This window comes from Syzygium oleosum, unplaced genomic scaffold, assembly GCF_021117445.2.
Source record: "Syzygium oleosum isolate NSW1041296 unplaced genomic scaffold, Sole_v2.1 Sole_v2.01, whole genome shotgun sequence".
Taxonomy (NCBI): domain Eukaryota; kingdom Viridiplantae; phylum Streptophyta; class Magnoliopsida; order Myrtales; family Myrtaceae; genus Syzygium; species Syzygium oleosum.
In genome coordinates, this window is record NW_026607485.1 from 17,509,100 (window position 1) to 17,581,188 (window position 72,089).

The following is a 72,089-nucleotide window of genomic DNA, read 5'->3' on the forward strand; positions in this document are numbered from 1 at the left end:
TAGTGTCATAAAAAAAATTCAAGATAAATTTGTCACAAGTGGCATAATTTAGAGTTTTTCGTGTCACAAAAAAAAGTTCAGGGTAAATATATCACAAGTGGCATACTTTAGAGTTTTTGGTGGCATTTTCCCAAGAAGAAAAACAGCATATAAGCAGGGAGAGACAAATTATGGACCTTTCTCGAGATTTTTAACATTCTTTGAGGTCAGAACAATTTGAATCCTACTAATCTGCCCTTGTATTCCTCCAAACTCGGCTTCGTCGGCCTTGTGGGTGTAAGCCATCCTCGCTACATTCTCCCAAAGAAAATCACATGAACATAACAGAGTACATTCTCACTTCTCCACAGTGAGAACTGAGATTTAACCTAAGATGACAATACATCTGTCTGTTATTGGGTGAATTCATTAAAAAACCATCAACTTTAGGTAAAGTCCCAAATCTACCTTAAACTTTCTTTTATCTTGAAAAAAAGCCCCAAACTTTAGATGCAGACCCAAATTTGCCCCAAACTTTTTTTTGTCTCAGAAAAAACTTCAAACTTTAAATTCAGTCCCAAATTTACCCCAAATTTTATTTTGTGTAAAAAAAATCAGCAAATTTCAATTTATTTTCAAAATATACCCCGTGATCTAGTCCCGACTTAACATGGCACTTTCACGTCGATAACAAATCTACGTTAGCAAAGTAATTTGGCAATAGATATAAACCGACGTCGCATTTTCACTTCGATAACAAATCCAACCCAATAAAAATGGTTGAAATTCTCCAAAATAAAACTATTCTAGGATATAAAAGTTAGGGACGATAACAAATCCACCCCAAAATTTTTTTTTAAAATTTAAAAAAAAATAATTTTTAGGTTCAGTCCAAATTTGCTCCAAACTTTTTTTTGTCTTAAACAAAGCCCCATTACTTTGTTGATGTGGATTTGCTATCGACGTAGAAGTACCACGTCAAGTTGGGACTGGATCACAGGGGTATATTTTTGAAAATAAATTGAATTTTTGTGATTTTTTTTGCACAAAACAAAATTCGGGGCAAATTTGGGACTGGATTTAAAGTTTGGGATTATTTCTTAGACAAAAAAAGTTCGAGGCAGATTTGGGACTGGACCTAAAATTTTGGATTTTTTCTGATATAAAAAAAAGTTCGGGGCAGATTTGGAACTTGACCTAAAGTTTGGGGTCTTTTAGGGAATCAGGCCGTCTGTTATTTTTTTTTTTTTTGCTAGAAATCAGGCCGTCTGTTATTAACGTGAAGAGGTGTTTATTACTTCATGTTGTGTCTAGGGTTTTGTCGTTTTCTATTCTTTGACTATTCAGAATGTACCGGATCTAATGAAATTCTCACATGATACTTTCATGGCCAATGCAGGACATGGGCTTTTTTTCTTTTTTTCTTGCTTTAGTAAGCTTACATTCTCCAATAGATTTCAATCAGGTGCTAGATAAACTTCTCTTCTCCAGCTCAACATTTTCACTGGGACAAATAAAGGCATCTATGAGAAATTATTTTCTTTTTGATTGACTCAGGGAAGTCATGCCGAGAACAAATTTAACCCAATTTAAAAAATAAAAATAAAAAAGATCCTACGCTTTTTGAGGCAGAAGGTCAGAGTTTGAGTATAGGTTTCTGCTCTACTATTTTGAGCTTCTCTCATAAATTTAGTTTGAGGTATGTTTCTTTAGGAGCTCTAATGAGAGATGATATCATTTAAGTTTAGTTCTAGCTATATGGACAATTGAATTTTTTTTCCATATCTCTATGTTATTAAGCGAATACAAAAGCAGCGTCAACCTCAAGTTACCATAAAATTTCCCTGAATGTCCATCTCTATCTTTGAAATGATTTATAAGCGTATGCTAAAAAGAATGGGCGTAACTGTAACGCTATAGGAGTCAGGATAACTAGAAGACAATTCCTTAGAACTCTCTTTCTTTCTACGTTAGTGGAACTTTCCAAAGTAGATAAGATCTGCAGAATGCATTCACAAGTATGTCCACTGTAGTCGGTAATCCCCAAATCATGTTCATAACCGCTAATACACTTTGATTTACGTATTATGGTTAATACCACGAAAAACCCTAAACTGGTACATCTGTGGCAAATTTACCCAAAACTAATTTTTTTATTACAAAAAACTCCAAATTGGTACACATATGAAAAATTTATCCCGAACTAATTTTTTCACCACCAAAAACCCCAAACTGGTACAATTGTGACACTCCATTAAATTGGATTAATACCACGAAAAATCACAAATTTGTAAATCTATGACAAATAGAGGAGTAAAACTCCAAACTGATACACCCATCAATAGTATGTGTCATCTAATTCAGCAACTTAATTGTAAAATTTAATGAAAGCTAATGGAAGGTAAATTTATCACAGGTGTACCAGTTTAGGGTATTTGATGGTCAAGAAATTAAATGAGGATAAAATTGTCAAAGATATACCAATTTGAAATTTTTCGTGATATTAACCCTACATATTATTATGTCGTAATTTTCTCCAGTAAATTCGAGAAAAATTATTATTTCTCAACGGAAACCACTGATTGGATCCATGGAGATTGAATTCTGGATGATTTCTCCCATCTTCATCTGTCACTTCATGGTTTTCTTTTTCTTCTCTGAAGCACCACAGTCAGAGAGTAACAGCAGAAGTTCTGGCAAAGCACGAGTTGAATAAAACATACTATTAACAGGATGAGCAGGAAGAAACACGCTAGCCTATTTTCTGAACATGCAAAAATAAAGAAAAAGGAAAGCTAGCACAGGTTCTATTCCACTAAAAACTACCTTTGCAGTGCTCTTCCCATACCTTGTACTGAAGCAGATTTCCCTTTTCAGCAAAAGAAAATATAATGTCAAATTTCACTACATACCCGTGTTAAAACGGACCGTGTTAATATACACCAACAGGTGAATTCTATCAGAGCTAGCTAAATGGAGTCACTGCATTGTATGCCTCAGCTACATGCCTCGTTAGATAATTTTAAATCTTCTTTTGCCAACAATGGTGTTGGCCTCAAATTCCAGGAAGTGACCTGACAAAAAAAAAATTTGTAGTCTGAAACGAAATTTACTCCTATACAGCTTGTATGCCATTTGAAGCGACTTCCATATTGCAATGTCCCAATTAGGTCATCTTACTTCAATAGAGACAGCTCCGGTGAGTGGAAACTGCTTCCCTGCTTAACATACTGTAAGTGGTTCTTTCTTGATGCATCGTCCTTCCCTAAAGCTGAGGCAATATTAGAATTGCCATGCTTATCTTGGATTTCATACACAACACTCATCTAACTCTAAGAGGAACCCCATGTGCACGGGGCAGAGAGGTTCTCGTCCAACTTGTTCTCTCGACACTTCTTCAGAATGTAAAGCTGTCTCCGCATGTGTAAAACCTGCAATATCAAGGCTGATTAGGACACTGCTCTAATATCTCACCAGAAAATGAACATCATCAAAAAGTGTTTGTCAAAATTGTATGTTCTAATAGAGATGGCCCTTTTGGCATGCATCAAATTCACACCACACTTTTCCCAGTATGACATTTCACCAAACAGTGATCTTTGCTAGAGCATATGAGATTATCAACTAGCAGAATTGAGAGCACATAATGATCTGAGACATCTAATCAGTTCAAGCCCTAGCCCACACCCTACCCAAGAAGAAAAAAAGCAAGCAAAATAGAGGAGAAAAAAGAGTGAAGATGAGTCTTCTTCATGAAGAAACGAAAAGGAGCTCTTCTTCAAAAGACACTCTCCGTCAGCAATAAAACAAAGCAAAAACAGGCAATGATGTTACAGATAACATTTCCAAAAAGAGATATGAATACCTCTTCTTGAAGCATGGCAGGAAGATTATCCATTGAAACAAGGCTCTGTACTTCCTCCAGAAGTTTCTCGTCTTTGATACCACACCAGGTTTCAGGTGGCAACGTCAACAGAAGTGCAGTTAAGATATTGCTTCCAACCGGTTGAGTGCTAGTACAGTTTTTGGGATCCATGGCACCACAAAAGAGTTCCATCAGAGATTGTGGGGCCAGCATGTTGACCTTTTCCTTGTTTTTACCATTCACAATTGTTGCACTTGGCACCAACACAGTTTTTTGACCATCGACATTCTCGCATTTAAGGCAAGCTTCACGACAGCAAGAGCAGCTTGAGGTGCCAGATTTTCTGCTTAAAATTTCTGCCCCCTGGCAATAGGCGTTGGCTGCAATTTCATGAAGATTTTCATTGCCACCAAAAACTGGTACTCTTCTGCAGCATGAAGTTGAAGACAAAAAATTAACTAGGTGCTTGAAAAAACCAGTATCTTGAACCTGCTTTAACAGCTCTTCCTGCAAAAGAAAAAGAACAGACTTTCAGTCGGTGTATGTTTAGACAAACAAGAGTCCATTTCAAGGTCACGAAACAACAAAAGGATATGAACATGCTGCACCATACCCTGATCGCAAGTCTTCGTTTTTCTTCTTCGCTTATCGCTATACCACCATCCCATTCCCTCCTAACTTCAGCAACCCACTGGATAAATTTCTCGAAATCAGACGGGAGTGATGCCAAAAGAATACTGAGAATGCCATTGACATCTTTCACATCCGCGGACTTTAACAGATGCGGAACGTCATCCATCAAGTACTTTGCAACACCAACCCAACTTTCATGTTTGCAGTTCTGCATACAATTTAACATTAAATGTTAAACTTACAAAAGCAGTAAAATCCATCAAAGACAAGGAAAAAAAAAGGGAATTAGTGGATGAGAGCAGAAGGGCACAGTATATCTTGCGTCAGTCATTTAAATTACAGATGAGGGTCTGCATAGCACAAGGGGAACAAAAGAAATGCCGATTATATTTTCCCTTTGTTTAAACTAGCACTTCCTAGTTGGTTCCCTTGACCTTTTGTCCTCCTTGAATCTACAGTGATAAATATTCCCCGTGCCCAGCCAGGACCTTCACTAAAAAGGAAACTTTTACATTGAAGTAGTATCTACAATCTATAATTCAACAACATGCCACAAGAGCCTAATAACTGTCATCTGACAATGTGTGTGATGGGTCATAAAAGAACCTGAGTCGTTCACAACGTGAATAAAAGAGAAGTTATCATTCGAAACCCAAACCTAACATGATATGAAGACAATCGATCTTAATTGACACAACTTGACACATTTTAACTCTTTTCTATAAAACCCAATGTTTCATCACATTGACGAAAAATTGTACTATTTTAACAATAACAGTGATATGGACGAGAATTAACATTAATGATAATGCAAAATAATTGTCAGTTTAAATCAAAATAACTTGAGAACATGTCAATGATACGATTGGCAGTTACAGGCACATTTGATCACTACTAGAAAGAAAATACATAATCATGGATATCCAATACTAATGTTGACATTCAAGACAATGAAGTCTTGGAGAACTTTAGAAAAAAAATCGTTGTCTTGTTTAAAAGGTGGATGTATATACGTACACTTTCTAGAAGTTGAAGAAAACAGCCTCCAATCGGAGATGAGATATGTATAAGCCATCTCTCCAAGTCTGAACACAAGGTACACAAATACACAAAGACTGAAAGAGAGACTACTACTGTCTACTGCTTTCTGAAAATCAAGTCCTCAAGCACAAAGGAAAATATTGAAAATTCAGATTGTATCATTTTATAGATAATTTAAATACCATAAACTAAATTGACTAAAATCTGAATCAGCACTTTATTATCACAAGATTAATATAAAGTAATACTCCAAAGCTTATGAACAAAGTTTAACAAAAAATGAAGTAAATTATCTACTGCTAAAAGAGATTATTTGCAGCAAGATTTAGTTTGTAGCAGCAGGGAGGAAAGATATGGTATCTGGGACAACAGGATAAATACCGTTATCGACACCAGCACTCTGATGACATATCAGTGACACAAGTCAGTGCTTACAGTATATCAAAGCCACCAGATTTACCATGTTTGGCTCCTTTACGCATATACCTTAAATTAACATATTGAGCTGTTTGGTATTGTAATGAAGGCATATATCGCAGTAACTGCTGAAGTGCTAAAAATTTTCAAAAAATGGGACTGAATAAATCAATTTGGAAAAAGGAGAAACAAAGATAAACACAAGTTATGCGATTATAGCACATCTTGCACTACTGCACTACTTTATTGATTAACGACGCTTATAAATTTATATGACATTGCCCTACCAGGGTATAAAGCAGCCCAGGGTCTCTCTTTGGCCTGGATATAAGCATGAACCTGGGCAAAATTCAATAATTGGATTTCAGTTGACAAACTTACTAGGTTACAGGTGTATATTATATATATCCTTGGTCTTTGACATTCTGGAATTTAGTGTCTATATGATTCGCACATTAAGGAATATTAATCCAGTTTTATACACTCTTGTCTAGATAACTCATGCTAGAGCAATTCAAACTAAATTCCATTTCTAACTTGTAAAAGCAAAACTAGTTTGGTTCTTTCAAGTTATTGACGAACATATAAACGACAGTAAACCTATATTGCAAGGATCTCACAAAAGTTCCCTCAACTTCTAATAGGCTATGAGATAGCATCAGGTATGCTACTTATCTATTAACTTTTTCAATGTATCTTTGCAGCATGACATCTTGGAAACTAAGAGTGTTTAGGTTAACAAGCACAAATGCATAGACATGCTCAGATACCCGCAAAACCCATGTTATATTGGTAATAACCCTCCTTCTGCTCCACTGAACAAACTAGATAACATAATGTCAAATTGTTCACATACCCTCTTCTTTGTCCAGTTGTCTTGTCAACAGTATCCATGGCTTCCCAGAGGAGAGGAAGTGGAACCCAATGAGGAGGATACTTGAAACGCGCAACATCCAATATCAGTACCATGTCACTTCCCTCGTGATAACCACCGATAGGAGAAAAATGGCCAGTTCCTGTCTGCAAACAAAGTCTTTTCAATGTTATGCTGTCATCAACTTAAGCATCATCCTCCCTTTAAAAATTGAGCATCAGCCAATGTGACAAAAAACAATCAAGATAACATCACTTCAAGGTACATTTCCTGTGTAACAAATACAATGCTCAGAAATGGACTTGGAAACTGAGTCTTTTTTGAACATCTAACCTATTTTCTAACTCCCATTCTGTAATTGGGAGGCATTGATGCTCTTTAGTACACTTATTATTTAAAAAAAAAAAAAAAGAACCTACTCAGGATATCCGCTGTGAAATATTAACAGAAAGTAGAAACTAATCAAAGAAGAGACTTGCACTTAAGATGTGGCCTACAAGATATTTCTGATGACCAATTCTTGTAAATGGTGACATAAGTTACATGTCACCCTTCTATACCAGAGCTCAAGTTTTCTGTTCTATGTTTGACACTAGCTATAATGCCTCCAACGTTGAAATCAACTCCAGAAACTTCCAAAGTCTCTATCAGCAAAGCCCCCCTCTGAAATGTTGCCAAGGACAAGTTTTTTCCACCTGGGAGAAAACTATGTAACTCACAAAAGATGAAACGATTTTGATGGTAGACAAAATAATTACTTTAAAAAGTTTAGCTGCAGATGGACAGCTCCATCAAGACATGGCTAATCTGAATATCCTAACAGGAATAAGATTCTTCTCCTCATTATTTATTTATTTATTTTTGTTTTTGTATAAGTGATAAACTAGGAACAAGTCCTAAAGAATCAGTGAGACTAGCTCACAGTCTTGATAGACAAAGTCCATATAGACTCCAAGCAATCATTATTTTTATGATTAGAGATGCCAAGGATTTTAATAAGTTCATTAATTCTACATGAAGTGGGTTTCTCAAGTTTCACATTTCTTTTTGGAGTAGGATGTTAGTGGAGTTTATAAAGATGGTGTTCTTCAGATTAAGAAGTTAGAAATAGAATGACTGAATATAATTTAACTTTAAAACATTTGTTGGTTTTAGAATTGTGTGATGCTATTCTAGTTTTGGGTTTGATGCTTAAGAATACCCCTTTATAATTCTTAGGAGCTTCAGCCACGCCAAAGATCTTCAACCTTCACAAGTTACTATCTGCAAGTTTCCTCTCAATGCCCAATCCAAATTTAGCTTACTATTCCAGACTATCTTCCTACATCAACCTAGCTAAGCAAGAGCTTGCTAAGAACCTAGCAGACATTCCCTTAAGAAATATCAGTAGTCTCCAATGCCATCCCACTTCAAGAGGAAACACCCTCATTAAGCCCAGGAACTCAAATTAACCATCCAGCTCTTCTCCAACATTAGTATTGTGGTCCTAATAAAGCACAAGAAACAATCATCAAAGCATTAAACTATACATACATGAGCTAGTAAAATTTTGAATTGTTTGCACAAGACTTGGAATTATTGAAAGTCAAAAATAGCCCCTCGTTTCAGCAATTATTGAAAGCACGTTCAAAGCCTTACACTCCGGTATAGCAGCATGCTATTTAGGGATGTAAATGCTTCATCACCAATTTGATTCTTTGTCATATAAATGAGTTTTGTTAAGGGTTCCAACATATTGTACATGGGTTGGCATTCCCTTGGTGCCCTAGCCTCAGTCTCCAGTTAAATCCCATTCACCTAACCTTCGATTTACACATGCTCAAAATGAAAAAGCATCCATAGCAATGTTCTGCTCTGTACAAAGATGCACTCCCACTGATCTTCATTGTCTGAATTTAATCATTCAAAGGGATCAACGACCAACAATGCGGGCAAAACTAGTTGTATCTGCCCCATCTTCACCAAACCCCCATATTCCTTGCCATAAAAAGTACTTAGGTTAAGACTTTTCTCATCTTCATCAACCTCTTAACTCTTAAGCCTTAGCTCACTCCTTATGCCTTAAAAGGCAAAGAATTAATAATCAATCAATTCTCTTAAAGAGATGCAATGTCCCCATCCCAACACACAAATCAGCACGATGTTTTCGTTCCGAAATTCCTACCTGTTTTAAAGCGGCTCTGTGATATGATGAGACTAGGTGACAATTATCTGACGAAGAACATCTTTTAACAAACTGACGGAAGTGATCTACAGTGGTTTGACTAGTCCGTAATGCTTCAACTTCAGCTCCAGCACATTGAGCCAGACATACTACCTTCCCAAACGATATGCCTTCAGCTTTAACTTTTTCCAGAGGCTCACAACAGTCTAACATAGACTCATCAAACCATCTCCAAGGACCTGTAATTTGAAGAACACTTTTACATCATACAAATGCATGCGCATACACAAAACACTCGCCCTATATTTGCTGTAAGAATCCCAAAAAGCTCGATCTTCTTAAAAAATGGGAAGAGAAAGGTTGGATCCTACAAGGCGTTTATCCCTTGAAATAAGAAACATTCGATTGGTTTCTTCCTCACATTTTGAACACATAAAAATCCTAAACATTCTCTAGTCCATGCACCAGCAAACCAAGCACTGCATAACCAAAAGCATGCGTCTTTAGGCTGTCAAAGAAACGAAGGCATGCAAATGAACAGCTTTACATCTCTAATAAAAGGCAATTGTTTTTTTTTTTGGTAAGGAAATAAAAGGCAATTGTTCGCACAGGAAGAATTATCTAATTCTCAAATTTTACAAACCTAAGGAGAAAAAGATATTATGGACACATATTCACAACAACTAACGCTCCAAGGAAGCAAACTCCATTCATGAAGCTACTAACAACTAACTTCATACGCAAGCTTGAATGTTAACTCTCAACGTTCCATGCTACAAGACAGTACAGCCTCCATAAAGTATATTTTAGTAATTAGGAAATACATCTTAGAATTGAAAAGAGAATCATGGGGTATGTTGTTCACAGATCCTTCTCAAGACTAGGCCAAGAACTTTGAAAAAGATGTATATGTCGAACATGAACACTATTTGAGTCCATACACTCAATTCTGCTCGTTAACCCAATACTCCATTCACATTTTACACCTTTTGTCAACTTGCATTATATGCTTAACCAACTTAGCGTTCGTTTCTTCTTAAAGAGAGCCACTCTCTTGCAAACGCGAACAGAGTTCAAAAAGATGTCGAACTGTAAAAAGGTCCACCTTTCCATTTCCTTCCGGGGTCGATGGCAAGGGCATTCAAGACCATTGAGAGGCTAGCCAATCCACAATATGCAGGCTCTGATTGTGTTTGAAAGTAAGAGATCAACTTATAAAATCCTTCCATCGTCCCAGCTTGGATGGCTTCAATGAAGAGCTTCTGTCGATGGCAAAACGCACGAATTGAAACCATTTCGTCATAGACTATTCACGAGAACAGCAAAATGAAAGCATAGCATCAATCTAAGCATGTTCCAAGAATGATTCAAAGTCACGGGTCATCTTTCTATTCCTTTTAAAAGCCCATATTATTTCAATAAGTCCTCCAATTTCTTCACTCGCCAGTCGAAGTGAGCGACATTTTCAAATAACCGGTGATGCTTTCTCTACAAGACTCAATCATCCCACACAAAGCGCGTGACCCACAAAACCAAAACAGCCGTACGGCACACAATCTCGATCGGAGCAACTCCCGTCTCCAAACTTCAGGGCTAGAATCCTAGCCGAGACCAAAACAACACAATGCAGCGACACATGGAACTCGGGCACTGTCGAAGCACCGATCACCGGCATCGTTAGGAGCTGAACCAGTCAAAAAAAAAAACCGCGGAACGAAGAGGGACTTACCTTCCCTTCATCGGAGGCGAAATCGATCGCCGGAGGAGTAGGGAGGACTCGCCGGTAAAGGCCCGCCGTCGCCATTCCCCCCGCTTCGCTTCTTCCCTTCTCCGCCCGCCCCGCCCCGCCCCCCCGGCAATTTCAGTCCGACTCTGCTGGATCGAAGACGAGGTGGGTGGAATTCAATTCGACAACGAAGAGACGAGTTTCAGACAAGAGCAGGAGGGAAGACGATTGCATTTGTGGGAGGATCGAAGTGGCCTGGAGAGAATCCTTGCTTTGCTCAAAGAGTTTCGGCAGTGGAGAAGGCTGGGGAACCAGCACTTACCGTAGCTTTATTTTTTTTGAAAAGTTGCCCAAAACTCCCCCTGCATATTGCACATTTACCCCTAAGTTTCCAATTATTACACATCATCCCCCTCAAACTAGGAGCGTACAAAGAAACCGGAAATCGCCCGAAACCAAACCGGATTGGCCTGAAACCACCCGCTCGGATTGGACAGGTAATATATATAATTTTTAAGAAAAAATTTCAATCAAGAAAAAAAGAAAAGATCTATTAGAAAAATGAAAACCCTAAAATCCATAATCTTAAGCTCAACGTTCATCAATCAAGTGCTATCTCGTCTCATTCTCATATTGTCTGAATCGTCTCTCTATCTCTCGTTCATAGTCTCGACTCTCAAACTCAACGCCATCGACTCACAACCACGCCTCCGACCGTTCATCGCCTCCTTTTCTTCCTCTCGATCATTTTCATTTGCGTAAAGTTTGGTGAGATCGATTCCATGGACCCATCCGAAAACCGAACCGCCGATCCGGTCCTTAGTGGGCAGTTCTCGTTTCGTGGTGAGAATCGCCCATGCGGACCATGTTGACCCCTATCTCGAACTTTCATTTTGTTATGATCATTAATCGCCCATCACACTTTCTTGTTGTCAACGTGGATAATGCATATGACTTTCGAGAAGGAGCCACATATTTTCATCTCTCTTTCTCAGGGAAATTTCTCTTGAATTATATATGAGTACCGACTTGTGCTTGCCTTACTTATCAACTGGTTCTATAACCGACTTTTTTCCGATTAAGTTATCGATTAGCTTTGTGTTACCAACTTTTATATGAGTGAGTTACTATCATTTATTTGTCTTTTTTTAATTCACCAACTTCTCTTGTCTCTGAAAAAAAAAAACCTTTTCTTATCTTTCTATTATCTTTTACATCCATTTTATTACCAAATGATATTACCAACTTTTATTTGAATGACTTATCAAAATTTTCTTTTCTATTAACTCGTGAACTAATTTTCTTTTAAAGTTAATATAAATGATAAAGACTTGTAAATCTTTTCACGATAACACGTTTGAAACTAGCGTTTGACATTTAAAGGATTAGCTAGCAATTAATTTCACGGTTGTATCTCGACAATTTGAAACTATTTTTCACATTTTGAAACTAACCGTCGGGTTGCCCATCCTAAGAAAAAGAGAATTTGTGGTCCTACTGGCACCGTTACTATATGTTTGTAACGGTGCCGTTATGCAAGCCTATCTAACCAAAAAAACAATCAATTAGCGAGAGAAAAAGTATAACGGAAAGACTAACATTGACATTTTCTACAAAATTGAGGGGACGTTTCTTAATAAAATAATAAAAGAGAAAAACATAGAGGAATGATTTTGATTTCGGACAAAAATAGAAGGACCATGTTGATACTATTCCTTAGATAAAACTGAAATTAAAAAAAAAACATAAAATCTTCATCCCACATTACTTTCTCAAATCCGGTTGTCTACCCTTCACAAAACGTCCATGCAATTGTCCAAAATAACGACCCACCAAGTAAGGTCATATGTACATCTTTTGGTTTCAACGTCACTTCCCAAAAGCAAAGATAATACACCAACAAGGCAATTGCCTCATTTTGTAAAATAATTGGGGCTCAACAAGGCAATTGCCTCACTTTATGACGCGCTAGTTCGACACAATGGTGACAACCCACGATTATTGACTCTATAGAGTATTCGAAGTACGCTTTATTCCCCCCATAAGGTGACAGCCAGAAACAAATGTGCATGTATTTCCACGCAAAAGTTTGCCAAAATTTAACACTCTTATAAGACTCAGCCGCGTTCATCCAATACTCTTAAACGCACCCCCCCCTCTCATGTAATTGCCCTAAGCTACATGATGATGCCACATTATTTCAGTTATCCAAAATCAAGAGACAAAATGTGCTTCACACTAATGCTGTTCTTGATCACACTTCAACTCTCAAGCTCAGTTGTTTCAGCATATCCCCTAACAAAGAGACCTTCACCATCACATTTCTCCATATTCCCTAGAGCTTCGACTTCTGCCACCAATCCGGCCTCCAAGGCCGAGCTTTTCGAGGGCTCGGTCAAGTTCGCCTTGGTTCGGGTCGAGTCGGCATGAGCCATGGCCCAAAACCTTACCCTTTCTCAGCACAAGGTGCCGGCGAAGTCGCTACCAAGCAGCATCACCGATTGTTTGGAGCTCTTTGACGACACCATAGACCTACTTGTCAACATGGTGTCATGTGGTGGCAGAACCTCCGAAGGCTGCGGCTCCAACGACATCGAAACATGGCTCAGTGCGTCCCTCACGAATCAAGAAACCTGCCTTGACAGCCTCCAAGACACTAACAAAGTTCGAGAAAACCACGCCGACATGATGAGATCAATCTCACAAAACATAAGTCACTCGCTCAACGATACCCTCGCGCTTTACACCTCGACTAGGCCAACAAAGGAGGCGAACGGGCAACCACGTCACACTTTGTTGTCCAACACATTCCCTCACTGGGTCTCCGGCATGGAGAGAAAGCTTCTCGAAGCTCCGGTCGAGGAAATTAAAGCGAGTGCCGTTGTGTCGAAGGACTGGCACACACAAGACCATTGGAAAAGAGCTTAGGTTTGTGCATGCCTCAAAAGCGAAAAAGGGTGGCGGCGACAAAGGCAGGACCGTAATTTATTTGAAGGCCGGGACCTATAAGGAGAATCTAAAGATTCCCTCCAAGCAAAAGAACGTTATGTTAGTCGGCGACAAGAAGGGAAAGACAGTCATTGTCAGCAATCGGAACACCAAGGATGGATGGACCACTTTCCAGTCTGCCACCGTCGGTAATTAAGGGCCCGTTTGGCAAGTTGTCAAATAGTAAAAATTTCTGTTCTTTTGTTCCTAGAATTTATTTGGGAACATAAATCCGTTTGTTAAATTTTTTGTACCCGGGCACAATTTTGCAAAAAATTGCTCTCAGAATCAGTTTTGGAATAGAATCAAGAAACAAAAAAAAGTAACTTCTTGATTCTAGAACAATTTTTCTATTTCTAATTCTTCTAGGTTTTCTTCTTTTTTTTGGGTTTGTTCTTGTTCTTCTTCTTCTTCCCGGCCTGCCGCCAGCCACCCACCAGCGATAGGCCACAGGCCAGGGCCGGTGAGGGCGTCGCGGCTCTTGCCGCTTGGGTGAGGGCGACTCGCGGCCGGGACAGTGAGGGCGGCGGTGAGGGCTGCGACGCCCTCGCTGGCCCTGGCCTGTGACCGATCGCCGGCGACCGGCCATGGCCAAGGAAGGGAAGGAAAAATAAGAAAAAAAAAGGAAAAAAACATAAAGAAATATTAAAAAATTCAAAATATTATTAATAAAAAGAAATTTTGTGCAGTTACCAAACGCATTTATGTTCTTTTTCTATTCTATGAATAGAAATTTTGGACAGTTACCAAACGCCTTCAAATGCTTAGAAATTGTTCCCGGGCACAAAATAAAAAAGAATAATTTCTAAATAGAATTAGTTTCCAGGCACAGAATCGTTGCCATGCGCACCCTAAGAGCTTATTATTCTTCTGATGTTGACCTAATAATCACAAAAAAAATGTTGAGGGATGAAACAAGTGGACTTTTGGCATTTCCCTTTTGCAAGTATTTTATCGGTCAAATTACATTTTAAAAAAGAGCAAAGTATATTGGATATATGTATATTAGATCTAGAGTTTGGATATAATTAAGTACACGGGCATCAAACAAAGGATAGACTGAGCTACAATGAATATAATGTGTCCAATGTGTATGTGTATCTGCATATATATAGCGCCTAAAATTTATGGATTATAAACACACATTATATGAACATACAACACAAACACAGAGTTGAGTCATATGCTTATTAGTCGATCTCTTTTGTAATTTTTAATGTGTATATTCTCTACATAAGCTGCCATGGGCAACGGATTCATATCTCGGGACATCACGTTCGTGAACAATGCCGGGCCTGACAAGCACCAAGCTGTCGCCCTTCGAGTTGGATCAGACAAATCGGTCGTGTACCGGTGTTCCATCCTCGGCTACCAAGACACCCTCTACCCGCATTCGAAGCGCCAATTCTACCGAGAAACCGACATCTACAGGACTGTGGACTTCATCTTCGGCAACTTGGTGGTCGTCTTGCAGAAGTGCAACATCTATGCGCGGAAGCCGCTGTTGGGTCAGCACAACTTCGTGACTGCACAGGGCCGGACAAGCCCGTACCAGAACACGGGTATCTCCATACATGACAGCAAGATCGGGGCTGCTTCAGATTCGGTCCCCCTGGAGTCCAAGCCTATGACAGTCCTCGGGAGGCCGTGGAAACAGTATTCTCGGACGGTTGTGATGAAGTCTCTCTTGGATGGTTCGATCCATCCTCTAGGATGGTCTCCGTGGTCCGGCGATTTCACCCTGAAAACGCTTTTCTACGGCGAGTATCGAAACTCAGGACTTGGCGTATCAATTGCCGGAAGAGTCAAGTGGGCTTCATGCCATAGCTCTCTAACATCAGCACAGGCTCAACCATTCACAGTTGCACAGTTCATTTCAGGGAATTTGTGGTTGCCATCGACTGGCGTATCTTTTGATTCTGGGTTGATTGGATAAATGTTGCTCTTTTTTGGGTTTGTTTTGTTGGGATACACAATAAAAGGTTTGGTGTTTATGTTTGGCAAACATTGATTTGGATATTTTCATGTTGTTGCATTGTCTGTGCAATTATTGATGTGATGTCTTTTTGAGAAGGTGGGGTTTCCACATTATTTTCCTCATGTCCTGTTTTGGCATTGTCTTTTTCCAAAATGAAGCATATCGAATCCACAAGGAATTCAAACCCAGAAGACCTGGATCAATGTGGAGCCGAAAACGAAGCGATCCAAAGTCAAACCAAATGCTAAATGATGGGCGATTGCGCTATTTTCGTTCCAAAAAAATGAACTTTTCTTTCAGGTGCTAATAGATTTTTGAAAGAATCGATAAATGTAAAAAGCTATAGATCAAAAAAGATATTGGTCACCTTATTTTTCGGTAGCTTGGTAGTAATCTATCAATATTTTTATGAAATTACTAACTTTTAGTTTGTAAATTATCAACTTTTCGCATCTTCTATCAACTTTTATTTGTCTTTTGTATCAATGCCTTAGTTTTAGAATTGCATGTTGAATTAGACTGGTCGTGTCACCTGTCATTAGGATAGTAAACCATGCATGTTCACCTAGGTTAGAAAAGCATATAACTTAGTTTACATTAAAAGAAAAACCCAAAAAAGGATTAATTAGAGTTGTTAATTAGTCTGTAAAAATCATGTTAGGTTAGGTATGCATTTCTTTTTATAAATACTTCGCAGACATTTGGGAAATTGATTAATGTGCTTTGGCTTTATTGGTGTATTGGAATTCTTTCCTTTAGCAATTTATTTATCGCTTTGGTTATTGAGTTTTAATTTTATTGATTACTCACCTGTATGATCACCCCTACATGTTAGCGGTTTAGGTTTAAGATCAATCCAAGTTGCTTGCAAAACATTTTTTTAGAATAAAAGAGAAATGTATCGAAAGGCATTAGAAATCTCTAGCGTAATTAAGCCCCCTGCTCATGAATCTCTAGTTTGTAGAAGTAAAGTATTCTCTCACACTTTACTTAGGTGTCTAATCGATCTATTAATAATTGATTAGTGGCAACTCCTCAATAGATAGATTTTGAATGTTAAAATGATTAACCCCCAAAATTGCAATGAGTAGGCCTTAGGAGAGTCAAAGCTAAGTTTTTGTACTTAATAATCCACCAGCTTTAATTTGTTGAAATTGGAGACTGAGAAACTTGATTTGAATGAGTATACAAAGCAAAGCATTTGATTGCACAAATTACAAGTTTGAGAGCCTCGTTAGTGAAACAGTGTTAGTTCAGCATTCCAAGCTAACACTTTCTCCTTGAAAAGTCCTTTTTCAACTGATCCAAACCGCATCAGATAGATCCGGTTCAATGCAAAAAGAGCTTGGTAGACTCGTCAATTGAATGGATGAGACAGTTTGGGAAATGACGCTCATATATATGTCATAAATTGGGTCATCTACTCACTAAACGGATAATCTTCATACCTAATCCTACAAACTCGAAGCTGGATTTGAGCCCGGACCCTCAAACGGCACACCTTTTGTATCATTTGCTTAGCAGAAACGAGGCACGAATTGCAATAGTCATGCGAAAGCGCTCCGTTGCAAGCTCCGTGGCAGTAGCAGAGCTTGGGGTACTGATGTGTAGCCGGGGTTTGAGTGCAATAGCTATACCCTTGGATTGATGTTAACACAGTGACTTGCTCAAGCACAGAATTTTGATAAGGGTCAACGGACGTATACGTAGCCACGCTGCAGTATGAATTTACCGGAGGAGTATCTGGGTTACAACTTGGCAAATTTACCGCACTAAAGCACAGAACTTGTTGGAATAACATAAAATTGATTATGGTGAGATTGAGCACGTCGGTTGCTAGAAGCTGCAAGCATTAAAGAAGAGTTATAAAGACTTCAATATGGCTTCGTTTTTCTTCGATTAAGCTGTTTTATCATCTTTCTTAATGATTGTGGGTTGTTATGTTTTCTTTATTAAATGTAATCATTGGCGTTTGCGAACTTCAATTCCTTTATAAAGGGATGAAGTCGTGAGTTGTAAATCAAGCAAAGCACGAAGCCACAAAGAGAAAGCATTCTCAATAAGAAATTCTCCCTCCAATTATTATTTGTGCTCTTATTCCAAATTCCAAAGTTTATATTATTCGTTTGGTTCCAACATTTGGTATTAGAGCTAGTTATGGCATCAACTAGTTCCGTTCAGTTGCAACATCCAAAGTTGAACGGGAGGAATTTCAATAACTAGTCTGTCCAAATGAAGGTTCTTTTCCAATCGCAAGATTTGTGGAATCTGGTGGAGAACGGCTACACTGAAGTGGTCAATGCTGAAACATTTGATGCTTTAAGAAGGGACGAGAAAGATTCTTTGTTGGAATCTCTGAAGAAAGATCAAAAAGCATTGTTTGCGATCTTTCAATCCGTAGAGGAAATGATATTTGAAAAAATATCGAGCGCGGAAAACGTGAAAGCACCGCGGGTTATTTTTCAACAATCCTACAAAGGCGATGATCTTGTCAAACGGGTGCAACTTCAAACACTTCGAGGAGATTTCGAGTCTTTACACATGAATGACTCTGAATCAATCTCGGCGCACTTTGATCGTATGCAGACCATTGTTAACCAATTGAGGGTTAATGGTGAAGAACTCCAAGATGTGCGAGTTGTAGAAAAGATCTTGAGGTCTTTGACTGAAAGATTTGACTACGTCGTCGCGGCGATCGAAGAAGGGTAAGATGTGTCAACCATGACGTTGGAGCGGTTGATGGGTTCATTATGCTCGCATGAGCAAAGAATAAATCAAAAGTCTGTCGGTTCGAATCCCGAACAAGCATTGCAAAGTCGGGTCGCTCAATCAAGCCAAGAAGGCTATCAAGGTGGCCGAGGTCATGGAGGTGGTCGAGGACGTGGACGTGGAAATTTTAATTTCACCGGAAAATATAAAATACCTGACAAATCAAAGGTCAAGTGTTTTAAGTGTAACAAATTCGGACATTACAAATCTGAATGTAAAGCAAAGGTGGCATACAAGGAGGAACAACAAGCGCATGCCGTTGCTACCGAGGAAAATGTGGTGCTAGCGTGCAAGAAGGATGACTCAAATACTGTGGACACCAACATATGGTACTTGATACTGGGTGCAGTAATCATATGTCTGGCAAAAAGAAGTTATTCTCGCAGTTGGACAAGACAGTTCGTAGTGAAGTTAATTTCGGGAATAAATCCAAAGTTCTCGTAATGGGCAAAGGTAACATTAATATCAAGTCAAAAGATGATACTAATGTTTTTTTTTTTGGGGTAAGGAAAGATGATACTAATGTTACTATTGCAAATGTTTACTTTGTACCAGGACTTTTTTGGAATTTGTTAAGTGTTGGCAAACTTTCTGAGAGAGGCCATAAAGTCCACATTGAAAATGGAGTTTGCACCATCAAAGGTGTAAACGATAAGTTGATTATGACGATGCCGATGACGAAGAACTGGATGTTCCCTTTGACTCTTCAGACGAAAAATCTTTTGAGTTTTCAGGCGATGATGAAAGATACAAACTAGTTGTGGCATCTTTGATTTGGTCATCTAAATTTTCATGGACTAAAATTACTAGTCCGAAAAAGATGGTGACCAGCATGCCTCTGATTGACAGTCTAGATCGCCCATGCAAAGGATGTCTTGTCGAAAAACAACATCAAGAATCCTTTCCAATTGGAAAAGCCAAAAGAGCAAACCAACCTTTCAAGTTGGTACATATAGACATATGTGGCCCTGTTGAGGTGGAATCAAAGGACAAGAAAGGTACACGTTAATTTTTGTGGATGATTTTACTCGAAAAACATGGGTATTTTTTTTGAGAAAAAAATCTGAAGCTTTTGGCAAATGTAAAGAATTTAAAGTCTATGTTGAAAAGCATAGTGGCTTTATTCTAAAGACGTTGAGATCAAATAAATGGGGAGAATTCACTTCGAATGAATTTGACAAATACTGTAAATTTCATGGAGTGAAATGTCACTTGACTGATGACTATACTCCTCAACAAAATGATATAGCAGAAAGAAAGAATAGGACAATTTTTGAAATGGCGAGAATTATGCTAAAGGATAAAATTTTACCTAAGAAATTTTGGACAGAAACCGTTGCGTGTGCTGTGTTTGTGCTAAACAGGTGTCCAACAAGGAGTGTTCTTGGAAGAACCCCATAAGAGGCTTGGAGCGACAGTTTCCTACGAGTATTTGGGTGTGTGGCATATCCCCATTTACCAAACGAACAGAGGAAAAAGTTGGATGACAAAAACCAGAAGTGCATCTTCATCGGCTACAGTGACATGACTAAGGGTTATAAGCTGTATAATCCAGTCACTGAGAAGGTAATCATCAGCAGGGATGTCCAGTTTTTTGAACATGAAGCCTGGGACTGGAACCAAAAGATTGACCAGAAAAGCATTACCATCGAAGACGAACCATTGGTGGGAGAGACAGAAAAATCTTCAACCGAAGATCCATCATCTTTGCCTGGTAGTTCATTTTCTTCACCAAGAGCAGTTTCAAAACCACCGATACGTCGTTCACAGTGATTGCAGGAGATGCCATCAAGATTCAAGGATTATGTTGTCACAAGAGATGATGATAGTGATAGTGATGGAATCACTGATGAAACTATGGTAAATTTTTGTTTATTTGCATAATGTGATCCTGTGTCCTATGATGATACAGCAGCAGATGAGAAGTGGATCCTAGAAATGGATGAAGAAATCCACTCCATTGAAATGAATGACATATGGGAGTTAACTTCTTTACAACCTGGTAAGAAGCCCATTGGTGTCAAGTGGCTGTGTAAGACGAAGTACAAACCTGACGGTCAGGTGGATCGATATAAAGCCAGGGCTGGTTGTAAAGGGCTACAAGCAAAAGCCAGGTATTGATTATTTTGAATGGATACCATTCAAATGATCATAGCACTTGCAGCTCAGAATCGTTGGAAGATCTATCAAATGGATGTGAAATAAATATTTTTCGATGGTGTTCTCGAAGAAGAAGTCTATGTGAAGCAACTGTAGGGTTATGAGAAGAAAGGGTATGAAAATCAAGTTTAAACTGAAAAAAGCATTATATGGGCTAAAACAGGCACCTCGAGTGTGGTACACGAGGATTGACACGTACCTATTATAGCAACCTAGTAAAGCATGGTTTTCAAAAGTGCCCATATGAGTATACACTGTACATCAAGTCAAATACTAACTGTGACATAATAATTGCGTGTCTTTATGTTGATGATTTGATATTTACACGAAGCTATCAAAAGATGTTTGCTGAATTCAAGGAGGCTATGACTAGCCATTTTGAGATGACAGATTTAGAATTGACGTCCTATTTTTTAGGCCTTGATGTAAAGCAGACAAATGATGATGTATTTATTTCACAGCAAAAATATGCTAATGATATTTTGAAGTGATTGAAGATGGAATTGCTCAAACCAATATGGACTCCTATAACAGAATGGTTGGAGCTGAAGAAAGAAGGAATCGGTGAATTAAATCCCACTTATTTTAAAAGCATTGTTGGCAGTTTAAGATATTTGACTTTTACTAGACCAAATATTACTTATGGCACGGGAATTGTTAGTCGGTTTATGGAGAAACCATACCAATCACATTTGCAGGCAGCAAAAAGAATTTTACGGTATGTCAGTGGAACTCGTGATCGTGAAATTTTATATTCTTATATCGATAATTTCAGTTTGGTAGGTACACAGACAGTGACTGGGCAGGTGATATCGAGACTCGAAAGAGTATTTCTGGAAGCGCTTTCTTTCTTGGATCTGGAGTAATACATAGTGTTGTCTTCAGCTGCATGTCAAGCAATATGGCTTCGTAGGATGTTGTGTGAATTAATGCATGAACAGACAGGTCCTACCAAAATAATGTGTGATAATAAATTGCTTTAGCCAAGAATCTAATTTTTCATGGCGGGAGCAAACACATTGATATCAAGTATCACTATATTCATGAGCGTGTCAAAGATGGCGAGATCGAGCTTAATTTCTGTAGGTCAGAAGATTAGATTGCAGAATTTTGACGAAACCATTGAAGGTGGAGATTTTCAAAAAATTAAAGTCGATGCTCAGTGTTGTTGAATTCCAAAATCAATTTTAAGGGAGGCTGTTGGAATAACATAAAATTGATTATGGTGAGATTGGGCACGTCGGTTGCTAGAAGCTACAAGCATTAAAGAAAAGTCATAAAGACTTTCAACATGGCTTTGTTTTTCTTTGATTAAGCTTTTTTTTATCATCTTTCTTAATGATTGAGGGTTGTTATGTTTTCTTTATTAAATGTAATCATTGGCGTTTGTGAACTTCAATTCTTATATAAAGGGATGAAGTAGTAAGTTCTAAATCAAGCAAAGCACGAAGCCACAAAGAAAAAGCATTCTCAATAAGAAGTTCTCCCTCCAATTATTATTTGTGCTCTTATTCCGAATTTTCAAAGTTTATATTATTCTTTTGGTTCCAACAGAACTAAGGGGAGGACAGCTCCCCAAGAAAAAGCAGTGTTACTATGTTTTTGTTTGGCTTTTGTTTCAGATTGTAAGAGCTCTTAATAGGTTTGCTATCTAAAGAAGTGATCATCGCAGTTTTCTCCGCTATCTTCTATGCGCATTGCGCAATTGCATATTGAATTAATCTTCCTATCGATTGTTTATTCTTCCTAAGAAGAGATTAGTCACCATCGATATGTCATGAAAAGGGTTCACGGATTTTATGGTCGTTTAGCACATCACCTTGTTTATTCGTGCGGCTGTGTCGTAGACTGCATTTCGTGTTGCTTTCGGACATGTCATGTTCATTACTGGAGGAGAAAGTCCTGCTCTCTTTTTTATTTTCTCTTAATTTTATCGGTAGCAATTAATTTTGTCTTCCGGCCCCTCTTGTGAAATTTTTTACCACATTGTCTCTGGACCTTATAAATTGTATGCTATCATATCTCTCTCTCTCCATTTAGAGGATAAAACAGATGGTTCACCTTTCGTATATTGGAAGAAAAGAAAAGATGAAATAGAAATATTTATTGTTAAAAAGATAGTTGTGTAATCAATCTTTTATCCATAAAATTCTGGAAATGTTTCCTTACAAACATTGCCCGACGTTGCAACAAAGAGTCGACGTGCTCCTCGGAGGGAAACGACCATAGAGCGAATAAAGTTGAGGTTGTGAACACTGAAGAGAGAGAGAGAGATGGTGCAGCAAAGTTGGTGGAGTCACTGAGCTTGAGTGGCGCCGGCGACAATGGCGATGGCATGAGAACAACAGCCTAGGGCACGATGGTAGTTATATAAGGCAGAAAAAGTGGGGAGAGAGAAGCAGGGGTGTGCGAAAAAATTGGGAACTGTCCGGAATCAGATCGGACCATCCCAGAACTGGCGGTTCCCATGGAGACATATCTGGTTCCCAGTACCAATTTACTGGAACTGGTGAGTACCGGTCCAATTCTAGGTACTAAACTACCCACCGGACCAGATTGGTACGCACACATGAATATAATTTTTTTTTAAATTTTTATGTTTTCAAATCAAAACCCTAGTTTCCTCTTCGTCTCTCTCTATCTCTCCCCTCACTCATTTTGTGGCCTTGCCTCCCTCTCTCACTCTCGCTCTTAATGGCCTCCAGCCTCGTCAATCCCTCTCTCACTCTCGCTCTTGATCACCTCTGGCCTCATCGCTCCCACTATCACTCTTGCTCTCGATTGCTAGAAAAATAGGGTAGCAACTCTGAACCCACAGCCACACTAGTCAGTTTGGCAGCAAGAGTGATGACAACTAGACAGTGAAGACCACCGAATTTTACCAACAAATACCTAGATGAGTAATTCCGGGAACTGTGAAGGAAAAACCGACAGCGGACAAGGACCAAAGGAGCGTCTAACAACAGATTATAGATTCGCAACTGAATAGGCGTCGTATGGAGGCGGTGTGCGGGTGACGAGAGATAGCAAGTGCAACGAAAAACTAAAGCTTCATCGATGGAGATCTCGGCAAAGTTTGGCATGGGGCCATTGCTTCATGGCCCGGTAAAGCTCACGGCTAGCTTGAAATCGTCACGACAAAAGGCTAGCGTCGTCGATGGGCGATGACAGTGTGGTGCTCGACTGCGTGAGGTCTCGGCAAAGCTGGAGCTCGTCGAGGGCAGGAGGGCGCGGTGTGCAGGGATCATAGAGAACATTGGATGAATTTATTTAGGACATGTTGACATGACAGTTCAGTTTCTGAGTGGGTCCATTGAACCAACGAGCGATTCCCAATTCCAATTTTTTGAAATCAGTCCTTAGTAGGCAGTTCTCGGTTTCAGGGTGGGAATCGCCCACCTTGAAACCGATCACTTCTAGAGAGAAGGCTTCAAGAGAGAGAGAGAGATTAGATAGGGGGATGGAGGTTGATGTGTAAGTTGGATTAGGGTTTGAGTTTAATATTTATGTGTGACAATTTTTGTGAATTAAGATTGGATATGGGTAATGTAAACAAACCCACCAATCTAAATGTCCATTTCAATCAAGAATAGAGGAGAATAAGACCCACTAAAATTTTATGCGTGAAATAACGTGACAAACATATATCGGGCTAATAACATTCAATCTAGGCATACATTGTACCATTAGTAAGGGGAAAAGGAAATCACAAGTGTCATAACTTTTGTATGGCCCTTATTTGAGGGACATAACGTTTTTTCTAATCACTTAAGTGCCATAACTTTTGTACGTTGCTCACTTAAGTGCCATAACTTTTATTTCTGGTCACTTGAGTATCATATAACTTTTCAATCCACCACTTGAGTACCAAAACATTTTAGAAACATTCACTACAAGTGATATGCCACATCGGATTTTCGGCACTTGGGTGAACATATTTAAAAAAATAAAATTGGCACTTAAGTAATCGATTAAAAATATGACACTCAAGTGAACATTGTTTTAAAGTTATGACATTTAACTTGTCGAAAAAAAAGTTGTGGCGCTCAAATAAGCGCTATACAAAAGTTTTGGCACATGTGATGTCCTTATCCCATTTGTAAGCATCCATTTATGTAGGAGAAGTATTGGCAAGTTGTTGAGCAATTTAGACATCTGACCAAATGAAATCTTTAAGCGATTTCAATGTATTTGGACTCTTGGATGAGGTGGGCCTCGTTGGTGCATGTATTGGATAAGGCTCCACCCACAGAGTAGATGAGCTTCGCGTCCAAGATTAGTCAGAGTTAGTGACACTATGTTTTGAACATGCGATATGCTGAACTCAAATTAAACACTTAATCACTCAATCAATCCCTTGGATGTTGTGTTAAGGAAGTTTGACACCTTTATTAATGTATTCTTTGTTAGACCCCTATTTGGCGCGAGGATTTTAGTGACGCGACATGAATTGGCAAGATCAACGGTGGCAAATAGTAAAAGATAGATGCACTTAGGAATGGTCGAGAATTAAAATATTTCAACCCCGAATCACTCCACGAGTGCAAAAGGCTCTTCGAGTTCTTCAACATTGAAAGAATAGAATCTGCATAAGGATCGCCTACGACAATTTGAAGATATCACACTGGTGTTCGGATCACCTGTCCAGACTGAGTGCACTAAGGAACGCTGTTAAGATTAGGACAAGTCTTTAAGAAAGAGCCATGTTGGCTACATAAGAAGCTGTCATCATAGGTGTTTTTCGCTACTTACGTGGTTGTTTAATCTAGATTAATACTTGACTCAATTAATTGAGAAAATGACCCAAATGATACTTAAAATTTGATCCGATGTGCAATGTGATCTTTAAACTTTTAATTTGTTTAATGTAGTCTATGAACTTTAGCCCAATATGCAATATCGTCCCTGAACTTTTAATTTGTTTAATGTGGTTATTGAATTCTGATATATGTTCAAACAAATCTCAGAACTATACATGCCGTCGCTGGGAGAGGTTGGCCTCGCCATGGCTAGTCGAGGCTCGAACTCGCCGGATTGGTTCTAGTGGGGGCCTTGCTTGGGAGGCGAGGAAAGGCTCGTCTTCCATGTGCGCGAAGACACAAGCATGCAAAGAAATGGCATGGCAACCTTTTGTTGGTTCGTTCTCAAAGAAACCATTGTGAGAGATTCTGGATCGAAGTTTGGAGAGGGGCCGACTCGAGTTTGGTGATGATGATGAAGAGTACAAAGAAGACGATGTGCAAAGCTACAATGGTGAGGATTTAGGAGCTTCGCTCCTGAAATCAAGAGATCAAAGAAGATGACGGCCTAGGTGAGTGCGACCCTCGCCTGTGGCAAGTGACCTTTGCCAGCCATCGCCCAGCCCTAGCCACCGATGGACGAAAGAAGATGAAGAAGGAAAGAATAGGAAAAAGAAGAAAGAAGGAAAAGAATGAAAGAAAAGGAAAAAAAGGAAAAGATTTAGAAAATTTTAAAAAATTTGCAAAGCGACGTTGATCATTCATGTTAGCTACCGACCATGTCATGTAGGACGATTGGTGCTGATTGGATTACCATGTCAGCGTTTTCTGGCCTAAATTGACCGGATGGACTACATTGAAAAATTGTAAAAAGACTTAGGATTAAACTAGTCAAATTGAAAAAATTTTGACTATATTGGCGGTCGTACAATAGGTTTATGACCTTTTAGACAATTCCCCAAAACCCTAGTCGGATTTAGACTTTATCTTAGGAAAATTAATCAATTAGATTAGATGGAGTTTGTTAGCATGAATTAATTCGGCTGTTGGGGTGACAATATGAGACATGGATTCAAGAACCTCAGAATTTGAATGAGAATCCTACTAGAAATTGGATACATTATCATGCACGATCCCCTAACTTGGCACATATTAAAATAATCTAAGAATCTCTAAATGCACAAATGACGTGCTAAATGAAAGATAATACTTCTAATCCCAATTTAGAAACTCAACTAAATGCCTAAGTGATGCAAAAAATTAATGCTTAATTAGAAATTTTGTTGAAGTAAAACGAATTTCAATTTTTTGAAAATGCGCGAAAAATGATCTTGGGCAAATGTAGGTGTCCGCACTAGTTTTAAATATAATTTTTTGGATTATTTTGGGTTGGTCATGTTGTGGCATTCCAAATGCCACATCAAATGGACAAGGCCTTCTGATGTTACTCAAAAGCAAAAACTCCGGCAAATGGTTACTATCTTGAGTGGTCACGCCGAGTACACCTTTTGGAGACTTTTTGTTGGTGGAAAGAAAGATTCCATTTATTTTTTAGAATAATACTCGAGAGGTACATAGAAGACTTTTAAGTCTAGCAAATCCCAAATAACTGCAGAACAAAGCAAATGCCGGTGCAAACACCAAAACACAATCCGCAGTTAGAAGCACACTCTCATCCCTTTTGGAGACTTGACTCATGTGAAATAAATAGAGCGTTAACAAATGGTATTAGAGCAAGACTCGCTTTAATGGATGTATGGTTCATGGACAGACTATGCTCATAAACACTTCGACGAGGTCAAGGGTTGTTCTTGGGATAAGAGGGATTAGACAAGGTGTGACTTTTGGCAGGCTTTTGAAACGAAGGAGGGATAGGAATTAGGGGACTCACACAGAGAATCACTTGGCCAAATGGTCACTACTGCTTTTTTTAGTTACACTGAGCGCTTCTCTTGAATGCTTGATCTAAGTAAAACACATGATTGTCACTTAGTGTTAATCATAATCTCTCACATTTTAGATATGCAGTTATAACAAGACTCACATCATGTAGTTTTCCCCCACCTAATGGCTACAACTTTTAGGATGAACTATCTTACACGGTATCAAAGCACAAATCAAAGTACGAATCGGAACTCCACTCTCAAAGACATTACCCATGGTGGCTTCACAACATATGGCTCGTACAAAATCGGAATCATGCCAATTTCATTTTACCCAAGTCGAGCTGTACGAGTATAAGGGATCAACTTACATGCGATCGAGGGTGTCGACTGTAATCTCACATCGCTTAAGTACGCAATTACGATGTTTCTTCTATGCACGTAATCTCTTTCTATCTAACGACTTAAATTTTGAGATTGACATTCTCGTATGTAAGGCGACGTCAGGTCGTACAGGGCGCACTCAATATGTCCATTCATCATTTTCCCGAGTTCGTTGGACCAATTGATTATCCTGGCTTTGCGTCCAAAACGAGACTACCCGAAAGATTAAACCTAACACGAGACACAAAGCATAATTTGGAAAGGAAGTAATCAAAGTGATTAGGAAAGGGAGGAAAAAAGAAAAGGTTCCCATGGACAAGTGGGTGACCAAGCCATGTGCGACCATGTGGTGGTTGGCCCTCCCCGGGTCCACAAGCCCACTTCATCTCTCTTCCTTGATAAGGAAAGCAATTTTGTTCTTGCCCTTTTGTTCTTTCATTTTTATATAAAAACTGTTCTTTTCATCTCTCCATCATTCTCCTTTTTCTTTTTCTTTTTTCTTATATTCAAAACTATTCGGAATTTACCCATTATTGTATTCATCGTCCGGCGACACAAGCGCAGAAGCCTGATCATTTGGAGACATAAAAAGTAATGTGCAAGCTCTGTAAATCAATTAAGTCCGGGTTTAGTCTCATCGGCAGCCCTATCTTAGAGCACTTCGAACGCGATTGCTGGGTGTGAGCGGGTAATCTGAAGTGCATGAACCGAAAATCCCTTAAATCACAACCCCTCTAGTTTTTTAGTGTAATATGGTGGAAACTATATGAGGCTCTATGTTGTACAAGGCCTTCATATTAAGCGAATTATATTGGAATATGAAATCGTATTTCTTTATAATTACCTTTACCTAAGTGAAAGAAAGCCCAATAGATAACGATATTAGCTTTCCATTTCTTTTTATCACTACATCACATAATCGTTCACTTTCATCGAGTGACCACCTACTTCCCATTTCAATTTAACCGCCGCTTTATTCTTTACCTAAATGTGATGGCTCAATTTCATCCCCTCGCATAGCAAACTAGCTAGTCATAACTAAAGGAAAACAAATGTCGAGTTGAATAATTCATCCACATATGTATTACATCCCCCTAAGGTAAAGTGACATGCAAGTATGAACTAAATACACTCTTATTTAGTACCTAGGAAAAGTGTCCCTTTGCAAAATTCACCATCCGAATATTTTTTGCATGCATACGTCACAAATACCACAATGCTAAACATATACTTAATGTTCAGTGCGCAAAATAATAAAGCTATTAAGGACTTAAAAATTAGATTATGAAATTGATTTATTATCAAATAAGATGCCAAGTTCTATACTTGCGAACCCTATACAAGGTGCAGATATTCTGGACATCTATATTTCGTATCTTTGTGATTATACGAATAATTTTCGTATTTAAAATGCTATCCTCCCCCCGACGGCGTGCTTTTCACGCACCTTTGGATACGGGCAATCACACACGTCATCGTCTTTATGCTAATGATGATATGCAATGAAGTCTTAAAATCTGAAAATCTTGCTCTCAAAGTCTAAACTTCTCTTTGGACCGTCCAATTTCAATCCTCTCTCTCTCTCTAACTTTTGGAATACATCTGTTCGTGTCAGAATGTGACTGAGGTTTTCGCCTTTTGTCCTTGCAAGCAAGAATGACCCCTCTTGTGTCAGAAACAAAATCCCAACGCCCAATCTCAGTTGATCCTCAAAGTTAGTTGTTTGTACTAGGAATGGTTTTCATGGCCACCCTCTTCTCCTTCTTCACCATACCCTAGAAAGTCTTGGTCTCTCTCCCTCAAAACCCACTGTGGTCTTGTTGAGTTTCTCAGGGATTTGCATGGCCTCTATGACTCCTGAGGATCCAGTGACCATGAGCCCTCCTCACACACCTTCTCTCAAAACCAAGATCTCTCGCCGGTTTCTCGAGACCCTTGTGAAGATCAGGACGTCATCGTGTGAACTGGCAACCGGAGGTAATATCGGGAAACGTGCCCAGAGGATAAAGATCGCCGCCTACTCAAGCATGGCTCGTGCGGCAGGATCGAGGAGGGGTTGGAGCCGAGCCCTTCTTGCGAAGCTACGGAGCGGAGCCAGGCGCCGTCGCCATTTGCAGATCCGAAGATGCTTGCGCTTGAAGAGAAAGAGAGCAGGCTCCAGAAATATGGTGCTGGATGAGGTGAGCCGAGCCGATGAGCTCCGGCGGCTAGTCCCCGGTGGGAAAGCCATGGATCTTTGCAACTTGCTGGAGGAAACAAGTCATTTCATCCAGTGCCTCGCGACTCAGGTTAAGGTCATGCAGAGTATAGCGGATCGGTACTCAGTTTAAGGTTTTATTCGGGTCAAAATCTACTAATGGAAAGAAAATGAATGGTATACATGATATGGTTTACAGTTAAATGCTAAGAGAGAATCATGGTGGGTTGATGTTGAGACATGTAAAGGGTTCACAGTTAGCAGGTTTTACTTCTCATGCACATATAAATACTTAAAAGGATACGAGGGAAAAAGAAGGATATCACTCCTTTTGTAGATTGATTGAAGAAGATACAGAGAGATAAGAGGAAGCTAAAGCTTCACTTGTAGAAAGCAGATAATTATCCATATATCTCTTAAATTTACTCTCTCTCTCTCTCTCTCTCTCTCTCTATGATTGAACTCTGTTAATGGATTAATGCATGGAGGAGTCTTGCAGGTGTGGAAACAATCTGTGATTCTGTTTGAAGTCTGTTTCAGATGGTATGTGGAGGTAAGTCAATCATGCTGGTTCTCTCCATGCTCTTATAATAGATAATATGTGGGGTATTATCTGTAAACTAAAAAGAATAAATAAAACCTGTATTATTGTGGTTCTGATTCATTAATCGTTTGTGAAAAAAAAAACAATTAGCAAGTGATCAGAACAATTTATTGCTTTGGCTGTTCTGGTTTTTGCCATTTATTTCATTTTGCTTTAATAACACTGATTTATCTAAGCTTTAATTAAAGAGCTCTGTTTATTCCCTTTTGGCATCTCAATATGCTAACCACACATTTCTCTTAACTTGCAATTTTTGTTCACAAACATTTTTTTCACAACGAAAAAGAAAAAATGGTCGTGAAGAAGGGCTATGTACATAATGCGTTGAATCGTCATTCAGACATCATTTCATCCAAGATGCTTACTAAACATATATTTGAATCGGATTTAGTAAATATCATTGGTCATTGTCGATTTATTGCTTAGACGACATTTCAAAACATGGCATTAGTCCTATAACATCATCTATCTGATTGTGTCGTCGATTAATACAAATAATAAAGGCCAATTGAATTCTCTTTTAAACTTATAATAATTTCTTTGAACTTTTTATTGTTGTTGTCCCGTAGTTTTTTGTTTGAGTTCATTTACATATGTGTAGATTATTGATCTTGATGCAAACTCTATCTCCACATTAGCGGATTATGCATAGTAAACATATCCATTTGTAGTTTAGCCTTTTTAAGATGTAGACCATAAATTTATTTTTAATTTTTTTGTATATTGCACGAAAAAATAACGATAAATTTTATAATTAAAATCAATCCACTTTTACACGTTTTTTGGTCACGAAAAACAACCAACATCATCCTTACAATTTAGTTATCGATTGAAGGATATGATAATCCACACAACTTCTTTTGGAAAAGTAATTTCTAAAACAATTAAATGTTAGAGGTAAAGTAGATTAGAAAAGCATGAGTCTTTCCGTCCAAGCTTGACTCTCGAGCAATGGAAGAAGTTTCGATTATGATTTTTTTTTTCTGGTAATTACGATGTAACAAGGTTTCAGAATCATTATCTCTCTCCAGAAAGAAGGTCAATGAGCCAGTCCAAATTTTTTTTGTCCAGAATTCTATTTTTCAGCCCCAAAAGTAGTTATTTTTCTCCGTGCTGGTAAATTTCAATAAGTGTCGATAAGTATCAGAAAAACCGCTAGTTTAAAAAAAAAGGGACGTTTTAACTTTTTTCCTAGTAAAATATTGCTAACTTACCACACTTTTACAACGTTATCAACTTGTTTTGATAATTTGTGAAGTTGTTAATTTAGCAAAACTTTTGGTTTGGTAACATGAAATTATCAACCTATGTTAGACTGATTTATCAACTTTTATCAATTTAAATTATTAACTAGTATGAAGTTGTCAGCTCTCATTTGAGTTGCTTACCAACATTTAATGATTTTTATTGATTTAACCAACTTTTCTATTGAGTTGTTAATTTTTAATTCCTTGGGTTATCAGCTCTCATGTGAGGTACTTACCAATATGTATTTGATGTTTTTATTTCTTAACATTTTCATCTTTTAAAAATTTTTGTTTGCATTTCTTAGTAACTCTTATATTTACCAACTCTGTTTTATTTATCAATCTTAATTAGAATGACTCACAAACTTTTCTCTAATCAAGTCACCAACTCTCATTTGAATTAGACCAATGTCGTAAGTGGTCCCCGTTTTTTTTTTAATTGAGAACAAAATTGCAAAGTTTAGCTACCAAGAAACAAACTAGTGGAAGCACAATAACATAGATGCCCACGTAAGCTTGTGAGCTTTGACGCCCGAAGGTGAGTGCTAAACTAGGGGCTTAAGGCTCCCACTTCACGAGTCATGACCACCTGTGAAATGAGCTGAGTCAAGTCCGCTTACTACTTGCGACTTGCAAGTAGCATCGGCTTGTTCATCCCATATCTGTCCTCAGCTCCCTAGATGCAACCTGGGGTTTTGAGTCGCAGGATGTGTGCATAAATGTGTCGTGCTAAAGTAAGAACACGTGCATACACCGCGTCTAATTGCAAATATAAACGTTCATCCCTCTACCACCTACAAAACAAAGGTTAGCAACTACATGACCATTTAACATGATCCTTAGTAATGTATCTTAAGGTGCATACAATAATAAAAAGATTACACAAAACGGCATAAGTCCTCTATTTGGTTTTAAACCAGTCCCCAAATGGAATAGCCAACTTGTCGCGAACCTCCTGAAGTGGGACTCAAGGAGGTTGATGGCTGACAAGATAGCGCTTGTCCCTTAAGTATAAAGAAGGCGCAGGCCGCGTTTAAATCCTCCCAGATTCGGCCAGCGTCACAACATGGATTTCGTAATGTATGTCTATCTAAAAGTCGCCACTAACCTATTCTAAGGTCTGTTATGAATCTATCAAGATCTAGTGGTGATGTGGGAGAAACATCTCAAACCTAGACTCGAGCCACTGGTCTGCATAAACTAGAGATTCTAAGTAAGGGGATTTGATTACATTAGAACACCCTTGTGTCCGAGATTAGTACTGCTTTCTCTACGAGAGGCCTTTTGCTGTGACCCTCAAGTCTATATGGAGGCACTGCCACCTATTCGTTTTACGCTAACTCTCGAGTTTCAATTAGCAAACAAGAAGCACGAGCCTATCGAACAATAGGAGGGTGTGGGTCCAAACGTCAACGAGACATGTAGAACTTGAATCTAAAAATGCGTCCGTTCATCATGCAAAAACTAGTGAACAAGTCCATGCATTCGTTGCTCTAAGCATGCAGGCACGCAATTCTACGCTATTGGAAAACCAACCGCTCTGGCCGATGGCCTTTTACAACCCCATGAAAATAAAACAAGAAGCGAACAGTATGTTACATGGCTTTGTCTTAATCCTCTGGACATCTCAACCCCGAGAATGTCATGTAGCTGCGTAATCAGAGATTGGACAAGAAATCACATGAATATGAACCACGATCAGCAACTCACTTGCCTTGACTTTGGCGAAATCGGAGAAACTATACCGAACCGGTCGCGAACCTGAAGTGATGTGTGCTTCAGGTCTGTTTTGGCAGAGAGGAAATGTTCTCTTCTCTCTCTCTCTGTTTCCTCTCGTGGCTCTCTCCTCTTCTTCCATATTGTCTTGCCACCTTCTCATTTTCGGCCAGTCTTTTATGCTCTCTCTCTCTCCCTTGCCAAGATTCGGCCAAGACAGGAATGGCATGACTTTCACATTGATTGGCAAGAACCCGAGATGAGCAAGAGAGAGGGAGGCTCACGTGAAGCTGCACTTGCTCGGCCATGGCCCCAGGTCAGGCCTCGGGCCATCCGTGGGCTTGGCTCCGTTTGGTTGTGGGTATTCGGGCCCTCCTCCAAACCTTATTAATCCTTCAGCCCGGGTCCTCCATATCCACCACAGACATATAAATAAAAGTTCTGAAATTAATCAAGTGAAAACACAAGCGATGGTTTAAGCGTGAAGGGACAAAACCACAAAAAACCCCAAATTATACTTACCGTGGCATATTTACCATAAATTATTTTTGTGACACTAAAAACTCCAAATTTTTACTCATATGACACATTTACCACCATTAGAATTCCATGAAAGAACACCGTTAAAAGTTCTATGTGGCTGTTGACGCCGACGACGGAATACAAACGGCACTGATGTGGCATCTAAGAAGCAAAACGGGTTGTTTTACATCTGACGCGGCTAAAGAAATATAAAGGATATCGTGTGTGTCTCTCTCTCAGTAGCTTCTCGTTCAAAACTCCATCCTCCATGTTCAAGAGCTCTCTGAGGCTGTACCGTCTACACCTGCACGAATGAGTCCTTTCTTTGTGCTCTGTCTCTCTCTCACTTGCTCCACTTGAAAGATCCATTGCTTCTCTCTCTCTCTCTCTCTCTGAATTGAAAAAAACACATTTGCACCAAATGTTCATGCTTGAGATTAGATGTCATATGGAGAAGCTCAAGCTTCCTGAGGCCCGAGATGGGCAATGAGATTCCTTGCAACTCTTTCATCATAACTCTCCTTTGTGTGACTCTAGGAAGGTGAAAAAAGGAAGAAAAAACCGTGAGTCCCCAATGCAATTGACACCCTCATCAATCCATTTCCTCTTTTCTGCGATGATGATGGTGCGAGAATAAGATGGCCGGGCAGCTTCCTGAGCAGTTTTGATTTTTTGAAATCAGATCATCACTCAGGTCTGAAACATGAACTCCGCTCCCCATTTATTAAATGGGTTTGATCTTGAAGGTTTCAATAAGTTTAGGGCATCACCTCTCTTGTAAGTCCAAATTCAGTTAGCATATCGGGTCAATTCAAATGTAATTCACAATTGGACCAAGCTAGATGAAATTTATTTAATGCCTATATGTTAAACAAATAAAATGTTCGTAATGCCTAAATGCCTAAGTGCAATGTAGAATGTGAATGCAAAGTTATGTAATATCTTTGTTTTTGTTTAAAGGTTGGGGTCGATTCTTTATTTTCTCATGCAATAAATGACTAAGTGGTATAGCAAAAATTTAGATGCCAATGTTGAGGCATTTGATTAATGAGTCACAAAAATATACATCATCTGCGTGCAAACATAACTGGACGCAAATGTAGATGATGGCGATATCTATAATTCACCAAATCAAAAGACTGATAAGCAGCCCTCCAAGCAATGATAGAGAAAAATATGAGTCTTTCGAAACTAGCTAGAGGGAGGTCTTTATTAATAGTTTGAGCAAAACATAAGGGTGTCCTTGCAATTGCCGCAACTAGAATCTAGAAAATGAATTACTTAATTTAATGGATATACTTGAATTCTAAAACTAAACCTAAGTTCTTCTAAGTCTAATCACGATGATTACCATGTCTTAATCTCTCGTGATAAGGACGAGGACTACGTAAGGAATATACTCCATCACAAGTCGGTTCGATCAATGATCAAGAATTTAAGAAAAACCAAACATAGCCGTTCTCCTTATACCAAGTCTTCATGCCATCAAAATATAGACCAACAACGTGTGGACAAAGCAAGACAATCCCTTTCGGCAAAATCCATCTTGTGAGCCAAAAAATCATCGAAAATATTTACTTCTCTTGCAAAGCATAATCCCTGCTAATTCTCTGTATAAAGCACACGAACCATCGTTCTCTCTCATGGCTAAGAACTAAGCATAACCCTCATATTAGAGAGACTCTCTAGTATCACTCGAGTGTGTCCGTCATCACTTAGACAAAAGAAAATGGAGGCAACCGATAAGAAGGCGGTCCTTCTGTTGGGATTGATGGTCGTGATTGCTTGTTCCGCCGATGCGCAAACCATATGCAATGCGCCCTATTCGGGCTTGATCGCTTGCGAGCCGGCTGTGATGCCACCGGACCCACCGCCCCCCACAGGCGTGTGCTGCGATGCGCTCTCGCATGCCGACATGAAGTGTCTCTGCCAGTTCGATAACTCGACACTCTTGCACTCGCTTGGGATTGACCCGAAGCTAGCGCTGCAGCTCCCCATGAAGTGCAAGCTCCCTCATCCGGCCCCCTGCTGATCACGTTGTATTATGGGGCATGTGTGTGGTTGGAGAGAGTATTAGCCTAATATTTGACAATAATGCATATTTATACAGTATGCTTTTTTATTATGTGTTTAATTTCTGTGTGCTTCGTATGATTAAGACAAGAGTTCTTGCTCACTATACCTATGCCAGATTATGAATTATCAAATGATATCATAGAAGTCCAATGTGTGTGACGCGCTCTCTCTGTTAGCTGGCGAAAACTAAAGCCAATTATAAGACACCACATGTCATATACACTTGGCATCATGTCCATTCAAACTTTGAAGTTCGAACATTGTGCCACCAGTTACCAAATTCACTGGTCAAATAAATATTGCCCAATGAAATCAATCTAATGCAAACTAACAATTATTAATTGAAATTCAAACTAAATTGGATGAGTGTCACAAGTTCAAATTCAAGAGAGATTGGACGATTTGCTACACGTCCAATTCTAAGAGAGATTAGATATTACAAATTCAAATTAGATAAGAAGATCTATTATAAACTCAAGATATTAGATAGTCTCTTAAAATGGTCTCGTCCCAAATAAGATTTTTTAGATTTGATAAGTGCAAATCTTATCTGTTTTTTTTTTTCAAGACTTAGATGTAGATAACACAGATATCTATTTAGTTGAATATGACGGTTTCCTCTGCACATAGCTCTTATGTATACATAAATATATGTGTAAATAAATTATAGCAATTTTCAAATAGATTGGAATCGGGTGGATGTATGAAATGTAAAGTCAATGTATCTATATGTGGATATCTATAGGAGATCATATAAAAGAGATATTCTCATTTTAAACCTAACCAATTTGATCTAACCAATTAGATGAATTACTCCTAAAGGGTTACATCCGAATTATCAGTGAATAGAGGGCATGCATTCTATTAGAGAAATATTTAGAAGATTCCATATATTTCCTTTAATTGATTGTAATTGATATTTTCTCTTTTAGATAGTCATCCTATAAAACTGATAAATAGGTTCGTATACTCTTCATTTGACAATGATATATATATTTCTCTTAATTTTTTTTATCACCTTCTTGACTTGGTATTGGAGCCCTATTGTTATTTGAGAAAGCGTCCATCGAGTCTTTTTGTAACAACGACATCCACATCGGTTGTGTTTCTCCATAGTGTTCGTAACACCAGTCAGATCGGCCCATTTCGCAACAACCTCCCGTAGTTGTTTGACATTCCTACGCTGCTCTAATGAAAAAAAAAAAAAAAAAGAACATGACCAGACTTGCCGCCCTTAGACGAATTAGATCATGACATTCACTAATTCATCAAATATGAGTAATATGTCATTGTATATAAAAGTGTAGAATCATATCTACTCAAGGTTCCGAATCGGAACATACGTGTGATGAGAAGCCTCCACAAATTCTCCAGCTTCCACCAAGGCCAACGCCTCGCTTTTATGGGTCACAGCCACTGATCAAAGGCATGCACTCTTATTCTTGCAGTCTCCGTGGTCCTCGATTTCTTTTTCTCTTTGTGTTTCTCTTCCTTATTCTTTGCTATAGACATAGTTTCACAAGGCGCGGTCACTATTTGGGTCTACAAGCTCTCTTTGCATGGCCTGTGGTGGAAGTACGTCAAGCATATTTGCAAATTGTCTGTCGTTTGTTCTCTATTGCTTTTTGTAGTGAATAGTGGAAATATTTGGAGTATTTTTTAGATGGGAATGGACGCATTTTCAAAAAGTTTGGGATGCGAGAATTTTGTTGATGTAAAAATCGAGTCAGTCCAACATTAAATTGACAACTTATACCCGGTCAAATTGAGTCAAATTAAGGTAAAAGTAAACAAAAGTTCAAAATATCATCTTTCGAAAAAAATTAGCTACCGACCAATCCACAGTTTTCAAATAAATGAAACCGTAAATTGACCATATTATGAGGGGTGAATTCTCTACATTTTCAGATGAATTAAAAATTATAGGTGCATGAGAGACTAGTAGGCAATAAAGAATATAATGCCTACTTTGGATGAGGCCTCACTGGACAATAATGGTTTTTCTTCAACACTCTTTTAAATATTGCAGTCGCAACGTCATCAACAACATAAGGTAATTTTCTCACAATAAATTAGTTTTTCGTACTTAAATTTTTTGCCAAATGTCCAATAATGTTAAAACTTGAGATTTCTAATCGTGAGAGGACCCATTTCTCAGCCAAAAAAAAGTCATTTAAACATAATTAGAGTTCCATTTGTACATAGAGACTAAGAATTTTTTGATTGTATTTGAATATTATTCTCTTAATAAATCAAAGCTTGACTTTTTTTATCAAATCTAAAAAGTCAACTCTTGGTCAATACTTCATAAAATTTGTGAAAATCATAAAAAGGTATCAATTTCGTCCTTACATGCATAGTTAGGCATTTTATTTTCAGTCTTTTATAAAAACAATCGAAGGTTGATTTTTCGGTCAAATTAAAGACTTTGACCATTCATTAAAATGTTTTTTTTAAACTTCATTAATTTGATTCCATTTTTAGACATTTGATCAAGGGATCGCAACAATAAGAATTTAAGCTAAAGTTCGATGAGCCTAGGATGGGATGGCCAACGTTCGAACACTTAGGACTACAGTAACTTTTCACAATAAAGTCAAATAGCACAATTTAAATCCCACTATGCAATTCTACCTTTTTTCTCACTTCCTAATTTCTCTCTTCCTCTTAAGAGCTCTCTCTCTATCCATGGTGATAGTTTGCCCTAGAACCCCCTTTTCCAAAAAACCTTAATCTCATACAACCCTCACCATGCCCAGATCAACCATCCTCCGCAACAATGGAGTTCCTGCTAACATTATCCATTCGCCCCCAATTCCACAGCCCCAAACCCTAATATGAAAAACACCTCCACCGTTGTCCCTTCCAACATCTAAGATAGAGCTCCCTTCATTCCCTCTACGGAACCTTCCAGATCTCCATATAAACAACTTATTTTCCATTTCAGTCATCTATCCAGTCGGCATTCTCCACTCAGTCTACGATTCAAGAGAGAACCAGGTGCTAGATGTCGACCAAACTTGTGGTAAGTTCACTGTCGCCCAGCTTCGAGGTACTGCCTTCACCTGCTATTTCTTTCTCCATCCCAGCAGTGAGCATCCTCCAGTCTCACGGGATGCCCTGCTCGCTTTAGTCACAATAGCCTTCAGTTGATTGGGGAGATTCCCAAGAGGTCTCGTAGTAAGGTACTGGTAGTAGGTGGTTTTGCTATACTTCTCTGCTGATTTGCTGTTAAAATGGAAAGAATTTCTGAGAATGAGCTAAGAGTGGCAGCTCTCATTAAGAGGCTGGGTGACCTCTGGTCAGAGGATGATGTAGTGGAGGTAGATGAAGAAATTCCAGAGGATAAGCTGAAAGAATGTCGACTCACCTTATTTGGGAAGCTCTACTCAAAGCCCAACGTCAACTTCCAAGCCTTTCAAAGCACTATGAAGAGGGCATGGAGATCTGACACAGTAACCTGTGGCCAAATTGAGCCAGGCTTCTTCTCCTTTATCTTCAATTCAGAAGCAGAGAAGAAAAGGGTCTTGGAGGCGGGACCTTGGTCTTTTTCCAGCAACTTATTGATCCTTAAGCAATGGGAACCAAATACCCCAGTGCATTGTTACGACTTCTCCCGTTGTGCCTTTTGGGTCCACTTCCTTGGGATCCCTATTGAAAGAGTAACAGAAGATATCATTAAATCTATGGCATCAAAAGTGGGAACAGTGCATGAAGTTAGACTAGATGCAAAAGCAAATGGGTCACTCATCCTGGGAAAAGCAAGGGTGGAAAAGGAGTTGGCTGCACCCTTGAAGTCAGGAACATTTATCAATGTGGGGGGAAAAAAGATTTGGGTGGACTTCAAATACGAACGTCTACCTCACTTTTGCTATTCCTGCGGAAGGATAGGCCATTATGCTACCTATTGCAAAATCGTGCCATACGAAGAATCTGGATTGGAGAAAAACATTAAAGGCAAATTTGGACAATGGCTAAAGGCAGAAGTCAGGGAATACAGCCCGTATTGGGAGTTATTCTATGGGGACCAGCTACCTATCATGGAGGAGGAGGAAATGACCCCCGAAACTCCACTTCATGACCACCTACCAATAGATATCTCAACAAAAAGAAAGAGCAGTGTAGACATACCCTATGAGAGTGCACCCGATTTAACCCCTACTCTGGAAATCACTCAACATTCAGGAAAGCAGACTCAGCTATTTTTACTGGACTCCCCAAGAGAGGAGGTAGGCATGGATGTACAAGAAGGGTGGCGGAAGAAAGGTAAAGCGGGGAAAAAAACCCCTCCTACCAAGAAACTAAGGAGGTACAACCCATATGGATTGGGTAGCACAAGCTCCAAGTCTCTAGACGAATCTTTCTTGCTGGAAACCCCTATTCATATGGCTGAAGACAGGCGTGAGTGGGCTGTGGTGGCTAGCCCTAATAAGCCACCGGAGATTAAATGAAGCTATTGAGCTGGAATTGTCAGGGGTTGGGCACACCCCTGACATTCCAGTCACTGCGAGCCATTGTGGCTCAAGAAAGGCCCGTTATGGTGTTTTTGATGGAAACTAAAAATAAAGAGATGATGGTGGATAGTATTCGTAGGTGACTCGATTTTCAGCATTCGAAGGTGGTGGAACCGAGAGGTATCGCCGGGGGCTTAGCACTCTTTTGGAATGATGAGGTTTCCCCAAACGTAGTTGCCAGCTCGGCTGAGTTTATTGACGTAATTTGCAAAGAACCGAGAAGCGGGACAGCCATGAGACTCACTTTTCTGCATGCTTCTACTAATTTCCAGGAGAGATTGCACCTATGGCAACATATGAGAACCATACATTACTCCAACCACCTTCCTTGGGTTTGCCTGGGTGATTTCAACGAAGTTCTATACAATTGGGAGAAAGAGGGAAAGAGAGAAGCGGATTACTACAGACAAGTTGCTTTTCGAGATTTTCTATATGACTGCTCACTTTTGGATATTGAAAGTAAGGGATGTGCGTTTACATGGTCCAACAATAGAGAGGGGGTTAACTTGGTTAAAAAAAGGCTCGACCGAGTGCTCAGTAACTTAGATTGGAGGGTTTCGTTCCCAACTGCGGAAGCTTTTGCACTACCGGCCATTGGCTCCGATCATTGTCCAATCCTTCTTTCGCTCTACCCAAATTATGAAGCACGGAAAAAAGAGTTCAAATTTGAAGCTTATTGGGTGGATGATACAGAATATGATAAAATTGTTACCAAAGCCTGGCTAGACACACACTCCCAGCAGGGGGAAGTTGCAGCTAAACTAGAAAAAGTTACCAAGGCCCTATCTACATGGAGTCGTCAAAAGTTTTCCAATGCGTATCGCCAAATTGAAGATCTAAAAAAACAGCTAGTGGCACTCACAAATAGGAGATCGGGGGAATCTACCAAAGATAAAATTCGGGCTGTCAAGGGGAAAATCGAAAAGCTATGGAGGCAGGAGGAACTGTATTGGGGATTAAGATCTCACATCAACTGGCTGAATTGGGGAGATAGAAATACCAAGTTTTTTCATGCCACAACGGTGCAAAGGAGACAAAGAAATAAAATATCTATGCTGAAAATTGACGAATCCACGTGGAGTCGAGATGAGACAGTACTGAAAAAGCATATAACCGAGTACTATCGCTCTCTTTATTCCACCACGGGATCAAGGAATTTCCAACCAGTGTTGGATCAATGCCCATGCATAGTTGAGGAGAGTATGAATGAGGCTTTACTGGCACCAATGACGATGGAGGAGGTGAGGAACGCTGTTTTTCAAATAGCCCCAACAAAAGCCCCAGGACCTGACGGACTAAATGGCCAGTTCTACCAACATCACGGGAGCTCATTCAGTATGACATCTTCCAAATGGTCCAGAACTTCTTTGACTCGGGCTCGCTTGACCCAAAGATCAACAAAACTCTCATCACTTTGATCCCCAAAGTCCCAAACCCGAAAACATGAGTCAAGTATAGACCCATAAGCCTCGCAACGTCGCTATAAAATCATTTCCAAAGTCTTGGCAAATCGATTGAAACCTTGGCTCCCTGGAATCATTACCATGGAGCAAAGCGCGTTCATCAGTGGACGCCAAATCCAGGACAATATACTGATTGTACAGGAGGTTTTGCACCAATTGAGAATCAGGAAGAGAAAGAAAAAATTTCAGGCGGTTCTAAAACTTGATATGCAAAAGGCTTACGATAGAGTGGAATGGGATTTTCTGGGGGCTTGCATGCTAAAAATGGGTTTCAATGAGAAATGGGTGACTATGGTTATGAATTGCGTCTCCTCCATCACTTTCAGTGTGAAAGTTAATGGGGAACCTCAAGAGTACTTTCAACCATCTCGAGGCATTAGACAAGGTGACCCACTCTCCCCCTATCTTTTTATCATTATGGCTAATGTCTTGTCCCATCTTTTGCATAAAGCTTTGGAAGACGGCAGCATAAAAGGAATTAAATTGAACAGTTTTTGTCCAACACTCTCGCATCTACTGTTCGCTGATGATGCCATATTTTTCTTAGACGGGAAAATTAGTGAATGTCAGAATCTAGCAGGGGTTTTGAATCAATATTGTTTTGCAACCGGCCAAGCAATAAACTTGAACAAGTCAGGGATTTATTTTAGCAATGGCTGCCCACCTGATCTGAAGAAAAACATGGCCAAGGAGTTGAGAGTTCCTGTGATAGAAAAGACTGGGAAGTACCTAGGCATTCCTTCCGATTGGGGGACCTCAAAGAAGCAAATGTTTGCCTGGATACTGGCTAGGGTCAACATGAAATTAGAGGGTTGGAAGGAAAAGCTTATTTCAAGGGCGGGAAAGGAGACTTTGATAAAATCCGTAGTGCAAGCTATACCTCAATATGCGATGTCAATTTTTAAGATTCCCCTCTCCGTTTGTAGAGCGATTGAACAAAAAATAGCTTCGTTTTGGTGGAAACAGAATGGATCAAAGACGGGCATTCATTGGAAGAACTGGAAGGTACTCAAGTTAAGGAAAACGGAGGGTGGCCTTGGATTCAGGGATCTCATAACATTCAACAAAGCCATGTTGGGGAAGCAAGCCTGGAGACTAGTCCAATCCCCCTCAGCCCTATGGAGTCAACTCATTAAAGGACTCTATTTTCCCAGAGCTAACTTTGGAACGCTAACAAAGGCTCCCGACCATCGTGGGGATGGCAAAGTTTGTTAATGGGGAGAGACACCATCTACCCATCAATCAGATGGGTCATTGGCAATGGGAAATCAATCAGAATTCATGAAGATAGGTGGTTACCCCAGGGTTTGATCGGAGGACCAACTAATTCAGAAGACCCCCAAAGAGTCGAAGAATTGTTCGTTCAGGGAAAGCAATGTTGGGATGAACAGAAACTAAATTCTCTTTTCAGCGAGCATATAGTAGAGGAAATCACGGCTATACCACTGAGCTCTACTCCCAAAGAAGATGTGTTAGTGTGGGCAGGGAATAAAATAGGGAAATACACTGTAAAAGACTCCTATAACAGAATGCAACCATCAGAATATCAGCAGAATCACAACCAGGCCTCCTCCTCGTATCAATTTCCCAAATCCTTATGGCAGAAAATCTGGAACCTCAATACCATGCCAAAAATCAAGCACTTCATTTGGAGTGTGTGCCAGAATAGCTTACCAACTCGTGAGAACCTGTGCAAGAGAACAATAACGCCAGATCCCCTTTGCCCTGTTTGCAGCCAAACCCCTGAATCAGTGGAGCATCTATTCTTACTTTGCGACTGGACAAAAGCAGTTTGATCAGACTACCGACTGCAAATACAGATCTCTCGCTACGGAATTACTAGAATCGACAAGTGGCTGTTGGAAATTTTGCTACAAAATACAGACTTACCGTCACCTGAGCTGGTCGCCGGGGTATTGTGGAAAATTTGGTTGGCTCGAAACAGAATCATCTTTCAGAATCGAAGTCCAGATCCAAGCTTGATAGTCGACGAAGCATGTGCCTTAGACAAAAACTTCAAGCGTTGGAACCCCAAAGTGATCAACAGAGAAAAGCGAAAGGGGAACTCACCTGTTTCGTGGACTCCTCCAGAGACCGGCGGATTAAAACTAAACATCGACGGGTCAATCGTCGAAGGCGAGAGGGTGGGTGCCGTTGCCGGGATCTGCCGAGATTCTACTGGGAGAGTTGTGGGTGGTTTTGCTAAAAGTGTGGTAGCCTCCTCGGTGATGGAAGTCGAAACCCTAGCTTTGCATGCGGCTCTATTGTACTTAGAAGATGAAACTGATCTGTGGAAAAGCAGAACTGATATGCAGAGAAGTGTTGATCTGCACGTGGTGGTGAGTTCTGACAGCTTATCTTTGGTGGACATCATAATGGGCCAGACTCCGGGCCCGTGGGAGATTCAGGCTATCCTTGAAGAATGCAAACAAAAGCTATCTCGGTTAAAAGCTGTGGAGCTTGTCTACAACCCACGCGAATCAAATCAAGTGGCAGATTTCTTAGCCAAAACACATCGCAAGAAAGCCCTACCGCAAGATTGGCTTGTAAAACCGCCATTATCTCTACGGGATCTTTTATGTTCAGAAACCCATAACTTATGTTATCCTTTTGTTAGTTAATTAATGAAACATTTTACTTTTTGACCAAAAAAAAAAAATCCCACTATGCCAAATTAATTCAATTTCAATATCAATTTGTGCACAATTTGGATTATTCGAGGAAATAAACATAAAACAACGAATCAGGACTGACAAGGTCAGGCTAGGTTAACTCGGTTGACTTGACCTGATTCAGCCCAATGGGCTAAACAAACGAAGTAAAACAAGCTCATGGATTAATTCAAAGACAACTAAGGCAATGGGAAGTCTAGGTCAACCCAATTTGACCAAGGTTGACCCAAGTCAACCAAAAAGTCACTAAATTCCAACCCATAGACCCATGGCCGGCCCCCTCTCCCTAATTACCAAAATACCATTTTCCCAAATTATTAAAATTAAAATTCTATATCATCAATCCTTAATACCACCAATCTTAGCCAGTTATTTCCACTATAATCTAGACCTTAGGATGTGCCATGTCACCCATCCATGTGACATTACAAAGGCCAATCACCTCCTTCCTTACTCATTAAGCAAGAAACTTCAATCATATGATCACAAGTTATGTTGTAGGACTAGGATTAATTCCAAATTTGATTTTTTTCGTCCAAAATTTCCCTCTTAACTCCTAGGACCGATTTTTTATTTTATTTTATCTAATTTAGCCATTCTTATAAAAAAAATTTGGAGAAAAGAACTCTCTCTAGGAAGAGCACAAAAGAAAAACTCTCTCACTCTCTTCTTGTCGGCGTCTTCTCACTGGCAAGGTTCTGGCTAATTTCCGACTCCATTCCAACGACGACTTGCTGGATCCTTCTTGCAACTAGCTTCCCTGGCTGGTCCTTGGCGTTGTCGTGGTGGTCATTGCCTCCAATAGTCGCCAAAATTATCTCAATTCAACCAATTCTCTTGATTGTTCGCCGGTGATCCCAAACAAAGGTAAGAGCTTAAGTGTTTGTATTAATTCCGAAGGATTATCCTGAGGCACTTAGGTTGATCTTAGTATAAAATTGTAGTAATATCTTCAATCTATGATCAATCCTAAATTAGGATATGATTGAATTTGTTGAAATTAACATCTAATTGATTATAGAATTTGGATTGTTTACTAAAATTGAAAGTCAAGTGCAAGTTTGGTAACTTTAAAACGTCAATTCCTTGCTGGCCTTGACTTCCTCAAGTTAAATTTGATGTGATTTTAGTTGATTGATTGTTAATTCAAATAGATCTTCCATGTTTAGGTGTTTTAGTTCAATGATCCTTAGGAATTAGGCCTTAATCCAAGCCAATTGAACTTTAATAGAATCAATTCATTTGCTACCTCTAGTTAGCCAAGTCTCATAGATCACATCAGCATGACAAATACTATGTCCGTCGCAGGGTGCATCGAAAAGGGCAAAACAAGGAAACAATGTTATAGTGTAACAATGTTATAGTTGCGGTGTTTGAATAGATAATAACCATTAAATTGTGCTGTCTATAAAATATTGGGCTAATACCCTAAAAAAACCCCAAAACTTTAGCTCCGGTTCAATTCTACTCTAAACTTTTTTTTGTCTTATAAAAAACTCCAAACTTTAGGTTCAGTCTCAATTCTACCATAAACTTCTTTTATCTCATAAAAAACCTTCATCTTTAGATCCAGTCCCAATTCTACCAAATTTTTTTGTTAAAAAAATCCAACTTTAGGTTCAGTTCCAATTTTATCCTAATTTTTTTGCCTCATAAAAAATCACCAAAAAATTTTACTTGAGTCCTAAATCTACTCCCATTAACCCTCCGTCCAAAATCGCCCTTAATGATCTTACATGTCATTTTCACATTATTTCTCTAGTTTTTTTTTTTTGTCAAATTTCATATCCAAGAAGACATTTTTTAGAGATGAATTTCCACATTAGCCCAAACAACTTCTTCTTGGATTTGAAATTTGGGTAAAAAAAAAGAGCAATTGGAGTTGGCTTTCTTCAATGGCTTTCACTCTTGAGAGATTCTTCCTTCCATCTTGTTTGGAGATCTTCGATTTTGTGCTCGGTCTTCAATCTCTCGTGCTTAGGAGTGTTACATCTCTTGTGGTCGAAGAGCTCGCTCTTAGGACACTTGGCTCAAGATGCTTGAACAGCTTGTGCTTATGAGTTTTTCATCTCTCGATTGTCAAAGAGAAATTTTGGATGGAGGTTTAACAGGGGCAGATTTGTGATTCAAGTAAAAGTTGATAGTTTCTTATGAAATTGGAAAAACTGAAACTAGACGATAGAATTGGGACATGACCTAAAGTGGAAGTTTTCACGGGACAAAAAAAAATTTTAGAATAGAATTGGGATTGGACTTAAACTTGAGGGTTTTTTATGAGACAAAAAAATTAGGGTAAAATCTGGATTGGATCTAAAGTAACATACAAAACAAAGCTCGGCAACAAAATACAAAACAACAACCATGCACACGGAAGTGTACTTTTCGAGCATATAACAACAAAATTAGTTGAGGTTTTCTTGGAACCCATATGATGGCCACCAGCTCAAATAAAAGTTGGCAACGCAAACCTAATCAGTAACTTGAGAAAAGTTGTTAATCTCTCTAATTGACGTTGATAGTTTCTAAAAACTAATTGATACAATTGAAAAGTTAGTAAACAAGGCAAAGAAAAGTGGTAACCCAATAGAAAAGTAATAGGAGAATCTTATGTTTTTTGTTGGAAATAAGATAACTTAATATTTACAAAAAAAATCAAATTAATATTGGTAACTGAATCAATAGGAGTAGGTAATGCAAACTAAGTTGCTGACTTAGTTGGAAAAAAAAATAGTTATCACTCTAATTGAGGTTGGTTGACTAGTTTAAAAAATGGGCAAGCAAGACAAACGAAAGTTATAACATAGTCGGAGAAAAGTGGGTTACTCTGATTGAGTTTAGTGATTTCTAAAAAGAATTGATAAGATTAATGATGGGCAAGCAATGCAAACAAAAGTGATAAGTCAATATAATAGTTACTGAACCAAAAAAAAAAAAAACAATTCAAATGAGACTTGATAACCTAATATTAGTCGGTAAACTACTAATTACATCTATGATATTTTAACAAGCTATTATGAAATACACTTTTATTATTAATTTTGGCACTAATAATACAACCTAAAATAAAATTTAACTCTTACAATAAGACAAAAGAGTCTTACCTAACTTTTGGTGCTTCCAATAATCTATCTTCAAATGTCAGCTTTCTCATGGCTCCATGTACTACGCCGTCAGACCCCCCATTAGACCGTTCGGTAGATTGAATATTTCGAGCTGCCGGTTCAAATTTGTCACCTCCAACGTAAAAGAAAAGTACAGAAGAGCAACAAAATTGCTGACCCCAACACAAGGGCAACGCAATCCCCAATTTTGACGCGAAATAATATCATGTGTTCTTTATTCGGATTATGTGTCACGCCGATGTGATATACCGATAGTTGAAAAAGAAATTACGATGAGGTGCACGTGATTACAAAGAAATATGACTAGGAAGAATGGTCTCTACAAACCATTTCGAGCACCCCCGTCCACGCAAATCATAGTCTTCTATATTGCCGACATCAGCAATGACAAATGATAAGCTTCTATAAGAAACAAATTTTCATAAAGATGACAAATTTTCAAATGGATGACATCCATTGTAGCGTGCTGTCTATAAAAGGTTTCACAGAACGAACACAACAAAACAACAAAACAACAACCGTTCACACGACGGTGTACTTCTTCCCGAGCATATAACAAGATATTGATTTGAGGTTTTCTTGGAACCCACAAGACTCAATGGATTCTCAGTCTCAATCTCGTGGCCACATAGTGATGCTACCTTTCATGGCCCATGGCCATCTCATCCCCTTCCTCGCCCTCGCCCGTTGCATCTGCCGCCAAACCCCCTTTGTCGTCACTCTCGCCACCACTCCCCTTAACCTCCGGTACCTCCGCTCCACCATGACCCCCTCCGACGCAGACTCTGGAATCCGCCTCTATGAGCTCCCATTCTGCAGCTCCGACCACGGGTTGCCCCCCAGCACTGAGAACACCGAGAACTTGCTGCTCAATCAGATCGTGGTGCTTTGCCATTCATCTGTGTCTCTCGCTGCCCCCGTAGAACACCTTATCTCCGACATAATTACTGAAGAGGGCCGGCCACCTCTGTGCATGATCTCGGACGTGGTCTTTGGGTGGTCCGTGGACATCGCCAGGAGACTTGGGACGAAGAGCATCGCCTTCACCACATGCGGAGCATACGGCACTCTGGCCTACGTCTCCCTCTGGCTTCACCTCCCGCATCGCTCCACTGATGCTGAGGAGTTCTCGGTGCCCGGATTTCCTGAACGGTGTCGGTTCCACCGCTCTCAGCTCCACCGGTTCATCCGAGAGGCAGACGCTACCGGTGAGTGGTCCAAGTTCTTTCAGGTTCAGCTCAAGCTCTCTTTGGCCTCTGATGGTTGGTTGTGCAATTCATTTGAGGAAATTGAGCCTCTTGGGCTTGATCTCTTGAGGAAGTACTTGAGGCGCCCTGTTTGGGCCATTGGTCCACTAGTCCCTTCTCACATGCTTCGAAAATCATCACCAATCTCTGCCGACTCAACACTAAAATCCCTCCAAAAGCGTACGGGAAAAGATCTAGGAGTGTCCCTAGAGAAATGCCTAGACTTCCTCAATTCACATGGTCCAAACTCTGTTTTGTACATTTCCTTTGGTTCACAAAACACTATAAGTCCTTGCCAGATGATGCAATTAGCCTTTGGATTGGAATCAAGTGGCAAGCCTTTCATTTGGGTCATTAGGCCGCCGCTCGGTTTCGACATTAAAGGTGAGTTCCGACCTGAGTGGTTGCCACCAGGGTTCGAGGACCGAATGACCGGGAGCAAGCAGGGTTTGCTGGTGCGGAATTGGGCGCCACAATTGGAGATCCTCTCGCACGACTCGACGGGGGCATTCCTGAGCCACTGCGGGTGGAACTCAATCATGGAGAGCCTGAGCCAGGGGGTGCCGATCATTGGGTGGCCCATGGGGGCCGAGCAGGCATACAACGTCAAGATGATGGTCGAGGAGATGGGGGTTTGTGTGGAGCTTACTCGTGGGTACGAGAGCCAGATTGATGCTGAGAGAGTGAAGCAAGCGATCGAATTGGTGATGGAAGAGGAGGCAAAAGGAGGGGAGATGAAGAAGAGGGCCAGTGCAGCGATGCTGCAAATGAGAGAAGCTGTGAAAATAGGCAGTGATGATGAGAAGGGGTCTAGTGTCGAGGCCATGGATGAATTCGTGAGGACCATTTTGGGTGTCTCTACAAAGTATACATCCTCTTCCTCTTGAGTCAATCATCACTCAGAAAAGGTCTGTCAAATTATGAAGACAAAACTAGAAAATCGAGTCACTTAGCACATGTTAATCGACTCGGATAGATTCTACAGGTGACAGTCATGTCCTCAAGCCATAGAACCGAAGGATAAGGATTTTGCTCTTTCTTGAATGCAGCACTTTTCATTCAGGTATAATCCAACCTCTATGCTTTACAGTTCTGTCTTGAAATATTCCGCGTGTATTAAACAAGAAAATATTCTTCGCGTCTAATACTTACATCATGTGCCTGACAATATTTACGAAGTTTTGAGGTGCGATAACTTCCTATGTCATAATAATTCATATCTAAAACTGTCGCCGGAGAATCAGAAATAGCTTTAGCCAACATGAACCCTAAGTGAAAAATTCTCGTCTTGTCGTCAGATCGGCAAATGGAATGGATTTCTATTGACGTGTCCGCCATGAAACACATTCGGATTACAGCAACCAACCAAACTGCTAAGCTTTTCATGCTCCACTGCCACTCATTTTCTGAAACCTAATTCGGAGCAAACATAGCGGTCCAACATAATTGAAGTCCCAAAAATTACATTTACTTTGGTCCAAATTACATCTGCGTTGTGTAATTTCTACAGGTGATCCAGTTGAGTTACAACAAAATTATGTAACCATACAATCCGTCCAAAACTAATCCGACAATATCCAGGAAATTATGTCAAATGCAAAAATTGAGGAAAAGGACATCACAAGTGCCCGACGCTCACGTCAGTGCCACAACATTTTTGAGATCATTTGAGTGTCACTTTGTTAAAATCAATCATTTCAGTACCATCGGCGATGTGTGTAGCCGGAAAATCCAACGTGACAATATTTTAACATAAACCGTACGACGTAGCTCGCCGGGTAAGCGAAGTCGGCAAAATTAGTGCTAGAAGGTTCGTTTGGTTCATTTGTTTGCCCCAAATTAACAAGCGAACCTGCTAACGTTTCTCTGTGGCAGTGAACTCCACACATCTCCTGGAGGTGGGTGGGGGTTCTCTTCCGTCTCCTTCCTCTCGTATGTTGCAATTTCAATGTGCTTGAGCTTTCATGGAATCACCTCCTCCAATGTCCGATTCTCACACCACAACAACCACAGACTCAACTCCACTTCATCTCCGTTTCCAAACCCCACAAAGCCCTTGAAGCAGCCTCAACTCAAAGCTCTCGTCCCAGCCACTATACAAAGAATGGCAAGTTCTCCGACCTCGTCTGCGACATCGTGGCTTCACCCGCTGTCCTCCTCGTCCCGAAAGCAACAGATTGAAAGTCAAGATCGAGAGAGAGAGAGAGAGAGAGTTGTGTGTGATATTTGTTCCTTTTTTTGTTCCAAGGTCTTTAGTAAAGAAGATCAAGACCAAGACAAAGAAGGAGGAGGAGAAGAGAAGGTATTTTTTTGTTTTTGGTCTGGAGAAGAGAAGATAAATTGGTAAGTTAATTGGACCATTTACCTTGTCTTCTTGTCCTTTGTCCACATTGGACATCAAATTTTGTTTCGAAAGCCATGTAGGAAGTAAAATTTTATTAATAGGACGAATAGCGAGAGTTTACTGTCGAAGACATTTCAGTGATCGATTTTTCATCAATGTGGCACCCAAGTAATCCCCAAAAAAAAAAGAAGAGATTTGGCACTGACGTGAATGTCGTCTGAAAGTTATGACACTTGTTATGTCATTTTCCCATAAAAATTATGTCATATAATATATAAAAAAATCCCAAAACTTAAATCTAGACAATAATTTTGTCAACGATGCCCTTTTAAATTATTTAAGGGCACTGATGTAGATCTGTATTCTTTAGAATCCAAAGTGTATAAAGTTCAATATTTGTTCTGCCACTTTAGCAGATATGCTCAAGTTAACGTAATTTTTTATGATAAAGATATCGACTTTGAAAAGACAAATTCCGAACCCTGAACTCTCTTTGTTAATCTCATACACCTGGAATATTCTTAGACAAATTCGGGTGATCAAATGATCCAGACTGGAAATTATTTTCACATATGACCATAAAAACTTGTGCCATTCGTGCACTCGTCTTTTGAAATTTTCACTTTGTTCATTTGAGTTCTAAAATTTACAAAAACAAAAATTGCACGTAGAGAACTCTGTCAACTCAGTCAGCTTTCTTTGGATATAAAGTCCCTTGCGATAGTTTTTTTATGGTATTTGTTATATGCTGTTTGACACCACATAGGAAAAGCACTGAAAATTTAAGAAGAAAAGATTAAAAGTCAGAGAGAGGAAGGCACCGAACGAGGGTCGTCCAGCCTTCTTATGGTGGCGGCGAGCAAAGGGTCACATCACAAACCAAGATGACTGAACTAAATCAAAATGCAGTACAAACGACTCTCGCACGCAAAGGCTTAACTTGTCTGTTCTTTATACAGATGTAAAGACTCAGCTTATCAGCAGTGTTGAATTTGATCTCATGAAAAGATAATTCTTACACCACCATCCATGCATAGGCATTTGATGATGGGCAATATCAGATAGTCCGGCGCATTTCTTGGGTTGATTCGCCTATTTTTGTGAGTGTTTGAATGTATCATGCTTTCTTTCTTTTTGTATGTCCATTGCAGTAGATAAATTTATCGGCAAAAGCTACCAACAATCATAAATTATGCCCAATGTGACACATTTACCGTAAAATATTTTCAATGACACAAAAAATCCCAAACTTGTACCTGCATGATACATTTACCTTCCTTCAAAGTTCTGTCAATGAAATCCGTTAAAATCTGCCTACATAGACGCTAGAAAGCAAACATTGTTGACATGACATCTACATTAATTAAGTGAAATAATAACGACGTTGTTTTGGTTGAAAAATCACTTGACGGAACTTTGACAGGGGTAAATATGTTGCATAGATATAAGTTTGGAGTTTTTTACATCACAAAAAAAGGTTTCGAGTAAATGTATTACAATGGGCTTAACTTGGGATTTTTTATGTCATAAAAAAGTTTAAGGTAAATGTCTCACAGTGGGTAAATATGTTGCATAGATATAAGTTTGGGTTAATACCACGATTCCGTTAGTTTTTGTTGAATTTTACCTTTATTGAGTTAGATGTCATGTGGCAGTAGACAGGTATACCAGTTTCAGGTTTTACCCTTCCGTTTGTCACGGATTTACCAGTTTGTAATTATTCATGGTATTAATCCAATTTACCGGAGGGTATAAGTGTACCAGTTTGGGGTTTTTGGTAGTTAAAAATTAGTTTTTGGTAAATTTGTCACAAGTGTATCAATTTGTGATTTTTCGTGATATTAATTCTTTATCTTTTATCCTTTTTATTTTTCCAATAAACACATCCACTTATATACGAGTTCTATTTATCAATTGACATGCGTACGGTGACCACATATCGTTATTTAAACTCATAAGTAGTTGATAGATTAAGGGCTCTTGTTGAAATGAATCTTTCAATCTCCATAAAATAGTATAAAGTTTAATTATGTCAACACTAACGCGTTGTATATAAGGAGAAAAGAGGATCGAAGGATGGGGAGAGATCTTGACTTTAATTCCTAAGGAGAATAAAGGATCGAAGGAAATGGATGGAAGACACTACGGGAGGATGGAGTTCCCGAGTTCAAAATTTTCGAGACTTTTTATTTACCTTTGAATCAAATTGGCACAATCTAATCTTAGACCAAATGTGAATCTTTACGTAAGGTAGAGTGTTATGACATTTAAATAGTAAAATATATTTTTCTGTAACAATTAACAATCTACTTATAAAAAGTGATGTGGGTGTTTCAAACCGTTTTCATCGAATTTCATCTTTTTTCATAGCTCTATTTACTACACCGCCCAAACCCACGTCGGAGGGTTAGGAAGAACGACCATTTTTGAGCTGCCAGTTCAAGTTTATCCACCCAAAACAAAATAGTAAAGACACAAAGGGCAACGCAATCGCCTATCTTGCCACAATTCGTTCACAAAATAACATGTCCGACGAGATTGCCGAAAAAGGGAAAATGTAAAAGGACAGAATGTCTTGGCCATAGTGGCAGTGTTCAAGTGGATGACAACCATTGGACTTTTGCAGTCCGTGATAGCTTTCCCGAAAAGGAACAAAACCAAGCACAACAATGAATACAATCCAATCATGAACCGCACAATCAAAACTCTTCGTACTTTTTGAGCATGTAACAACACCACATTGAGTTGAGGTTTTCTTAGAAGCAACAAGACCCGATGGATGATTCTCGATCTCCATCTCATGGCCGCATAGTGATGCTACCTTTCATGACACATGGCCATCTCATCCCCTTCCTCGCCCTCGCCCACCGTATACGCTGCCAAACCCCATTTGTCATCACTCTCGCCACCACTCCCCTGAATCTCCGGTACCTCCGCTCCACCATGTCCACCTCCGACGCCGACTCCGGAATCGGCTTCCTTGTGCTCCCGTTCCGCAGCTCCGACCACAGGTTGCCCCCCAACACCGAGAACACCGAGAACTTGCTGCCCAATCAGATCATGGCTCTTTCCCACTCATCTGCGTCCCTCGCTGCTCCTGTAGAGCGCCTCATCTCCGACATAACCACAGAAGTGGGCCGGCCACCTCTTTGCGTGATCTCGGACGTGTTCTTCGGGTGGTCCGTGAGCATTGCCAGGAGGCTTGGGACAAAGAGCATCGCCTTCACCACAGGCAGCGCATATGGCACTCTGGCCTATATCTCCCTCTGGCTTCACTTCCCACACCGCTCGACTGATGCTGAGGAGTTCGCAGTGCCCGGATTTCCCGAACGGTGCCGGTTCCACCGCTCTCAGCTCCACCAATTCATTCGAGAGACAGACGCTACCGATGAGTGGTCCAAGTTCTTTCAGGTTCAGCTCAAAGCTTTCTTTGGCCTCCAATGGGTGGTTTTGCAATTCAGTTGAGGAAATTGAACCTCTCGGGTCAGATCTCCTGAAAAAGTACTTGAAGCTCCCTGTTTGGGCCATTGGTCCACTTCTCCCTTCTCACATGCTACAAAAATCATCACCAATCTCTCCCAACTCAAGATTGAAATCCCTCCAAAAGCATACGGGAAAAGCTCTTGGAGTGTCCCTAGAGAAATGCGGAGACTTCCTCAATTCACATCGTCCAAACTCTGTTTTGTACATTTCCTTTGGTTCACAAAACACTATAAGTGCTAGCCAGATGATGCAGTTAGCCATTGGGTTGGAATCAAGTGGCAAGCCTTCATTTGGGTCATTAGGCCACCGCTTGGTTTCGATATTAAAGGTGAATTCCGACCCGAGTGGCTGCCACCAGGGTTCGAGGACCGAATGACCGGGAGCAAGCAGGGCTTGCCGGTGTGGAATTGGGCGCCACAATTGGAGATCCTCTTGCACGGCTCGACAGGGGCATTCCTGAGCCACTGCGAATGGAACTCAATCATGGAGAGCCTGAGTCAGGGGGTGCCCATCGTGGGGTGGCCGATGGCAGCTGAGCAGGCGTACGATGCCAAGATGATGGTCGAGGAGACGGGGGTGTGCGTGGAGCTTACGCGCGGGTTCGAGAGCCGGATCGAAGCCGAGGAAGTGAAGCAGGTGATCAAAATGGTGATGGACGAGGAGGGAAAAGGAGGGGAGATGAAGAAGAGGGCCAATGCAGTGATGCGACAAATGAGGGAAGCTGTGAAAGAAGGCAGTGATGATGAGAAGGGGTCTGGTGTCAAGGCCATGGATGAATTCGTGACGACCATATTGGGTGACTCCACAAACGGTGCATCCTCCTCGTCCCTGAGTCCATCATCGCTAAAAAAGAATGGTCAAATTATAAGACAGCTAAAAATTCTGGCACATGTTAACCACTAGGATAGATTCCATAGGTCACAATCAAGTCCTCAAGCAATAAAACAGAAGAATTGGGACTATGCTCTCTTTTCCTGAGCACACCTCTTTTTCCTGAGTACAATGTAACCTCTACACTTAATAGTTATGTCATGAAATATTCCGTGTATATTGAACAAGAATATATTCTGCAAGTCTAATACTTACATTATGTGTCCGACAATATTTATGATATTTTGAGGTGCAACAATTTCAAATGTCATGTCGTAAAAATTCATATCCTAAACTGTTGTCGGAAGTCTAAAAATAGTGCTGGCGGTGACATTGAAAATGTTAATATACTCTGCTCCTACTCTACTCTAAAAGGAACACTGCTCCTACTTACTCTACTTCTCTTCTCTTCTCTCGTCTACCTTATTCTTCTCCAGAGTCACTCCACCTTAACGTTCGGAAGGGCATATGTGTTCCTGCAAATATATTAAAAATGGAAAAGAGGAAGAAAATAGAAGGGAAGAAATAAAAGAGCAAGAGCACCACTATTAGACCCTTTCACGTGCACGAATCCGCCGGCATCGAGAGTCTCTCTCATTTGTTCAACCTCCAGATTCATCATTTCTCCATCAGTAGGGACCGGGCCATTAACTTTGACCCTCTTAAGCCTATAGGGCCGTTGATAAATCTCGAATAAAGCCATTAAAGCTTCTATTTCTTGGAGAGAATGCACCACGACAGTCTTTTGGTAGAGGACTCTACAGCCTTAGAAGAGATAAGCTTCATTAGCAGCAATATAGGCTTGTGTTGACACCAAAATAAGAATCGGCATAGACTCTGAGTCGGCTTTAATGCCGAATCTGGTGTATAATGGAAATCAACCATCTTCCGAAATACGTTTGGATAAAATTCGGAAACATGCTAGGAAGCAAGCGTGAATGGCATTATATCCCGAATTCGGTAATTGGTGAAGATCGGGATATTTACCGAAACATGGAAAGTCATAGTTCGGGAGTTTGTAAAAAAAAGGAGCGTTGGACCCATTATGCCTCGGGACGTTGACTCTTTCCCGAAATTCGGAAAGTCTATACTTTGGGAATATACCGAAATTACAGAAAATCGGTAAAGATGAATCACGGCCCAGCCACGTGAATCATGATAGCAGGAAGTTATGAGCAAAAAGCGGAGATAGTGAGCACGAGCAGATCGTGGGGAGTTACTTGTCCAAATTTGAAGTCGTCCCAGCGGTTGAGATCAAGTTTTGGCGGACAATGAAATTGGAAAACGTGGTTAGATAAGGCAGTTATTGGAAGCGCCAAGATTCAAAGTTTGAAAACAAAGAAGTAACCGACAAGCAGTTACAGGATATGAGGAGATACAAATACTCAGAAGAAAGAAGGAGGAAGAAGGATCAACAACAATGCAAAAACACTCAAGCTTATCTGCACTTTAGTTTCCTCTGTACCTTTACTTCCTGCATTTACAACTTCCTGCAACTTTAGTTAACTTTCAAGTCCTTTACAGCTTTCATAGGAGTATTATAACGTAGCTTGGAACTTTGTTGATCTCAGATCCATTTTCAATCCATTCGATTTCTATCCGTTCCATATAATCCTGTGCTACACTCTGTTTTTTGCCACAACTCTCCTAGAAATCAAGCCACAGAACCTATCTTAATAAAAACTGAAAATTAAAGTTTCGGTGAAAGGTATTCCTCGTCGTGAAACAAGCGAACATCTTTTTGGCACGCCCAGTGGGACTCACGTGGTAAGATTTGGAGAAATGGTGAGAACTAGGCAATCTGAAGGAATACCGGTGGGTAACGTCAACAATCCAGATGATGGAGCACGTTCTGAGCACTCCGCGGCTAATCAAGTAGAGGAGAATGCTGACATTCCTCGGCAATTAACTGAAAAACAAGCCCACGCGTTGGCACTAGATAACACCTTGGTAGCCACAATGAAAAGGATGTTTGAGGAACAGCAGAACGAGCTTACCAACCATATGGTGTGACATGTGACAGATGTGATAAAGCCCATGGTGATCAATGCTATAAATGAGGTAATATCGCGTCCCAGTTCATCTTCTCAAATTCCACCATTTTACGTAAATCCTCTTGGGACAACATCTTTTTCACCAACATCGGGACCTCCTCATGTTGGATATAACGGTAATGGGGGATCAAATTCGCAACCTCCTGTCAGAATTATACCAAGGCCAGAGAATCCTATGTGACATTCTGAAATCTGACCCACTTGAGATTTATGAAATGGATGGTTTTATGAACGTACTTGTAGTTAGATCTCGCCCGGAACTGGTCATTTCTGGGATACTAACCGTTAGGGAAAAGCTAATTAGGGATTTAAATTCGCGCGACCAAAGAACTCGATCGTGAACCGACTTTCGACCATGAAAATTGTCGAGGTGACATTTTGAGCCAATGAAGGCCGATCCAAGGATAGTTAGGGACCAGTTCGCCGCTATCATATTAGTGGATCGCGGGTGATTCCGCTTGACCACGGAATGAATCGACGAATGGCCCTGAATTTATACCAAACGATCGTGCCCGTCGGAACTAGCGATCGATCCTCGCAATTAAGTGGCAACCGAAGTCGTCCTGACCCGAGTAAACTTGTACGTGGCATGATTCAGTAACGGCCATGGGTCAAATGTGCGAATTTCCCCAAAAGCGACCCGTTAGTCTGAGATACGCGCAAGTTACGTTATTTAGAACTTAGTCATTAATTAGAGACCGAGTTGGGCATTGGAAATTTAGAAAGTCACGATAGATCATTTGGACGATGTTGTCATTTGCTCGGTTAGCCTCGGATTTGCCCGAGTCCTTCAGAAAAATCGAATTTCGGCGAGAAATGGAAAATGACCGTTTTACCCCGGGAGGTTTGTTAAGGCCAAGTGTATTTGGGGAAGGGCATTTTGATCATTTCGCCCTAGCCTTAGAAATAGAAATTTTTGGACAATTTTGCCCTTGGACTTTTTGTGAAATCCGCAAATTGCCCTTGAATATTTTGGAAAAGATTCGATTCGGACCGTTGATCTTAAGATAAGATCGAATCTAGGCCGTTGATTTGGATGGTGAGAGAGGGGCATGATGGTCTTTTGGCATTTCAATCATTGGCCTTGGACTATTTAGTCCAAATTTCTTCTCTCTCTCCTCACTCTCTCCCTCCCACTTTCGGCTCACTCTCTCTCCCCCTCCTCCCGATCGAACCAGCCACTCCCTCCCTTCACCATGACCGGTCGCCGTCCAGCTGGATCAGCCGCTCGCCGGAGCTGCTGCACGCCGGAACAGCCGCTCGCCTAGCCGAGCCGCTTACCCCACCGTCCCTTTCTCTCACCTGTTCTGCCTCACCGAACCACCATCACCATCATCCTCATCTTGTCCTGTTCAGCCGCCGTCCGTCCAAGTCGCCGTGCAGTCGCCACCGCCGCCGCCGAGCCGTTCGCCGTCGCCGCTCACTGCCGTGAGGCCACCGGCCTGCCGCCCCATTCCACTCTAGCCAAGCCAGCCTAGAGTTCGTGTAAGTCGTCCCCTAAACCCTATTTAGGATGTCGGGTATCGATAAACACGATTAGGGGTTAAATCGGATTAATTAGTATCGGTTTAGGGGTTAATTGGGGCCGTTTAGGGGTTATGTTGGTATATTGATTTGGAGATTGATATGGACTGATTTGAGGCTGAATTTGTGAGGTTTCGGGGCTGAAGTGATGCCGGATTGAATGCTGGAAATTGGGACTCGTATTGACGAGCATATGGTTCGATTTAAGGGCAAATGGTGTCGGTTTGGTGCGTTGTATGGTGGCTGGATTTGTAATGCTTGTTATGACTTGAAATGAGTTAGAAATGCCGAATTTGTGTTCACGATATTGGCTGTGATTGTGAGCCCGTTAGTGGTCTTGTATGTTTGTTGAACCGTGAGCTGATTGATTGAAATGTAGACCGTTTTATGCACGCGTGGGCTGAATTGAATTGATTGTCAATCGGCCGTGTTTGGGTGTTTATTGAGCTTGAGAAATGTGTGTGGTTTGGTGCGTGCATGGGCCAAGTGTGATTGGCCAGTACATTGGCATGTTGGTGTCAAGCAGTTGAACGAGTGAGAAATCGCGTGTGGTGCGGTAAGTGTGGTTATGGAAATCCCTGAGGCAATACCATTACGCAGGGAATTGATCCGTCCTGAGGCGGTACCACTACGCGGGACGATGCCCGGTATTACCGGAGGACGGCCAACCTGAGGCGGTACCATTACGCGGGTTGTGTCGTAGGTGGTGGGTGTTGAGCCTGAGGCGGTACCATTACGCGGGCAAGATACACGGCCTGAGGCGGTACCATTACGCGGGCCCCGAAGTGTTGTTATATGAGTTAGTCGCAGTGAACCTGAGGCGGTACTATTACGCGGGTCACTGGCGAGTTGAGTGGAAAAGATGAGTTGGTCGCAGTGAACCTGAGGCGGTACTATTACGCGGGTCACTGGCGAATTGAGTGGAAAAGATGAGTTGGTCGCAGTGAACCTGAGGCGGTACCATTACGCGGGTCACTGGCGAGTCGAGTGAAATTCGTGTGTGAAATTTATTGAGAATGTGCATGTGATTGGCAATTGTGTTTTATGACTAACGTACAGGTTGCACGCACGAAAAGCCCAGGTAAGTGAAATTGTGTGCTATGATGTGCTTATTGAGTGTTATTATATTGATTGTGTCTGGAGATACGTGATAGCCTAGGTGGGGTTTGGGGTGTGTGCTTATTGAGATGTGATCTTATGGTTGTTTCAACCAATAATTTCAGAACCCCGGCCTGAGCAATGAATCTTCCACCGCCACCGCCTGAGTGTTTTGGAGTACCGATGCACACCGACCACAATGTTGTAGAATACCTGATAGACGATAATATGACTTGGATTAAGCACACGACAGTAGTCTGGGTAGACGTTGGGTTACCCCTTTGGCAGGCCCATACATATACCGCCTGGTTTTTCAGGGATGGGCTGGACGAGTTTGGTCCTATCCGAGGCTTCGATGTTCCATTTGACGGAGTAGGGGATTGGGATCCGTCAGCCATATCCCCTCCTGACGGTGAGATAACTAGTTTGGACACTAGTCTCGCCCAATCCGGACATCAGTTTGCGCCTGCAGCACCTGCACCTCCCGTGGCTGAGCCTGATTCGGAGCCAGAGGAGTCACAGGCGGGGTACGACCCTATGGATGTGGATCTTGAGGTAATACTAGAGGAGGATGAAGAAGAAGACCCTGAAGCAGAACCTGAAGAAGACCCAGAAGTAGAGCCTGAAGATGAGCCTGAAGAAGAACCCGAGGACGTACCAGAGTATGTGCCAGAGTACGATCCCGAGTTTGTGCCAGAGGATGAGTCGGATGAGGAGCCAGAGGAGGAAGAGCTGGTCGAGGTTCCAGCTGAGTCGGGTGATATAGATCACCCGATTGAGATCGAGGCAGAGCCGGAGTCCTCAGAAGAGCAGACAGTTCAGGGGGATTCAGACTCGGGTGCCGAGGAGTCAGACTCAGAGTGGATGCCATCTCGTGGGCGTAGGGGCTAGTATAGGGATTAGGTAGACCTTTTGACATGTCCCATTTTTGGAGATAGGGTATACCCAGGCTGCTGATCCTTTTTGACTTCGGTGGTATATAGTGTAGAAGTTCGGTGTGCTTGTATATTGTGGTTTGTAAATGATGGATATTGTATAAGCTTGAATCGATAATGGATGTGTTTAATCTCTCATTTTTTTTACCCCAGTTGTTATTGTCCGGGTATATGTGGCTTTCGCTGATTGATATAATTCTCTGATAAGTCTAATTGGGTCGGCGATATCCTAGGACGTCGCATTATTCGACCAGAGAAGTGTGTCGCGTGCTCGATGGGGTTTGGGGCGTGACATCACGTGTTAATTTGGTATCAGAGCGAGGACAGCTCGATCTAAGTTGGTCGAAATCTGGAGTGATAAGGAGCAGAGACACTGGGGTAGTAATCTAGGGAGACCTTAGCGAGTCGTAGGGTGGAATGAGCTACGTGTGCCTCCAGATTGTTTGTTGTGATTGTTGGGTAAATTGATTGTTATAACAATTGAAATGCAGGTGCGTCTGGACCTGAGGTAAGTGCACAGACCCTATTGATTGTGGCCTTGTGCTGTGGTGATTAATTACCCGCTGAGTGAGTTATGGTGTTAATTCACTGCCTAGGGCTAGACTGGCATAGTTGGCCTAGGTTTCTAATTCCTGAGTGGAATTATAGCAGGTAGACGAGTGGTAGAAATCGTGAGGATGAGTTCGCGAGGTAGAGGAACTAGGGGTCCGTCCAGCTCACGAGCCCGACCTGCAGGAGATCCTAGGATGGATGCGGTCATGAGGACTCTAGAAGAAATTGGTAATCTGATAGGACGGCAGACTCAGGAACGAGCTGCCACTATTGCCTAAGCTGTCGAGGCCGCTGTGGCCGCTGCTGCCAATAATAATAATGGGAATCATGGGCAGGAGCAGGTGAATGCGAATAGGCAAATGCACCAATTAGTTGAGCAGTTTCTGAAATTAAAGCCTCCTAAGTTTGATGGTAGAGGCGATCTTGAGGCTGCATCGCTTTGGGTAGAGGAATTAGAGAAGGCTTTTGAGGTGTTGGGATGTACAGATGAGGAGAAAGTGACGTTAGCAGTGTATCAATTGCAAGGGAATGCGAGTGACTGGTGGAAAGCCACCAGAGGAAGGGTATTTCCAACTGGTACCGCCCAGACTTGGGCGATGTTTGTGGAAACCTTTAATGGTAAATATTTCTCTGAGAGTGCCCGGGAACAGAAATTATCTGAGTTTATGAGGCTACGTCAGGGGCAGAGGATCGTAGATCAGTACGAGGCCGAATTTGCTCGGTTGTCTAAGTTCGCCCCGAAGATGGTTGAGGACCCGTTGGATAGGGCTCGAAGGTTCCGAGACGGTTTGAAACCGTACCTTCGCAGCCAAATGATTTCATTGAATTTAAGAGAGTATAATGAGATCTATAACAGGGCTCAAGCGATTGAGCGGGACTTGGCAGATAGGGCCGCCGCTTCTGGGTCGAGATTTGCCCAGGGTAGGGACAACCGTCAGTTAGGAAAGAGGCCAATGACGGGTAATTGACATTTTGTCCCTCCTGCTAAAAGGAATATAGGGAAACCGGCCCGTAATTAGAATGGTCCATGTCGGGTGTGTGGGGAAAGACATGAAAATGGACCTTGCCCAACCAGGGGCGGAGCATGTTTCGGATGTGGTGGATTTGGTCATCACATAAGGTTTTGTCCCAACCTCAGGCAGAATAGATCGCCTGCGTTGCCGCTACCCCGGAACTGGAACCCAACCGGAGCTGCCCAGACAGCTAATCAGACTAGGCCACAGGCGCAAGGACGGGTGTACGCCATGGCCAGAAGAGAGATTGAGAACGCGCCGGGGGTTGTCACAGGTACGGTTTCTCTGTGCGATCATGCTGCGTACGCTTTATTTGACCCCGGGGCATCACATTCATTTATATCTGAACAATTTGTTGAGTTGGCTGGTATAGAACCGCAGTTGCTTGATGTTGTGTTGTGTGTTACGACTCCCTTGAATAATACGATGCTAATTTCGTTGGGGTGCCCGAATTGTAAGATTGTGATTGGGATAGGGAGGAAAGGATTGATTTAGCGGTTCTAGCCATGTATGATTTTGATGTGATAGTGGGTATGGATTGGCTGTCTAAGCAGAGGGCTGTAATGGACTGCAGCAGCAGGGTGATACAATTTAATCCTGTTGGACATCCGGAATTCAAGTTTGTGGGAAATCAAGGGGGACCCTCGATTCCATAGATTTCATCGCTAGAAATGACTAAATTGTTGAATGAAGGGTGTCAAGGATTTCTCGCGGCTGTAGTTGATTCGACGGCTGAGGAGCCGAGGCTAGAGGACATAGCCGTGGTGTGCGATTATCCCGATGTCTTTTGTCACATCCCGATTTTTGGGCCTGGGAAGCCGCAGGTAAATTGTAATATCCTCAATTTCAGTTCCTGGGAAATGGCTATGGTTTAAGTTTGGTGGTTTTCCAATCGGAACAAAATTTTTACTCTTGTTTTGGAAAACCAGTTTTGGATCCTTTGTACCCCTTTGTTTTGTTATTTTTATGGAGACTTTTGTGGTCCGAATTTCCAAACACTTTCTTCTTAAAAGTTGTTCCAAACATCTTGAAGTTTTACATACTTTAATTTCAGAATTTTTGGAATTGATATGAGTGGTACGATGACCTGATTTTCAGACCGTGTAAAACTGCCCAGAATGGGTATTTCGGTGATGTTCACACCGTATTTATTTTCTACAAGCTTTTCTGGGCCGATTTTAGAAAATTTTCCTTCACAAAAGTTGTTAAGAACTTCCTTTTATATAACGTGTATAAATTTGGGAATTTTCCGAGATAATTTGGATTCTGGACAGAGCTTAATTTGAGAAACAAGAATTCTGTTCCAGGGAACTATGTTTAGTCTGTCTTTGAGCTACTAAAAATGGTGTTTACAGAGAGATTCAGATTTCGTGCTCCTCATGAAAAATGTTTGTTAAGGCCTCCTTTATGACATATTATAATTTTAGAATTTTCGGAGTCCATTTACTATGTTTTCAAGTCCGATTTAGTGAACAGTGCAAAGCTGTCCGGTTTTGTCAAATTTCAAAGATTTAGCATTTTCTATATGAGGACATTGGAATTTCGACTAGATGTCTTCTGGTGATTTAAATTACACGTTATGATCTTTCAAATGAGATATGTTACACTTTTATTGGAGGTCGGCCCAGGGGGAAACCGAGAGAGAGAAGCAAGCTTGGAATTGGAGGATTCTAGAGAAATCAAAACTTGAAGCCCAAGTTGGAAATGAATGAGGCTTGTTCAAGAAGCCTAATTAAATGATCTTGACTTTGGAGTCCCTATCATGATGGTATGCCTTAATGGCCTTGAGTGATGACCAAGTTTGGAGTATGATAAATAGGGAAGCCGTGAGAAAGGCCATTCGGCCAGCTTAGGGAGAGAGAGAGACCCACGGCCAATGGGTGAGGAGAGAGAAAGGAAGAATAATTGGCCATTTTCATCATTATTCTTGACTTTTGGACTTAGGCCATTATTGGGTGGATGACACGTGCGCTTACCTCATGCTCCATGATGACACGTGCACTTACCTCATCCAAACTTTGGCCCCAAGTTTTGTCTCTCTATAAATAGAAAGAAGGCCATTCGGCCAAAGAGAAAAGAAAGAGAGAGGAAGAAACTCACGCCATTTCCACGCCCCGAGAGCTCCGGCCAACCTTCTTTCTTATTTCTTGCTTTGTATTCATGACCGAGAAAGAGAGAAAAAGAAAGAAAGAAAGAGAGAAAAAGCTTACCGACTAGCCCGTGTCTCTCTCTTGTGGTTTGATCGAGTGAGGAAGCCTTATGCAAGGCCCGAGTGTTCGTGTTTAAGCCCGAGAACCACCAAGAATCGCCCGAGAATTGCCGAGACTCACGTGTCCTTCACACGCCTCGTTTTCTCTAGTTCTTGTTTAATTGTTGTGTAAGTGAATTCCCTAATATCGGGAAAGGATGTTGAGATGCGTTGTGACGTGGTTTGCTTGGACCGTTTCTCGGTTGTTTGGTTGGTTGTAGTTGGTTCATTTCTCGATTTGATCATGTTTCATGTTTGATGTTGTTTTGAGATAGAACCGAGCCTTGATTTGTAAAGTGTGCACGATGTGGCCATGCGTGATGTTCTCTTGTTTGGACTTTGCTATTGATCTGCCATCGATGCGGATGCGGTAAGGGCCGACTTATGTTAACAGCGATTGATATATCCTCACTTGATATTAGTGTTGTTACTTGCTGAGTCTCCCCGACTCATCCCCCGTTTTTCCCCCCCTCAGGTCCATAGGATGGTCGAACGGACGGCGGCGACAGGAGGAGTTTGAGCCATGTTGGAGTTCGGGGAAAGCTAGGAGCTGTGAATCCGAAGTAGTGGGCTTAGGACACCCAAGCCACTTGTTATTATGTGTAAATGGCTAAAATCGGCTAAGTTGGCTTGTAAAATATGTTTGCGTGTCCTGTAAATATAAGGTTTGCTTATGATGCTGTTTGTCTTAATCCCGCTGTTATTTTTAAATGTGATTGTCCCGAGATATGCTTCCGCTTGTATTTAAAGAAAGATAATAATGAACGGGACGTCACGTTTATGACCCCGAGGTCGGGGCGTTACATCTTTCCTCGGGAATTGCCGGGATTACCACCAGAAAGAGAAGTAGAGTTTGTAATCGAGTTGGCCCCTGGAACTGAGCCAATCTCGAAGGCACTTTATAGAATGTCGTTGTCAGAATTAAAAGAGTTAAAGGTGCAAATGCAAGAATTATTGGACAAAGGATTTATTCGTTCGAGTGCGTCTCCATGGGGAGCGCCAGTTTTATTTGTGAGGAAGAAAGATGGATCATTGAGGTTATGTATCGATTACAGGCAGCTAAATCAGGTGACGATAAAAAATAAGTATCCCTTGCCGAGGATAGATGATTTGTTTGATCAACTACAAGGGGCTTCGATGTTTTCTAAAATTGATTTGAGAACGAGATATCATCAATTGAGAATTAGGAAGGAGGATATACCGAAAACGGCATTTAGGACGAGATATGGACATTATGAATTTATGGTAATGCCGTTCGGATTGACGAACGCCCCTGCTCCCTTTATAGACCTAATGAATCGGGTGTTTAAGGAGTTTCTAGATCAATTTGTGATCGTTTTCATAGACGACATATTGGTGTACTCGAAGAGCCCAGAGGAGCATGAGTTTCATTTGATTAAAGTTTTGCAGACTTTAAGAGAGAACGCACTGCATGCTAAGTTTAGCAAGTGCGAATTCTGGCTCAATCGAGTAGCATTTCTTGGGCACGTGATCTCTGAGGAAGAAATCTCAGTAGATCCAACAAAGATTGAGGCGGTAATGAAATGGCCGAGACCGACGACGGTAACCGAGGTTTGAAGCTTTCTGGGTTTGGCAGGATATTACCGGCGATTTGTAGAAGGGTTTTCGGCAATAGCGACACTGTTGACACATTTATTGAAAAAGGAAACAAGGTTTGAATGGATCGACAAATGTGAAAGGAGTTTTCAGGAATTAAAACATAGATTGACAACGGCACCGGTGTTGACTATTCCATCAGGACTCGGAGGATACGAAATTTATAGTGATGCGTCGTTGAAAGGACTGGGGTGTGTACTCATGCAAAATGGACAAGTAGTGGCCTACGCGTCAAGGCAGTTAAGACCGCATGAGCTGAACTACCCGACACATGATTTGGAGTTAGCCGCTATAGTATTCGCCCTTAAGATTTGGCGACATTATCTATGCGGAGAGAAGTTTCAAATATATACAGATCATCAGAGCCTCAAATATTTATTTTCTCAAAAGGAGTTAAATATGAGGCAGCGTTGGTGGATGAAATTGCTGAAGGATTACGATTGCGATATTCTATATCACCCCGGGAAGGCCAACCGGGTAGCCGACGCATTGAGTCGGAAGTCAAGCATCGCACATTTGATGGTTAAGGAATGGGCTTTGTTAGAAAAAGTGCGAGACTTGGAGTTTAGAATTGAAATAAGTCAAGTCTCGAGCTTGCTAGCCACGCTAAGGATTGAACCGGAGATCCAAGCTAAGATTAGGACCTTACAGTCTACGAATCAAGAAATTCAAAGGATTTTAGAGATGGATGATACCAAGAGAAAGCCGGACTTCCAGATATCCGAAGACGGGATATTGAAGTTCCGAGGACGGTTATGCGTGCCTGACGATGCGGAACTTAAGGAAGAAATTTTGTCAGAAGCGTATCGTAGTAGTTATAGTATCCACCCAGGTAGTACCAAAATATATCAGAATTTGAGACAGTATTATTGGTGGAATGGTATGAAGGTGGACATAGCCAGGCATGTGGCCAAGTGCCTGACGTGCCAGCACGTAAAGGGGCAACATTGTAAGCCCGGAGGGCTATTGCGACTTTTGGAAATCCCAGAGTGGAAATGGGAACATATAACTATGGAGTTTGTGACGGGATTACCAAGGAGCCAAAGAGGCCATGATACTATTTGGGTGATTGTCGACAGATTGACAAAGTCGGCACACTTTTTGGCTGTGCGAAAGGACTTCGCATTAGATCGATATGCAGAGTTATATATGCAGCAAATAATTCGATTGCATGGGGTACCAGTGACGATTACCTCGGATCGTGACCCTAGGTTTACCGCCAATTTTTGGAAAAGTCTACAGACGGCATTAGGATCAAAGCTACAGTTTAGTACAGCTTACCATCCACAAACGGATGACCAGTCTAAGAGGACAGTTCAGACTTTAGAGGATATGCTTCGGGCATGTGTATTGGATTTTCAGGGTAAGTGGGAAGAGCAATTGCCCTTAGCAGAATTTGCGTATAATAATAGTTTTCAGCAGAGCATCGGAATGGCGCCCTTTGAAGCACTATATGGCAGGGCTTGTAGAACGCCCGTGTGTTGGGACGAAGTAGGAGAAAGGAGTATAACCGGGCCAGAATTAGTTCAACAATCAGTTGAGGCTGTTAAGGTAATTCGTGAAAGGCTGAAAACAGCTCAAGGCCGTCATAAGAGTTATGCAGACAGAAGGCGAAGACTTTTGGAGTTTCAAGTAGGGGATCACGTATTCCTTAAGGTATCGCCCATGAAAGGACTATCTAGATTCGGTAAGAAAGCGAAGTTGAGTCCGAGGTACGTGGGACCTTTTGAGGTTTTAGAAAGGATTGGAGATTTAGCTTATCGCCTTGCACTCCCGCCAAATTTGTCGTAAGTGCATAATGTGTTCCACGTATCGATGTTGAGAAAATATGAACCGGACCTAACTCACGTGTTGAATTATGAGGAGATAGAAGTTGATGACAGGGTGTCATATGTCGAGAGACCAATAAGTATTGAAGATCAGAAAGATCGTGTTTTAAGGAATAAGACGATCCCGATGGTCAAGGTGGTATGGGAAAATCACGGGACAGAGGGCGCGACGTGGGAAAGTGAAGAGCAAATGCAACGTCAATACCCCCACTTGTTTGAATAGCTAATTTGATTTGTAAATTTCGAGGACGAAATTTTTATAAGGGGGGAAGAATTGTGACATTCTGAAATCTAACCCACTTGGGATTTATGAAATGGATGGTTTTATGAACGTACTTGTAGTTAGATCTCGCCCGGAACTGATCATTCCTGGGATACTAACCATTAGGGAAAGGCTAATTAGGGATTTAAATTCGCGCGACCAAAGAACTCGATCGTGAACCGACTTTCGACCATGAAAATTGTCGATGTGACATTTTGAGCCAATGAAGGCCGATCCAAGGATAGTTAGGGACCAGTTCGCCGCTGTCATATTAGTGGATCGCGGGTGATTCCGCTTGACCACGGAATGAATCGACGAATGGCCCCGAATCTATACCAAACGATCGTGCCCGTCGGAACTAGCGATCGATCCTCGCAATTAAGTGGTAACCGAAGTCGTCCTGACTCGAGTAAACTTGTACATGGCATGATTCAGTATCGGCCACGGGTCAAATGTGCGAATTTCCCCAAAAGCCACCCGTTAGTCTGAGATACGCGCAAGTTACGTTATTTAGAACTTAGTCATTAATTAGAGACCGAGTTAGGCATTGGAAATTTAGAAAGTCACGACAGATCATTTGGACGATGTTGTCATTTGCTCGGTTAGCCTCGGATTTGCCCGAGTCCTTCAGAAAAATCGAATTTCGGCGAGAAATGGAAAATGACCATTTTACCCCTAGAGGTTTGTTAAGGCCAAGTGTATTGGGGGAAGGGCATTTTGGTCATTTCTCCCTAGCCTTAAAAATAGAAATTTTTGGACAATTTTGCCCTTGGACTTTTTGTGAAATCCCTAAATTATCCTTGGATATTTTGGAAAAGATTCGATCCGGACCATTGATCTCAAGATAAGATCGAATCTAGGCCGTTGATTTGGATGGTGAGAGAGGGGCATGATGGTCTTTTGGCATTTCAATCATTGGCCTTGGACTATTTAGTCCAAATTTCTTCTCTTTCTCCTCACTCTCTCCCTCCCACTCTCGGCTCACTCTCTCTCCCCCTCCTCCCGATCGAACTAGCCACCCCCTTCCCTCACCGTGACCGGTCGCCATCCAGCTGGATCAGCCGCCTGCCGGAGCTGCCGCACGATGGAATAGCCGCTCGCCTAGCCGAGCCGCTCACCCTACCGTCCCTCTCTCTCCCCTGTTCTGCCTCACCGAACCACCATCACCATCATCCCCGTCTTGTCCTGTTCAGCCGCCGTCCGCCCAAGCCACCGTGCAATCGCCGCCGCCGCCGCTGAGCCGTTCGCCGTCGCCGCTCACCGCCGTGAGGCCACCGGCCTGTCGCCCCATTCCACTCTAGCCGAGCCAGCCTAGAGTTCCTGTAAGTCGCCCCCTAAACCCTATTTAGGATGTCGGGTATCGATAGACGCGATTATGGGTTAAATCGGATTAATTAGTATCGGTTTAGGGGTTAATTGGGGCCGTTTAGGGGTTATGTTGGTATATTGATTTGGAGATTGACATGGACTGATTTGAGGCTGAATTTGTGAGGTTTCGGGGCTGAAGTGATGCCGGATTGAATGCTGGAAATTGGGACTCGTATTGACGAGTATATGGTTTGATTTAAGGGCAAATGGTGTCGGTTTGGTGCGTTGTATGGTGGCTGGATTTGTGATGCTTGTTATGACTTGAAATGAGTTAGAAATGCCGAATTTGTGTTCACGATATTGGCTGTGAGTTGGTCGCAGTGAACCTGAGGCGGTACTATTACGCGCGTCACTGGCAAATTGAATGGAAAAGATGAGTTGGTCGCAGTGAACCTGAGGTGGTACCATTACGCGGGTCACTGGCGAGTCGAGTGAAATTCGTGTGTGAAATTTATTGAGAATGTGCATGTGATTGGCAATTGTGTTATTATGGCTAACGTGCAGGTTGCACGCACGAAAAGCCCAGGTAAGTGAAATTGTGTGCTATGATGCGCTTATTGAGTGTTATTATATTGGTTGTGTCTGGAGGTACGTGATAGCTTAGGTGGGGTTTAGGGTGTGTGCTTATTGAGATGTGATCTCATGGTTGTTTCAACCAACAATTTCAGAACCCCGGCCTGAGCAATGAATCTTCCACCGCCACCGCCTGAGTGTTTTGGAGTACCGATGCACACCGACCACAATGTTGTAGAATACCCGATAGACGATAATATGACTTGGATTAAGCACACGACAGTAGTCTGGGTAGACGTTGGGTTACCCCTTTGGCAGGCCCATACATATACCGCCCGATTTTTCAGGGATGGGCTGGACGAGTTTGGTCCCGTCCGAGGCTTCGATGTTCCATTTGACGGAGTAGGGGATTGGGATCTGTCAGCCATACCCCCTCCTGACGGCGAGATGACTAGTTTGGACACTAGTCTCGCCCAATCCGGACATCAGTCTGCACCTGCAGCACCTGCACCTCCCGTGGCTGAGCCTGATTCGGAGCCAGAGGAGTCACAGGCGAGGTACGACCCTATGGATGTGGATCTTTAGGTAATACCAGAGGAGGATGAATAAGAAGACCCTGAAGCAGAACCTGAAGAAGACCCAGAAGTGGAGCCTGAAGATGAGCCTGAAGATGAACCTGAGGACGTACCAGAGTATGTGCCAGAGTACGATCCCGAGTTTGTGCCAGAGGATGAATCGGATGAGGAGCCAGAGGAGGAAGAGCGGATCGAGGTTCCAGCTGAGTTGGGTGATATAGATCACCCGATTGAGATCGAGGTAGAGCCGGAGGCCTCAGAAGAGCAAATAGTTCAGGGGGATTCAGACTCGAGTGCCAAGGAGTCAGACTCAGAGTGGACGTCATCCCGTGGGCGTAGGGGCTAGTATAGGGGTTAGGTAGACCTTTTGACATGTCCCATTTTTGGAGATAGGGTATACCCAGGCTGCTTATCCTTTTTGACTTCGGTGGTATATAGTGTAGAAGTTCGGTGTGCTTGTATATATTGTGGTTTGTAAATGATGGATATTGTATAAGCTTAAATCGTTAATGGATGTGTTTAATCTCCCCTTTTTTTTGCCCCAGTTGTTATGGTCCGGGTATATGTGGCTTTCACAGATTGATATAAATCTCTGATAAGTCTAATTGGGTCGGCGATACCCTAGGACGTCGCATTATTTGACCAGAGAAGTGTGTCGCGTGCTCGATGGGGTTCGGGGCGTGACATCCTACCCCTATAAACCTTATGAATGGTGTGAATGCTTACAATTTCCCTCAAAATACCCAAAATGATGTTAATTTGGTTAATCCCATGGTCACAAATGCACCACCAGTGCTGAACGTACCTCCGCCAGTAAATATGCC

General features: G+C 41.1%; 3 protein-coding genes, 1 long non-coding RNA gene and 2 pseudogenes across 5 annotated transcripts; 4 read left to right on the plus strand and 2 right to left on the minus strand.

The window, feature by feature from the left end:
• Positions 1 to 2,926: 2,926 nt before the first annotated feature.
• LOC115681141 (glutathione gamma-glutamylcysteinyltransferase 1-like) lies at positions 2,927 to 11,011 on the minus strand. The gene is made up of 8 exons (XM_030604986.2): positions 10,703 to 11,011; positions 10,079 to 10,235; positions 8,974 to 9,212; positions 6,792 to 6,955; positions 6,223 to 6,274; positions 4,458 to 4,685; positions 3,845 to 4,351; positions 2,927 to 3,410 (listed from the first exon to the last, which is right to left on the minus strand). Exons 1-8 carry the CDS (start codon positions 10,775 to 10,777, stop codon positions 3,312 to 3,314), a joined length of 1,521 nt encoding a protein of 506 aa, XP_030460846.1. The 5' UTR covers positions 10,778 to 11,011; the 3' UTR covers positions 2,927 to 3,311.
• Positions 11,012 to 12,925: 1,914 nt separating this feature from the next.
• On the plus strand, positions 12,926 to 15,623 carry LOC115681136 (pectinesterase-like; annotated as a pseudogene).
• A 13,827-nt stretch (positions 15,624 to 29,450) lies between these two features.
• Positions 29,451 to 29,930, plus strand: LOC115681140 (transcription factor IBH1-like). The gene has a single exon (XM_030604985.2). The coding sequence runs from the start codon at positions 29,451 to 29,453 to the stop codon at positions 29,928 to 29,930; it is 480 nt and encodes a 159-aa protein (XP_030460845.2).
• Positions 29,931 to 38,641: 8,711 nt separating this feature from the next.
• LOC130138220 (uncharacterized) lies at positions 38,642 to 44,590 on the minus strand. Of its 2 annotated transcripts, XR_008816628.1 has the most exons (5): positions 44,010 to 44,590; positions 43,830 to 43,941; positions 43,614 to 43,716; positions 39,333 to 39,613; positions 38,642 to 39,190 (listed from the first exon to the last, which is right to left on the minus strand). It is a non-coding gene; the product is annotated as an uncharacterized LOC130138220 (long non-coding RNA). The 2 variants fall into 2 exon arrangements; XR_008816627.1 differs by lacking the exons at positions 38,642 to 39,190; positions 39,333 to 39,613 and having other exon boundaries at positions 43,324 to 43,716.
• Positions 44,591 to 48,237: 3,647 nt separating this feature from the next.
• Positions 48,238 to 50,049, plus strand: LOC115681087 (crocetin glucosyltransferase 3-like). Its single transcript, XM_030604931.2, has one exon. The coding sequence runs from the start codon at positions 48,332 to 48,334 to the stop codon at positions 49,865 to 49,867; it is 1,536 nt and encodes a 511-aa protein (XP_030460791.1). The 5' UTR covers positions 48,238 to 48,331; the 3' UTR covers positions 49,868 to 50,049.
• A 4,031-nt stretch (positions 50,050 to 54,080) lies between these two features.
• Positions 54,081 to 55,743, plus strand: LOC115681091 (crocetin glucosyltransferase 3-like; annotated as a pseudogene).
• Positions 55,744 to 72,089: the final 16,346 nt, after the last annotated feature.

What these genes read in the sequence shown, in the direction of transcription:
- LOC115681141 (XM_030604986.2), bottom strand. Translation starts at nt 10,777, where the DNA reads ATGGCGACGGCGGGCCTTTACCGGCGAGTCCTCCCTACTCCTCCGGCG. An exon ending in TCGCCTCCGATGAAGGGAAG is followed by an intron (nt 10,236 to 10,702) that starts GTAAGTCCCTCT and finishes TGCCATCGACAG; the next exon opens with AAGCTCTTCATTGAAGCCAT. An exon ending in ACAGAGCCGCTTTAAAACAG is followed by an intron (nt 6,956 to 8,973) that starts GTAGGAATTTCG and finishes CTTTGTTTGCAG; the next exon opens with ACAGGAACTGGCCATTTTTC.
- LOC115681140 (XM_030604985.2), top strand. Translation starts at nt 29,451, where the DNA reads ATGACTCCTGAGGATCCAGTGACCATGAGCCCTCCTCACACACCTTCT.
- LOC115681087 (XM_030604931.2), top strand. Translation starts at nt 48,332, where the DNA reads ATGGATTCTCAGTCTCAATCTCGTGGCCACATAGTGATGCTACCTTTC.